This window comes from Hyaena hyaena, unplaced genomic scaffold (genome assembly GCF_003009895.1).
Source record: "Hyaena hyaena isolate Hyena2069 unplaced genomic scaffold, ASM300989v1 scaffold_252, whole genome shotgun sequence".
Classification (NCBI taxonomy): domain Eukaryota; kingdom Metazoa; phylum Chordata; class Mammalia; order Carnivora; family Hyaenidae; genus Hyaena; species Hyaena hyaena.
The window spans coordinates 2,243,272-2,314,393 of record NW_024080884.1 but is presented as its reverse complement, the minus strand read 5'-3'; the positions used below and the strand labels follow the sequence as shown (position 1 = coordinate 2,314,393).

Genomic DNA, 71,122 nt, shown 5'->3' with positions numbered 1-71,122 from the left:
ACTTTTCTTGGTATACTTGAGCCTGGTCAGTGAGATAGATAGCTAGCTAGTTGGCTAGCTAGCTAGCTAGCTAGATATAGATAGGTAGAGATAGATAGATAGATGATAGATAGATAGATAGATAGATAGATAGATAATAGATAGATAGATAGATGATAGATAGATAGCTATAAATTTAAGTGTCTTTGGAAATATAGTAATTTTTTTTGTTTATGTTTATGTTTATTTAATTTTAATGAAATTATAGTTAATAAGGTGCTAACGCAAAGACCAAGAAAAGTTGGTTGAAAATATGAATTTCCTAGAAATTGCTCCAAAGGAAAGAATTTTATTTAGTAAATTAAAAGAACAAATAAAATCTTTGTCAGACTAATGGAAAGAAATGGAAAGAGAGCACAGAAATAAAACTATCAGTTGGTATTGAGGATTACAGTGATAATGCTTCTTTTTTTTTTAAGTTTATTTATTTTTGAGAGAGAGACAGAGCATGAGCGGGGAGGGGCAGAGAGAGAGAAAGAGAGAGAGAGAGAGGAAGACATAGAATCTGAAGCAAGCTCCTGACTCTGAGCTATCAGCACAGAGCCCAATGCAGGGCTCGAACTCATGAACTGAGAGATCATGTCCTGAGCTGAAGTCAGACGCTTAACCGACTGGATCATTCAGGCGCCCCACGGTGATAACGCTTCTAATTTTTCAGCAACGAAATATGATTTATATCAACTTTGTTGATATACATCAAAACTGCTTATCTAGAGTTCTAGGTGTGGAAATACAGCAAATGAGGAAACACAGAGATCAAAGCATAGATTTCTCTCCCCTACATGTTGGCACAGTCTTTGATAGACAACACCAGAGACATAAGCTTAAGAAGACTACAGCCTCCCACATCTGTGGTGGAACAAAGCTAGGTAGGTAGAACTTTTCCCCCTCCCATTATCCAGAGCACCAGAAAGTACTTTTGTCTATGGTCTGAGAGGGAAAGATGTAGAACCGACAGACAGAGACTGAACCAAATGTGGGCTCAAGGCAGAGACAGTTTTTCCTTTCTTTCCGCTGGTAGATATTCAATGTCAAATATTTCAGGAAAATTTTTTAAGATCGTGCAGAAAGTCTCAGTGATTCAGACACACCTGATCTTGTCTACAGTCCTGCTTTCTGACTTTCTGATTATGCAAACACACTTTCCCCATCAGTGGGTAGACAGTAAGGCTTAGCTTACCGAGGAAGTTTGTCTCCAGCCGTATTTTCTAGAAGATTCAATTTAAGATACAGGGAAATAATTGGGCTAGAATTGTGACATGGAAACTTTTCTGTCTACAATCTGCAAGTGAAATTCAGAACATCAAGAATGGACATGGTGAGTCAGCTAAGTTCATAATAATATTCTTAGAATCATGAGAGTTTTATAACTAATGTGGCAGAGATATGATGAGGGGGATTAGGTGGGTTTGAAGTTATATTGACTTACAAAGGGTCATGGGGCTTTGAATTTAATACTTAAGGTGAGGACATTGTGGTAAATGAGGCTAATTTTTGTATTGTTGAGTAACCAAGAAATACGTCCATGTCATTCTAAACTAGGCAGCAGAGGTAGAAAAGAGAAGCATTTGTTAGAAAGACGATGGCTGTAAATGTGAAAGTCTTACTCAAAATACTGACCAGTTGGATGGTAGCCTCAAGGGGCAGTCAGAAGCTCAATACAGGCTTACTAATTGATAGAATATTACAGATTATAATGACATAGCCCCAGTAAAATATCATTAAAGGCAGTAGTGAATTAAAATGTGCCCAGTAAATATTATGATCAATATTTTTAATCTAAAATACATATTTGTCAAGTGAATGGATGAATAAATAATGACAGTTGCAGTGAGGAGTGATAGGGGATACTTTTGGGGGTCAATAATTTTTCCCCCAACAAAGTTACACTGAAAGCAATGGCTTCCTCAAACACTCAAACCTGTTACATGTGGGCTTCAGGAAGCTAAAAAAGGGATGTGTTAGTTTGAGGCAGGTTTTGTCTAAAGAGTGGATTTTTACTTATCAGTCCAACAGCTCTTTGGTCCCACATCTATAAATCTGTCTGTGAACTTGGGCAAGTTATTTACCATATTTGTCTATAAGGGTCACATTTTAAAAAGATAGAATAACTGATTGATGGGATCCTTTCTATTTATGAAGTATTAATGGACAAGATTCATCCACCAAAGGAATAGAAAAAAAAATATCTCTCTGGCGCTTCCAGTGTGGTCACATAAAATAAATTCCTTGTTTCAACCCTTTAATTAGAAGCAACTGCTGGGAGTAGAAAAATTGAATGCTTACGATTAATCTTAAGTGTCCCATAAGAGTTCCATGTCATGGTATCTTAATTTTTTTATCGAGACTGCAAAGAGATTTACACACTCAAGCAGTGTTGGAATCGATGTACACTAACTCTTTTTTTTTTTTCTCTAAGAAATTGGGCATGGATCTCAAGAGCCAGAAACTATATTCCTACTTTGATTCAGGAAACTTATACATAAGTAGTTATATAAAGGGTCTAATTCAATAGCATTAGCATAATGGGAGGAGAAAACATAAGAAAAAATTGTATAAAATATAATCAAAACTAAATTAAAACATAATAGGGAGAGCGATAGAATTCATAAATACCAATGTAATAAGGAATAAAGTCTGCCCCCATTTTTCAAACTTCACTTAATGGTACAAGATATTCATAAAATTGGTATAGTAAAAGATGATCTAGAAATAAAAAGGTAATATTTGGGAAAAAAAGGTTCAAAATGAGTTCGTTTCATGGGAATCCATTCTGGGGTTTGCTCTACAATGGAAATCCATCATTGTTTTTGACAAGTACCAAATCACATCCTAACTTCTTGAGAAGATAATACTAGAATTTATGTCATATTACATCTGATGATACTAGGAAAATTGGATGCATCATTTCCAGTGTCACATCTATGAACCCATAAGCATGATTATATTTTATGTTGACAAACCTAGGCTTTTGACTAAATACAATATTCATGGCCACACAGTACTTGAAGTTAAGGCGGCTTTTATATAGTGTATCCCTAGCTCTCTCTTATTTCCCCAGCATAATTATGGATACTACTCCTATTCTCTTTCATTCCCAAAACTATCTTGGGTTGGATGATAAGTTACATGATACATTTAGTTAAATTAGAGGGAAATGTCTTGGGGTACCTGAGTTGCTCAGTCGGTTGGGCCTATAACTTCAGCTCAGGGCATGATCTAATGGTTCGTGGGTTCAAGGCCCACATGAGGCTCTGTGCTGATGGCTCAGAGCCTGGAGCCTGCTTTGGATTCTCCCTCTCTCTCTGCCCCTCCCCAACTCGTGCTCTGTCTCTCTCTTTTTCTTTCTCTCTGTCTCTCAAAAATAAATGTTAAAAATTAAAAAAAGAAAGGGGGAATATCTTTAATTCAAAACTCTTTGCCTTTAAATCTCAGGTTATTTTTACTCCATCAGAGATAAGGCTAAATAGATATAGCATCATTCCCATAGTGGGTACTTTTATACGAGTCTGTGACCACATACAACTTTAAAAAGAAAAAAAAAATGACTTGAGATTTACAGCCTTCCTTACCCTTGGAGGATAGCTCACAGTTATGTAGGATTTGATATTCCTCAACTTCCATCATCTCTCTCCTTGCTTACCTCATCAGTGATAACAGAGTCAGCAGCATGGACACATAAACATCATTTGGCCAATGCCTTTCCTTCAAATATGATAAAGACTTCAGATAAAAGAAGCCCAATATCTACTTCCATTACAATAAGATTAACAGTATTGAGCTTATGACGGTACATATCTGACGCCATCTATTACAGAATGAGCAAAACTTTGGATTCTGGTGGGAATACTGTGGACATTCCTCCAAACCAAAACCAAATTACACCATTAGGAAAGACTGGAAAGCCTGGTACCCTGAAACACTCACTAGACAAGCTGCAGAAATTCCTGAAGGGGAATCTAAAAGCTCTGGGGGTAAGTAAGTAAACTACTAATAACGAATTTTGAACCAGAAGCTGGGGCATATATTGAGGGTGGAGGATTATTTTGGCTTATTATTCTGACATAGAGCCATCAGGTTATTACCTGTGTCAACCATTCTGTGGCGTAGAAGAAAGACACTTTGATTAAAAGCAAAGGACCACACTTGTATGGGGATGGGGGGATACATTAAGAGGAGACTGTAGAAGTCCTAATCTGTTGGATGGGCCTCATGGTGACTACATTTTATTGGCACAAGATTGACCTACATAGGCAGACCTCTGAAAAAAAAAAAAAAGCAGACTCTCCAGGAACTGATCCTTCTTAGCAGATCTTTTAATAAAATTCAAGGGGTTCAAACCTTGAACATGGATGACCATGATATTTGGACTAAGTGATTCTCTCTCCTGAGAAATGCTCACCATTTTCCTTAAAGCATTGTTTCTGTTTTGTTAATTTGAATGGTTGGTAATTTGGTTTGTTTTGTCTCTTACTCAGGTGGCTCAGATTATGATTGGTGTGAAATGCATCTTTTATGGGATAATTGGATTTTTTACTTTTGATTCTGAAATGTACCCAACTGTTTTCTTCTCAATTTCCACAGGCTTCCCTTTATGGGGGGCTTTGTCTGTGAGTATTTCACTTATATCTCTAATTATTATTATTCAGTCCTTCATTCATTCATTCATTCATTCATTCATCAACTCATCACACAATTTGTGTGGCATCTTGCCAATTCTAGAGTACTTTCAATGACACTTAGTTAAGATTTAACTTCAAACCTGAACTTTATTTTAAAATTTTTTAGTGTGTATTTATTTTTGGAAGAAAGAGAGACAGAGCATGAGCAGGGGAGGGGCAGATAGAGAGAGGGAGACACAGAAACTGAAGCAGGCTCCAGGCTCCAAGCTGTCAGCCCAGAGCCTGATGCAAGGCTCAAACTGCAGACTTGACCCCGTGATCATGACCTGAGTTGAAGTCCAACACTTAACTGACTGAGCCACCCAGACGCCCTGAACTTTAATATATATTCTAATATAATAATGCCCTTAAGTTCTATTCATTGTTGGATAGCCTGAAGCTATTCAGTACAATCTTGCCGTTTTGGTGAGGAAAAACTACTGGGTTTGACACTTGGGAGCAGTATCTCTGAAATGTAATAATACTTGGATTAGAGAATTTGCTGGATGGGAAGGGCAAGGAGGTGTTACTCTACTTAAGTGATCACCCTTCTTGGCCAAATACTTTGAGAAAAATGCGATGTAATTTGAGTTCACATTTTCCCTTTTCTGCACCCCAAAGTCTGTCTTTGAGTTATATTTACTCTATTTATTTTATTTCTCCACATTGAATAAGTTGTTTTGCCCTGTGGCTTTTTTGTCCACCTCTCTGATTTAGTTAAGGGAATTTTACTGTTCAGAAGAATAAAAGGGTAACTATTGTGTGGTGCACACACTTTAATGATCTGCTTTCCTCTGAGTTCTGAAGAGGTGGCCCGGGGGGGGGGGGGGGGGGGGGGGGGGGGGGGGGGGGGGGGTGGAGGGGAAGCACTAGATATGAAGAAAGATATGCACCTGGTAAAAGGGTGGAAGGGTGACTTGGAAGAAGCCACTGCTCTGTAAATACCTTTCTTATCTTCTAAACAGTTTATCATTTCTGGATCTCTGACTGTTGTGTCTGCCAAGAAGCAAACAAAATCACTGGTAAGCTAATAATTCTCCCCTTCATCATTCAGGGAGAAAATGAGAACTTACAACATTCTGAGTTCCTCACATGAAGCCCAGTCACCCAGGGGATTCATTATTTTGTAGTACATTTCATCATGTAACTATCCTTTGGGCCCAATGAATCATGTGACCATCCTCTGTCTAGAAACAGATAGGCTGGATCTCCCTGGATTTTAGAATTCTGAAGAGCGAGTAAAGATTTATGTAGCTATTCAAGCCTCGTTATGGTAATGGGGTGGGTGACGTTAATAAAGAGAAAGCTTGGCTTAGGCTTGAGCAAGGCAGATTTTTATCTTTGGTGGAGGGAGGAGCTAAGACAGAGGAGAAAGCAAGAGATGCTGAAAAATGTGCTTAATGTTTTTATCCTATCCATGGTATGTGTTTATGCAAGATCAATCCTCTCCAACTCTTCTCTCAGTTGTGATTTATCATTGAACCAAATTGGCACTATAAGGATAATGAATGCCTGTAGATCCCATGGATAAGTAAATGAAATCAGAATTCTCCCCCCACCCCTCTCCAGCATCTAGGGTCTAGAAACCCCTGGTCCTTAACTTATAAGCTGTTATGCCTTTTTTTTTTTTTTTTTTCAGCTGAGGAAGAATATAGGCGCTAACACTCTTAGCACCTTGGTCTCATTTGTTGGGATCTGTATTCTGTCATACAATTTAACAAAAAATTTCCACTATGATTGCGAGAAGGAAACTGCCTGTTTGGGCATCAAATCAATTGCAATTGTAAGTATTATCCCCCTGAATTCTGAGAAGATCGAATGCTTATCTGAGCATAATGAAGATGTGACCTGATCATTGGTATGTTTCAAGAACATGACAAAAATTCTTGCTTCCAGATTCCTTCCAAATGCTTCTCTACAGGTGTGACAATTAGAAAGAGAAAAAAACGATTTCTTTCCAATGGCAGAGAGTCCCAGTTCTGTGATCTAAATTTTATTTTTTTCTGGAAAAAATAGAATGATATTAAAATCTGAGTCAAAGAATGGGGAAATGTTTACTTTATCCTTTATTATTTTTAAATTATTTTCTATTATAATTTTCATTACTGCTGGGATTTTAAAAATAAGTCAATACCCAAAGCTATCTGGAGAATGAATGCTTATTCAGACTTGCCACTGTCTGAGAGTATTCCCTTTTTTTTTTTTTTTACAATAAATCCATGTGAAAGAAATTCAGACAAATGGTCTGAGACAGAGGAGAAAGAAATCAGGAAGAAACCAGTAAAAGAAATCAAGAACACTGGAGTGTGGGAAGACACAATTCACTTATGCGGACAATGACAAAAAAGTTAAAAATTAAAAGTTTTTAAAATTTTTATGTTAAAGTGTGTTTCAGATTTAGGAGACATTCTGGTTTTAATTAGCATTGAGTCCAGTGGAAAACTGAGAAATTTTAGTATTTCATTGGGGAGGTCTGAACCCTTGCCATTTACGCCTCGTTTATCGAGAAGAGTCAGCTTTGCAAACAATGGCAACATTTCTGATCTCCATGACAGAGTAACAATAACTTCAATAGTAATATTACTAATAACCCATCTCTATCACCAATAATAATAATAATTTAATAAAAATCAAAAGTGGAACTGTTATTGTGAATTCTATAACGTCATCTAGTTTTACTTCCCATCTTGTATGAGTATATTCAATAATATTTACTATCATCTCTAACTCTTGCTTTTCTGTAGCAGCACATAGATTTCTGGGTTCAGACCCAATTTCATTGCACCATTTTATATACTGTGATGTTTCCCCTTTTGATGGCCTGATGTGGGGCTCTGACATAAGGCTTTCCAAACTATCATCAAAGTGGAAGGTAATGCATGACATTTTATTTTCTTTTAACAGGGACTTGTGATTGTCCTAATGATCCTAACTTGTCTGCAATTTTTAATTTCACTTCCTCTCTCCATGCTCATCTACGATGTGGATGACGGGAATATCCACTGGGTATGTACAATTCTTAGAAGAATGAGGACGATTTCAACTATTTCATTAAATGATGTGGCCGATGGCTCCTTTTACCTTGGTAAAATGAACAAAAACATAAACTAGAAGTGATTCTGTGGACAACCTGGGAGCTACTAGTTGTGTGTTGAGCACACCTGGGATACACAGTGTGTAATTCTCTATTCCATACAGAAGCTCTCACCCATGGGTATCTATCCATGACTTCAACATCTGTCCACCCATCCATCCACCCATCCATCTATTAATCTACTATCTGAAGTACACTCTTTGGTGTGATGAATATAATGTATATATCATCCAAAAATAATAAAAATCAAGGTATACCTAATTTAAAAACCTGAAAGAGATGAAATAGTTTATTCCAGTTAAATACAGTTGATAATACAGCTGACTGGAAACACAGATATAGTTAGAATTTTATGTTTTATTATTATAGGTAACAGATCTAGGTAACACAGAGCTAGTAGCATTTTTTTCCTCATTACCTGGTTCTTTCTGATGTGTTCAAATTATTGACGCAGCTATGTGTCAAATTAGGGTTAATTTAGACAGAAAATAGATAGGTATATGGCATTGAAAACCCCCTCATTTCAAGAATATAACATTATCACAAGCAATTGGATCACATGAGTCTAAGGGCTGGTAAGCAAGTCTGAATTCCACAGGGCAGGCAGTCAGGAAAGGAAGACCATGGATGGGATGGACCCGTGGGCATGGCCAAAGGTGTCGTCTGCTGGTGGCATTTCTCCTCTTTTTTAATTGTAGGCAAGAAGAAGCCAGGCCTTATGTTCAATGCTGTGGAAATCTCCTCAGTTGATTATCCATGTTCACCATTTACTGGTTATGCTCTCCATAGACCTGTAATCTGTCAGACTTCTGCCACTGAGCCACTGGACCTTCTCTCCAGTTTCCATTAATGTGTTCCTCACTTCCTTCTGAGCCACACTGACCGTACTCTCAGTGCCTTTATTTCCACTAACAAACTATATGAGGCATTTGAGACTTTCTCTGTCCTGCTCCTCAAAATTTTACTCCTCAAAATTCTCCTCAAACTCCTTTCAGCCCACTGCCTAATTCCAAAGCTACTCCCATATCCTGGATATTTATTTATATATCCTAGATATAGTTATAGTAATATTACATTATTACCCCATCTCCAGGACCAAAATATGTAATAATTTTTTGTTGTTGCCTGACAAATTACCACAAGCATATTGACTTAAAACAATACCTACCACCTACTTATTACCTCACAGTTCTGTAGATCAAAAGTCTTGATGGACCTGACTGGATTCTCTACTCAGAATCTCATGAGGCTGAAGTCCATGTACTGGATGCCCTGGACTCCTGGAAAGTCTAGAGTTGTCTGGAAGTTCTCTGTTGTCGTTGGCAGAATCCAGTTGCTTGTGTTATGGAACTGGGATTGTTGGCCAGGAGTCCCTCACGCTCAGCTCCTAGAAGCTGCTCTCGATCTATTTAAGTGGTTCTCTCCACGTCAGCCACAGAGTGCTTCCTCTTTGTCAAAAGTTCTCATGCTTTGAATCTCTCTGACTTCCTCTTCCTCCATTTAGAGAACACTCTGCCTTGAAAGGAGTCCTATACTTAGATTAGGCTCATCTGGATAATGATTTGTTTTGTTTTGTTTGCCATATAACATACTCACGGAAATCACCATAATATCCTGCCCACCACAGAATACTTGTGCACCCCCCAATGAGAAAAGACACAGAAAAGGGGAAGACATATTTATTCTTGTAAGGTCATGGATCTGAAGGGACATATGTATCTTCTCTCACATTACACTGGCCAACATGTGTTGCATGACCACATTGAGCCAGAATGGAGGCTACAGAGTTCCGTCAGACTCATATCTAGCTCAAATATACAGAATTTCTATTCTTTTTTTTTAATGTTTTATTTATTTCTGAGAGAGAGAGAGACAGCGTGAACAGGGGAGGGTCAGAGAGAGAGGGAGACATAGAATCCGAAACGGGCTCTAGGCTCTGAGCTGGCTATCAGCACAGAGCCCGACATGGGGCTCGAATCCACGAACGGTGAGATCATGACCTGAGCCGAAGTCGGACGCTTAACTGACTGAGCCACCCAGGCACCCCTCTATTCTTAAAGGAGGATGAGGAACATTCTCAATCACATTCTTCTCTAGAGGCACCAAATAGACACATCTACATTCTCCCCCACACCTAAAATACACTCACCAACTCACGAAGGACAATAATCCAATAACTCCAATATGCTCTGGAGTTATTGTATATTTGTAGTAGCTCAAATTGCAGTGAAGGCTGAAAGACACATTATTTGCCCCATTTCTGCTTACATTATATAAATGTGGGCTTGACCAAAGATAATGATAAAACTTCAACCTGGAGATTGAAAGAGAAATATGAAATCACTGAGCTATGGCATTTATAATATTTTCTAAGGCAGGAATTACAGAGATAGCCTGCCCCCCAAAATGGCATAGAATGATTAAGTTATCGCATAGTTCCCTTCTCTGGGAGATATTAACTTATCCATTTTCCTCTCTGGCTTTTTGTACACTAATTTTCATGGCCCTCACTAGAGTAGACATTGGAGAGTATGCTCTTCTTAGTTATTCTTAGATATTTCTCAGTATTTACATCTACTCTCTAACGGTATACATGGTGTTTTATATATCAAATATTCCCTGGCTGTTGGAAGCCAGGTTTTTGTCTTCTATGGAAACATAATTCCACCAAAAACAGGGATGGAAAGGTAGATCCTTTATCCTCAAAATGTGGCTTTCACCTCTGGATCCATGAAGGAGCTCCTGCAATCACATCCATATCCCGACCAGCAGAAATGAAAAGGGAAACAAGAAAACATATCTGTCTTTCTAAGTCTGTAACTCCAAAGTGAGATTTATTATTATTCCCACATTTTGTTGGCTAGTACTTATTTTCCTATACTAAGCTGAAAGATACCCTAGGAAATATAGCCACAATTTTACCTCCATTTTCCAGGTTAAAAAGGGGTTATATTGTTAAGAGAAGAAGGGAAATGTTAGTAACAGCTTATGGGTCAAGCATTAGTCAAAAATTATGAAAATACAATAATCATCCTTTATTAAAAAAAACCTCACATTATTTTCTCTCATAAATAATCTTTCATTATAAGAGACAGACAACAAATCACAAATACAAAAAACAAAAATACTTAAAATTTTATGTACATAATCACACAAAACGTGTTCAGACACTCAGAAACTTATGTTCTATTAGCAACTCATTATTTTCCAGCCTATCAGTAATGCCTCATATTACTGTCCCAATATTAGCTGGGCAGGAATTCTTCTTACCAAAATGATTGAAGAAGGCTAAAAGCCCTAATATCTCTCCCTATTTCTGTTGTTCAAGAATTATTTTAATGGACATGTTTATATTTTCCTTTATCTTCCTCAAAACTTAACACTAGTAAGCCAAGTAGACTGATATGCACCTGGCTAAATATCTGGAAAAAATTAATCATTGGGTAGTTGTTTTTTTTTTAGGGTTTAAGTTAACATACAGTGTAATATCACCTTCAGGTGTACAATACACAGTGAATCATCACTAATATACAACACTCAGTGATCTTCGTGACAAGTACACTCCTTAATCCCCGTCAACTATTCCACCATTTGAGTCTAATCCTCCCCTGACCTTCCCTCTAGTAACCCTCAATTTGTTCTCTATAGTTAAGAGTCTGTTTCTTGGTTTGCTTCTCTCTCTATTTTTTCTTTCACTCATTTGCTTTGTTTCTTAAATTCTGCATATGAGTGAAATCATATAGTATTTGTCTTTCTCTGACTAACTTATTTCACTTATTTCACTTAGCAAAATACTCTCTAGCTCCATCCATGTTTTTTGCAAATGGCAAGATTCCATTCTTTTTTATGGCTGAGTAATATTCCATTGTGTATATATACCATACCTTCTTTATTTATTCATCAGTGGATGGACATTTGGGCTGCTCCCATAATTTAGCTATTGTAGATAGTGTTGTTATAAACACTGGAATGCATGCATCCCTTTGAATTAGTATTTTTGTATCCTTTGAGTAAATACCTACTAGTGCGACTGCTGGATTTTAGGGTAGTTCTATTTGTAACTTTTTGAGGAAACTCCATACTATTTTCCAGAGTTACTGCACCAGTTTGTGTTTCCACCAACAGTGCTAGAGGGTTCCTATTTCTCCTCATCCTCATCAACACCCGTTGTTTCTTGTGTTGTTAATTTTAGTCCTTCTGACTGGGGTAAGGTGATATCTCATTGTAGTTTTGATTTGCATTTCCCTGATGATCAGTGATGTTGAGCATCTTTTCATGTGTCTGTTGGCCATCTGGATGTCTTCTTTGGAGAAATGTCTATTCAAGATTTCTTTCCATTTTTTAATTGGATTATTTGTTTTTGGGGTGTTGAGTTTTATAAATTCTTTATAGATTTTGGATACTCAACCTTTATCAGATATGTCATTTGCAAATATCTTCTCCCATTCCATGTACTGCCTTTTAGTTTTGTTGATTGTTTCCTTCACTGTGCAGCAGTTTTTTATTTTAATGAAATCCCAATGATTTTTGCTTTTGTTTCTCCTGCCTCAGGAGAAATATTTAGAAAGAAATTGGTACATCCTATGTCAGAAAGGCTGCTGCCTGTGTTCTTCTCTAGAATTTTTATAGTTTCAAGTCTCACATTTATCTATTTTTAATTTACATTTGTTTATGGTGTAAGAAAGTGGTCCGGTTTCATTCTTCTCCATGTTGCTGTCCAGTTTTCCCAACACCACTTATTGAATCATTGGGTAGTTTTAGTCATGATTGAAATTGAACTCACCCTCTACCTTTGTTGGAGAGCAGCCATTGGGTTCCTCTGGGTCCAAAGTCCACACAATTAATCTTTAGAGTAAGAGAGCATATATTTGGAGACAAATCACTGAGGACTTAGATTATACTATTCTTAATGGCTTATTTTACAGACTTTACAGATTATTTTACAGATAATTCTTTGGCTTCTTTACAGATTTCTGTACTTTTTTGCTGGAAATCACCTTCTGAAAGTCCTTATCAAGACTTGTTGCCTCAAACTTCAATCTATCAAGAACTTGAATATAAAGAGGAAACACCTTCCTGTTATCCAACAGATACTAGTAAACAAATATGAAGCCGTATTTCTGTATTTTTGGATCCACAGTGGTACCAAGAATCTTATACTGTAACCACTGAGGCATAAATATACGCATGTGAGAATACCACTGTGTGGTTCAAAGTCATGAAGATAGCAGCTAGCATCTATAGCATTAAGAATTTGGTTGTTACTATTCCTTTTTGTTATGGTTGGATGTCATCACAAGTGAGGTGTACGCTCTGTTACAAAACTTAACCTTGAAATGTTGGTGGCTTAACACATCAGAAGTTCATTTACCGCATACTTTACATGTTCATTGTTAGTTGGCTGTTTAGACCCACACTGATATGAGTTCCAAAAAATAGAATAATAGAATAATATCTCCAAAAGGTTTTTTTTTTTTAATTTTGCCAAGGTAGAGAAAGACAAAGTTCGAAGTTGGACCTTTGGCAATTAGATACTTTGGTCTAGAACCATGTGTCATTCTTTGTTGCAGCTCATTAAATGGTCACCTACCTTCCCAGCATTGTGTGGGAGACAGGAAATGTAGAGGGACATAAAATGTTAGTGACTAATATTACCTCCACCACAGTGTTCTTCATCAGCCAGGATTTATTTTCTGAGATCACAATTCATTTTCCTAATTCATTCATTCCTGCATGTTAGAAAAAATCTCAATCCCTCCAACTCCCAAATGTGCAAACATAGAGCTCTATTCCTTTCTTAAAGCTCTGAGGTTTACCCTTTCTTTGATGAAAAACAGTGCAGTCAATGTAGAGTTTCCTGGACCAATTGTGGAAGCAGTTTGCATGAAGTTTTTGGTCCATCATTTTTACACTCTGTGACTTTGGATGCATATCCTTCCCGGCTAAACCTCAGTTTCCTTATCTCTCAAATGGCTTGCTTGTTCTTACTCCATTCATATTGGGATATACATCAAGCAAAACAGAAAATATATGCAAAAAATACTTTTAATTACACAAAATGCTATAGATTATGATATTTCATTAGGAGGAACTTAACGGAGGACCATAGGGGAAAGGAAGGGGGGAAATAGTGGGGGAGAGGGAGGAAGGCAAACCATGAGAGACTCTTGAGGGCTGAGAACAAACTGAGGACTGATGGGGGTGGGGGGAAGAGGAAGAGGGGTGATGGGCATGGAGGAGGGCACTTGTGGGGACAAGCACTGGGTGTTATATGGAAACCAACTTGACAATAAACTATTTTTAAAAAATCATTAATCTAGTGTTAAGGTACTTAACTGTATTGCATCATTCGAAGTACATTAAACGTTTGTGATGATATTTTACACATATAAGCTTTTCTATAAAAGCTTGTGTTGCTTTGTTGGCTCACTGACAATTAATCAAACTGTTATCAATTCCCCTAGAATAATACAACCAGAATTTTTCAAAGTCTAATAAAATTAATAGTGTGTCTATAAGATCAAGCAATTCCATTCCTATTCTATACAGTACAATAGCTATTAGACACACATATGGCAATTTAAATTATTTAAAATCTTAAAAAATTTAAAGTTCATTTTTCTTAGTCTCAGTAACCATGTTACAAGTGCTCAATGGCCACTTGTAGTTAGTCCAACATATATGAGGAAAAAGACTGATAAAACTAAAAGGAGAAGTAGACAAACACACTATTATATTTGGAGACCTCAACACCTCTTTGACAACTGATATATCACCCAGGCAGAGAAGCAGTAAGGATATGGGTGACCTTAGAAGTATCAGTCAAGTTGACCTAACTGACATTTACAGACCTCTCCATCCAACAAGAGAGTATACATTTTTCTCAAATGTGCATGGAATATTTACCAGTATTGGTCACTTCATGTGTTATGCAACACAACTCAACAAATTTAAAAGAATAGAAAGCATACAAAGCTGTCAGGTAATAGCAGAATTGTGATAGGTGGAAAATTCAAAATTTTTGGAAATCAAACAGCATGCTTCTTTTTTTTTTATATATTTTTATTTTATTTCTAGGGGAGAGAGAGAGAGAGAGACAGTGTGAGCAAGGGAGGGTCAGAGAGAGAGGGAGACACAGACTCTGAAATAGGCTCCAGGCTCTGAGCTGGCAGTCAGCACAGAGCCCGACGCGGGGCTCAAACCCAGAACCGCGAGATCATGACCTAAGCGAAAGTCGGACGCTTAACCAAGCCACCCAGGTGCCCCTCAAACAGCATGCTTCTAAACAGTCCATGGGTTACAGAAAAGTTTTTTAAAAGTGTAGAAATACAGGGCTTCTTTGGCTTTTTTTTTTTTTTTTTGGCACTTCCTGTGATTTTTTTTTTCAAAGACAGATGTGATATATCATATAATAGATGGCTAAAGATAGAAACATTTACAGATATGTGTATAAACATGGTACTATAGACTGAATGTCTGTACATAGTATCTTGTTAGAAAAGCTCAACTAAGGCACATGAATTAGTAGACATATGTATATATTTTGCTCTGTTAGCTAAGAGAACCTAAAAGAAATGACATCCCAATATTAACAAGCACTCCTAGCACCCAGATCTTGATTTCTGATATGGTGCTCCAATAAAAGGAGCACCTGTGTGATGAAATGGCTGACTCTAAGACTTGAGCAAGAATGATGTAAGATCAGCCTGAGAGCATTGTCATGTCATAAAAGAAGGAAGTGTTCAAAATGAGACACAATGATAGGGCCCACCAAAGGGACACAGGAGCCACTGAATGCTCTCCCAGTGACTGAAACAGAAACAACTTGAGCAATAAACTAAAGTGCTATTAGGTTATAACCCAAGGAATCTATAAATATTCATGAAGTCATACAAATAATTGAATGCATAAATAAGTGGGAGAATAGACAAAACCCCAGGGCAGAATATCAAATCACTTATGAGGTTGCTCCACCCTCAAAGCAGAAGATGTTAACTCCTGATTCCTTGATCCCAGGCTGCACTCAGTGGCTATATAGTGACATCTTTCCAAAGAGTACAGTATAAAAAGTCAGGGAAAAGCTAACTTTAGAGTGGAAAAAAACTGAAAAACTGTACTCAGTGAGGTGATTAAAGCCAATGTTAACAGTGTAAGTCATGTTGATAGTATGTATCTTTGATTGGATGTAATAAGAATGATATTGTGCTTCTAGGGTCTTCCTCCCCAAACCTCAAAACAGTAGTCTAATCATGAGAAAAATATCAGATAAGCTCCAGTTGAGGGACATTCTACAAAATACTTGGTCAGTATTCCACAAAACAATCAAGGTCATCAAAAACAAAGGAAGTCTCAGAAATAGTCACAGCCAAGAGGAGCCTAAGAAAACATGACAGTTAAATGTAATGTAGTGTCTTGGGTGGGATCTTGAAACAGGAAAAGGGCACTAATTAAAAACTAAAGAAATCTGAATAATAATGATGCTTTAGTTAATGATAATGTATCAATATTAGTTCATTTTATACTGACATAAGATGATTTGAGGTGTATGGGAACTCTATATTATTTTCTCAATTTTTTAAAATAAACTTAAGTTCTTATCAAAATAAATAGTATTAAAACTATTACAATGTGATACAACTATATCAAAATGGTTAAAATGAAAATCACATGATATCAAGGTAAAGCTTTGCAATAACTGGAACCGACGCATTGCTAGAAGGCATACGCACGTTACATGCTCTTTGGATGTGACCTAACAATTCCCGTCTTATGCGTAGACCCGGTGGAATTTTACACATGCATGTAACAAAGTATATAGATACAGTTTGCTTGTACAGTGCTGTTCATCTCAAATAAAAATGTCCCAGGGGTGCCTGGGTGGCTCAGTCGGTTAAGCGTCCGACTTCGGCTCAGGTCATGATCTCACAGTTTGCGGGTTCGAGCCCCCGTGTCAGGCTCTGTGCTAACAGTTAGCTCGGAGCCTGGAGCCTGTTTCAGATCCTGTACCTCCCTCTCTCTGACCGCCCCCCCACTCATGCTGTCTCTCTCTCTCTCTCTCAGAAATAAATAAAACATTTAAAAAGTGTCCCAAATATTCATCAATATTTAAATAGATAATAGATTGTTCTATAAGTCTTACAGTAGAATATCTTGCAGCAGTGTGAATGAAGTATTGTCACTGGCAATGGCATGAATGAAGTTCACAAACACGGTAGAAGAAAGGAGTCATATCCAGTGTATATACTCAGCTATATATATATACCACAAGGTTCCATTTTATAAAATTCAAAGACACAACTCATACTGGTGGTGAGAGTCAAGACTGCAGTTACCCTGGGATCTTAGTGAATGAAAGGGGCATTGACCATTTTCTGAAACCCTGGTAATGTTTACTCATTGATTCAGGTGCTGCTTACACAAGGATGTCTGCTTTCTATACATCTAAAAGTTGGGGGCGCCCGGCTGGCTCAGTCAGTAGAGCATGGGACTCTTGATCCCTGGGTTGTAAGCTTGAGCACCATGTTGGGTGTAGAGATTACTTAAAAACTAAAATCTTAAAAAAAAATTAGGCCACTGTTACAACCATGATCTTTCCAGTTTTCTGTATGTGTGGTGTAGTTCCGTTACAAGTTATCATGAGAAATGACACCGTACATCCCAGTCATTTGACTGGCTATGGGACAAAGTGGGAGATTGGGACTCAAAATCACAATCAGCAGCAATAGAGGGGAAAATGTATTTATTTGGTTTTGTAATAACTATGCTCCCGTGCACAGATGAGAACATTTCCTGGCAGGTGAAGAGATACACAATGAATAATATTTTCAAAAGCAGGAACTATTCTATCCAAACTCCAGCTCCTCGTAGACATGTTCTTGAGGGTCTATTGCTGAAGACACCTGGTCGTTGGTTGACTGGATAACCACCACCTGTGGATATTGAGAATAATACATATCATTTTCACATCCTCTTTCAGCTAGAGATTTGCATTCATCCTGGTGACCCCTACCTCTTTTCTGTATCTTAGAACCTGAGAATTAAGTGTCCCTTCCTTCAGGGCCTTACACCCCTCACTAGATAAAGATCGATATCCCGCAAGACCTACGAGGTTCCTGGAAACATCTACCATAGCTCCAACAATGTGTTCTTCTGTCTTCTTCAATCTCAGGAAAGATCATGTACATAATTATCTTTCCATCACTCTGCTTCCTTATCCTTCTCTTTGGTCCAGAGAGCAGAGAGAGATAGTGAGAGAAACAAAAACGTGACAAATCTGAACCCTCCACCAGGTCCTGAACACTTACCTGGGTGACAAAGCAGGTCACCTTGCACCCAAATACAGAGAGAGAGATAGCAATGCTGACTTCCAGCAGGGAGAGGACTAATATCACAATCTCAAATGTCCTCTAGAAAGGAGCAGATTCCATGAGGAGGGCAAAGAGGAAAAGGAAAGGAGTATTATTAATAGACAGATACTTCCCCTGGCCCTGAACTCTCTGATTCCAATTTGACTCCTTCTTCCCTACGGAAACAAGTACGTTCCCTCTCATCACAAACCAAAATAGAAAAACTGAAAAGCAAACCCTAAAAGAGCAGAGTTCTATTCTGGAACTTCATTAAGTGCAAGAAAATTCAGATGAAATCAGATGTGTCTTCATAGTTTTCTTGGCTTAGAGATTCTCTCTGTTGTCCGCTTCAAGTTCTTTTCATCCCTATTTGAATTTATACCTTTTTCCCATCTAAAGAGCAGAGAACCTCCAGGTCTGTGAAAGCGATTATCATTGTCCTTTCCTTGTACATACATGCACCCTCAGAGGCTCTGAGCATCTTGGCTTGGTGTTCTGACCCTCCTCAACCCACTCGCCAATGACACAGAGCCTGCTGAGCCAGCGCAGCAGTCCATCACCATCTTAACTTGACCCTGAAGACTAAAGAAAGGTCCTAATGATCAATTCTCTAACATAACTGAGTTTGGAGAAGAACTTGAGAAAAAGAGATCACTGTTCTGGTAGGTCCTAGCGGCAAGGGGCTGAAAATTCTCCCCATGAGATTAAAGTCCCAGATCTTACTGCTTATGGTGATAGGCCAAGATCAATTGAGAGACAGTCATTATTACGCATTTAGAGAATATAAATATAATTGCAGAAAATAAAAGCAGCTCAGAAACACTTACAAGAATAAGACACTTTTTCTCTGTTTCAAGCATAATATTCAGTTCGGCTATTAACATGAGTATCCCTATCGTTCCTGTAATGGCACTGAGCATGTTCATTCCCAGGCTGCCTTTGATCTGGAAGAGAATGATCAGTGTCCCTTACATCCCTCTGTTTCTTCTTCTTCCTCCCTTCGGAGAACACAAAAACATTCACTCATTTTGAAGGGGTTGAAGCCACATTCTCAAATACTTTTCCTAAGTCTAAGAAAGAAAGAGGAATATTGCTGAAGGATTGGATTCTATATTCACAGATTAATCCCAGGGATAGAGTTTCAGACAATAGGGGCAAAAAAAAAAAAAAGGTAAGTCAAACCTCAGTTTCCTCAAGGAAGAATTTGCCATGACCCCCATAGGGCCCAGATGATTCAGAGAATCAGAGATCATTTCTTTTGCCTTGAAATAGAACACTTCTGATTTTACTTGTTGCTCTGGGCCCAGGGAAATACTTACCAAGTTCAGTGTCATTTTTCTTCCCGCTGCAATAGACATAGCACCAGATAAGAAGAACTGAAAATGAAAGAATGCAGTCTGGTGAGCCTGCACCTGTTCTTCTACCTGCCTTAGGGGTCACCAGAACCCCAAAGTCTTTAGGTCACATAGTTTGCTCTAAGAAGTAAAATCCCAGGTCACATCATTGACTTGTGAAAGGGAAGGCTGGAAGGAATATTTGTAGAATTCTACCACAGAGGAAGTTGAAATGTTCCAACATACTCACAAATAAGGATCCCCAGACAGGATATCCTGAGATCATGTTAAGAGGAAGACACCAGTAGTGAAAGTCAGATAAATGAAAACACAGACCTATAGCAAATAAGCATACTTTCATCACACCAATCAGGATCTGAGCCACCTGGGGAATGAAAAAGAAGATATGCTCAGAGTATGAATCATGCAAGCTCCTAGAAAGATTATTTTTGTGATCTTTACACAGAGCTATTTCCCATCCCTCAGTTTTGAAAGGGTTCCCAGAATGAAACTCCTAGGAATCCATGGCTTTTTCTCAAGTTCAAGACTGTTTAGAAAGGTTTTTTGGTGTGGTGCCTGGGTAGCTTAGTCGGTGAAGCATCCGACTTCGGCTCAGGTCATGATCTCACTGTGTGTGAGTTCTGACAGCTCAGAGTCTGGAGCCTGCTTTGGATTCTGTGTGTGTGTCTCTCTCTCTGCCACTCACGGTTTCTCTCTCTCTCTCTCTTTCTCTCTCTCAGTCAAAAGTAAATAAACATAATTTAAAAAGCTAAAGATTTTATGGTAATCCTCTTTCCCCCCTCTCACTAGAGAAACACATTTTCCTTTCAGATTCCAGATCTCTGATTTTTAAAAAATCTATTTCCTTCCGCTAAGAAGGTCAGTTTATGACCTGATTAATCACACTTTGGGAGTCACAAGGGATAACTGTTCTCCTCTCTGGAAATGGCTATTTCCCTAAATACTATGCTTGGAGGTCAAGCTCACTCACCCCCAGTATCTGGGGCTCTCCCGTCAAGAAGATCTTCAGGTTTGTTTGGTCTACTGGGATGATGTTGTCTTTCTTGAGAGGATTTGGGCCAAACCATCCAGTTGTTCCACTTGGTATATCAACATAATCTTTAGTGCTGTAAAATGTAAATATTTTGAGAACAAATCTACTCTCCAATCCCTTTATTCTAGACATGAAAAAAGGCCTTTGGAAAAGTGGTATCATGAGGTAAGTTTGGTGTGATGGTAAGTTACACTGTCTAAGTTATAATTTCAGTCACACACTATATAAACTTGGGCATGTCTTTTTTTTACCATCTCCATACCCTAAGTTTTAAAACTATAAAAAGGATGTGCTTGTGGTAACTACCTCCTGTTGCTTGCCATACAGCCACATGATTTCAAAAGATTTATACGTGTATATGATTTCAACAGATTTGCACATATAAAATTAGAACTGGTATATTCTAAAAGTTATTTATTTTTGAGAGAAAGAGAGAGACAGAGTGCAAGTAGGGGAGGGGCACAGAGAGGAAGATACAGAATCTGAAGCAGGCTCCAGGCCCTGAGCTGTCAGCACAGAGCCATCACAGGGCTCAAACTCATGGACCACAAGATCTTGACATAAGTCAAAGTCAGACGCTTAACCAGCTGAGCCACCTATATGCCCCAGAACTGGTATATTCTAAATAATTAATAGTTAACGGGGTGCCTGGGTGGCTCAATCGGTTAAGCGTCCGACTTTGGCTCAGGTCATGATCTCGTGGTTTGTGGGTTTGAGCCCCTGCATCAGGCTCTATGCTGACAGCTAGCTCTCAGCCTGGAGCCTGTCTTCGGATTCTGTATCTCCTTCTCCCTCTGACCCTCCCCTGATCACTCTGTCTTTTTCTCTCTCTCAGAAATAAATAAAACATTAAACATTTAAAAAAAAATTAAATTTATAATTAGCATCATTACTATTATTAAATCTTAACATGACAGATATGCATGCAGAACGTTTACATTTACATCTTCTAGGGAAAAAAATGACTGATGGAAAGTGATTCAATCATTATAGAAAGTCCTGTAAGTGCTATGTGTTATGCTTTTTGTTCACAAGAATACTATCCATTCATTCAGTCAGCAAATATTGATTAAATGTCTACAATACGTGAGACCCTGTTACAGGTTTTGTTAGTTAGGAATATAGTAACAAATAAAACATGCAATTCCTGTTTGTTAGAAGTCTACAATACAGTAATAGAAAATAAATGTTTGATTTATGTCATGAGTTTAGAAGCGCGTGTGAATAGAAACTACGTAAAATGAGAGCCTTCACTTTCCATGTAAGAAAACTTGGTTTTAAAGAGATTATATCACTTCTTCAATGTCAGTCAGCATTTCTGTGTGTGAACCAAATGACAATTCAATTTCTCTAGCACACTGGCCTTTGCTAATGTTCTCCTATACCACAAGCATAGTAATGATTTATAAAAAGTTCTGATGAGCCAGGTGAATTCAACATGGTTTTCTGAGGCCCCTTTAATTGTCGTAGACTCCTCTTGCATATAGATTTGTTGCATCAATAGCCCTTATTCTTTACCTTTCCCTGCATTCATACAAATGCCACACAACTTTACTGCTGCTTCCATTACAAGGTAGAATATATTTCCTTCTCCCCTTAATTCTGATTTCAGCCTTGTGACTCACTTCGACCAAAGAGATATCAGCAAATGTTTTAAAAGCACAGGCTCAGGGCACCTGGGTGGCTCAGCCAGTTAAGCATCCGGCTTCAGCTCAGGTCATGATCTCACAGTTTGTTCAAGCCCCGCGGGGTTCGAGCCCTGCGTCGGGCTCTGTGCTGACAGCTCAGAGCTTGAAGCCTGTCTTCGGATTCTGTGTCTCCCTCTCTCTCTGACCCTCCCCTGTTCATGCTGTCTCTCTCTCTCTTAAAAATAAATAAAACATTAAAAAAAATTTTAAAAGCACAGGCTCTTGAGTTCATGCCATGAGAAACATAGAAAAACAAAGCTAAGAAAACATAGCTGAGCCACCTTGCTTGAGGATAAAAGACACTGAAAATGAGAGATGTCATAGCATTCATATTGGCTGAGGTCATCCTCAATCAGATGGCAATTTTTGACCCTCATTCACATGCCTGATCCCAGGGGATTTCAGAAGAGCCATGCACAGCCATGTGCAGACTTGTCAACAATATGCATATTTATTGAGCTAAACCATTAAGTTTCAGGGGATTGTTTGTTATGCACCATTACTGCTACAATAAGTCATTGATGCACCCTGTTTGTGCTGCCTGATGTGCTCTGCCCTAATTCTTTTTTAAAAAATATTTTTAATGTTTATTATTTTTGAGAGAAGGAGAGACAGAACATGATCAGGGGAAGGGCAGAGAGAAAGGAAGACACAGAATCCAAAGCAGACTGGAGGCTTTGAGCTGTCAGCACAGAGCCTGACATAGGGCTCAAATCACAAACTGTAAGATCACGACCTGAGATGAAGTTGGATGCTTAACCGACTAAGACACCCAGGAGCCCCTGCTCTGCCCTAATTCTAATGTGACCTATAATTAGTGTGGTTTGTTTATATTTCTCGGTTTCTGTCTCATTCTTTTGTCTTAAAGAAAAAAAAATTGGTCGTTTCTGAATATCCTCCCAGAGGAGCTCAGAGAATTATAAACGGAATTGAGCAGTAACTCTGTCAATAAAACGAACCACTGACAGAGTTTTGACAATCCTCTGCTCAGGGATCAGGATCCGGGTCTGAGCAAACCATCCTGAAGACAAAACTTGAACTTGTGAATTTAGATGACATCAGCTCCCAGTTCATTTTTGTGTGTGTTTAAGTCCCATAAGTACGGGGCAAAACATGCTAGTATATGATTTTATGTGTCTCAAGAAACAATAATACCTTTTTAAATTTTTTTAAGTTTATTGATTTATTTTGAGAGAGGGAGAGAGAGAGAGAGAGAGCACAAGCGGAGGAGGGACCGAGAGGAGAGACAGAATCCCAAGCAGTCTAAGCACCATCAATGCAGAGCCTGATGTGGGGCTCGAACTCAAACTGTGAGATCATGACCTCAGAAAGAGTAATAAAGAATGAACAGAAAAGTTTCCCTTGATGATCACTTTCATAGTTTCCCCCTTAAATCAGGTTGGGGTGGAGGTGGGGGTGGGGAGAAGCCAGAGTGTGTTGAACTGCCTTTTGCACCTGAATATACACAGCAGAGCCATTTACCAGGAAAGGAGGACTCTCTCTCCCACTTGACCTTCAGTCAGCCACTTCTTCCCTTTCCCTTCCTTCAATTTCTCTGACTCAGATTCCATTGATTCTGGAAGTTACTTGATGTTTTCCCTTTGAAGTAGGTGTTGAAGGGGGCAAAATTCCACAGCCTGAACATTCACTTCCACATAGATGAGAGGCCTATCCTTCTAAAGCTGGGTCAGGAGCAAGCTAACTTGTCCCCAAGTTCATTCACACCTCAGCCTATACTAGAGACTTTTGACCCACATTCCTATATCACCCGCCAACCGCTCAACCCAGAACTCTTCTTGGAAGCTGAGAATAGAAAATGGGCTCTTCCTACCTTTGCATCCCTCTAGAACTGCACCAAGCGGGAGGTGAGAGCCTCTCTGGGCCATCGTTTCTTAACACCATTTCCACTGAGGAGTCTGATCTGATCTGAAGAGTAATTGGGCAATCACCTTCGGCTCTGTATAGTCACCATTATTTCCTGTGGGTCATCCTACACAGCCCACCACAGGGCAGCTGCAGGAAACTGCAATGAATAAACTCGTGCTTGCTTGAGATAGTGAAGCCACAGACTATGAACTAACGACAGAACTTGCTTTTAGATCTTGATTGCACTCCCAGCCTGTTTTCTTTTCCTTTTTTTTTTTTTTAATGTTTTTATTTATTTCCTGAGAGAGAAAGAGGCAGCGTGAGCAGAGGAGGGTCAGAGAGAGGGAGACACAGAATCAGAAGCAGGCTCCAAGCTCTGAGCTAGCTGCCAACACAGTCTGACGCGGGGCTCGAACCCACGAACTGTGAGATCGTGACCTGAGCTGAAGTCGGGATGCTTAACGGACTGAGCCACCCAGGCGCCCCTCCCAGGCTGTTTTCTTAAGTACCGTATTTAAGGCTTTTCAGAGTAAAACATCAGTCACAAGAGGACAAGTGATTCAGGCTTTTATCCCAAGGGCCAAACAGGAGCTAAGAATAAACTCGAAATTGCACAAATTAGCATTTTGTTAACAAACATCAGGAGAAAAATCACTAACCACTACAACTGAGTATACTGATGATAGGTACCAATCAATCCTTGTGAGAGCCTTTTTCTCTTGGTTACACTGGAAAACTCTTCAACCACTACTTTTATTGGTTGGTTATGATTATGATTATAATTTTGCTTGAGATATAACACATGATATTCTACCCCGGTCTTCTGAGATGGGTTTTCAAAAATTTACCCACAGCCCTGGGTCCCATCAGTTGCTCTGCAAAATCAGGAAGGACATTCCTTTTATTTTATGGCTTGTTAATTATTTGATTTACTTTTTTTTTTTTTTGACTCAGAGAACCAATTGCTCCAGAAAATCAAGAGGTAGAAATCAGACCCAAAAAAGTTTGGCTGTTTATTGAGCCTATTTTTTCCTACATTAATTAAAAGTCATATTCTTCCCATATTGATTTTCCATGCTCTGCTCTTTACATTTTTCACAGGATCTGAAAGTCTGTGGAAGGGAGGGCATTCTGTTAGGACATGGGCAGACAAAAGCATAGTTGTGCTGACAGCTCAGAGCCTGGAGCCTGATTCTAGTTCTGTATCTCCCAGTCTCTCTAACCCTCCTGTGCTCGTACTCTGTCTCTCAAAAATATATCCATGTTAAAAAATTTTAAAAAAAAAAAGAAAGAAACATAATGATAGAAGGATGCCAAAGGGACAGAGGAGCCAATTGAGAGAGTTTGTAATGTTCAAAGCTGCAGCATTTTAGGCAGCAAGCTAAATAAAGTAGTACTGGATTCGAATCCAACATATAAAATAAATATCCATACTGGTATAAGAAAGTGCTTGAATAAATAAATAAATGGGGAGAATAGACAAATCTCTGTGCAGAAGAATTCCAAACAATTTCAATTGTCACTGTAAGGGGCTACTTAGGAAATCAGGCAGTAGATAAGCTAAATTCTCTCTAGTCTCCCGGAAGGTGAAAATACACAATTTTCCTTCCATGAACTCAAATCCTCTCAATCTTACTGCCTACTGCCCACCATTTTCATCTCCTTGCCCACCCACTCCCCACTACCAGATGAACAGCTGCCTGAACTTGGTGAGTAACATCAGGAATTGGGAAAGGGGAGGAAGAAGATTATAAGATTAGAGCCATAAGTATCAGTCATAAATATATAAATATAAATTATGATATTGGGGCACCTGGGTGGCTCAGTTGATTAAGTGTCTGACTTCAGCTCAGGTTATGATCTCATGGTTTGTGGGTTTGAGCCCCACTTCAGGCTTTCTGCTGACAGCTCAGAGCCTGGAGCCTGCTTCGGATTCTGTCTCCCTCTCTCTGCCCCTCCATTGCTAAATAATATTAATAATACATTACTAAGTATAAATATATTAACATATAAAATGTATGTCTTTTACATTATATAAATGTAATTTTTATACTGGTATTGGTGTAGGCTCACCCTATACCAATGACTAGGTCTGCAACTGAGGTAATAATAAAGCCTCTCTAACCTTTGGTTTCCTTAATGTCGTTAAATGAATGTCAGTGGTATTTTTCTTAGTTTTTGTTTTGAATGTGAGGAGATCATTGAGAAGATTATATTTAGAGAGATAGGTACAGATAGATAAATTATACATTATATAATTATATTTTATTTACATTCCATATTTTAGGTGAGCCTGGGTGGCTCAGTCGGTTAAGCATCCAACTCTTGGATTCAGCTGAGATCATGACCTCATGGTTGATGGGTTTGAGCCCTGCATCAGGCTCTGTGCTGCCAATGCAGAACTTGCTTGGGATTCTCTCTCTGTCTCTCTCCCTCTGCACCTCTCCCATGCATGTACTTTCTCTCTCTCTCTCTCTTAAAATAAATAAACAAAAAAAAGTTTTTTAAAAAACAGTATTTAGTACCTAAAAAAGAACCATGCAGATGAAAAACAAAGGCCATCAACCTGGAGGTAATTTTTGTAAGATATATAAATTGCACAAGATTAGCACACAGTAAAGGTTAAATGCTTATGCACACTCCCAAAAAGATGGCTAAATGTTTCAGCCTCCAGTGCTTTCAGCTGACAGTTCTGGGAGTTTCTTTACACACTTTTTGGGAGGTATTTGGATAATCGAATCCCAATTGCCAAAAATGATGGATTTAACCATCTTGTTTTTGGCTTTCCTTCTCCCTTCCTGTCTACTCTCCCCACTCCTTCTCACAACTTTCTGAGCTGGCCAATAAACCCTGTACACTGAAATCCTTGCTCCTTTTAGGGGAAATGAGTAGACTAGAACCAGAAGTGGCTCTAGGAATAAAGTCTATCAGATTTTGGAAGTAACTATCTACATAATCAGCTAATCATAAAGATCCCATTTATAATGATGGTCTCTTGCATGCTGTAATATTGCTCCTGAGACTCCAGCCTGCAGTAGCTGGGAATGAGGTCCAGAAAGAAGAGAAAGCTTTGAGTTAAGCAGTTTTAGTGCTTTGAGCAATATGGGATGCTAATGATAAGGATTGTGGCCTTGGCTGGTGATATAAATTGCATTAGAAACCTTGAGGAAAATGAATAAAATTCTTAGGTCCATTAAATACCAATCCAATGCACTCTAGGGAAGTCACAAAGCTTCCATAAATTACTTATAAATACATACATTCCGCAGCCGTAGAGCAGACTATAAAAAACCAAGCACAAATTTTAAATTTTAAAGATAATACAACTGCAGAGGGTACCAGATACATGTCTTTAATAAGTCTTATATTGTATTTTCAGGGACCTAAGTTTTAGGGGAGCTGTGTGGCCACTGTTGGGGCTTTCTGCAACTTCCTACCATGGACAACAGCAACTACATCTTAATTTACTGGAAACAGCTGTGGTTTTCCAACAGGCTCCTTTCATGCCCTTTGATACTCTTAATCTGTCTCTTTTCTGATCTCCTCCATACCTCTAATCATGAAGCTCAAAACTCAGGGTGCTACAGAAGAGAGACAGTAGTTTCCAAAGTGATTGTATCATTTTACATTCCAGTTTGCCCACAATGATGTCAGCACTTGGTATGGCCAGTCATTTTCATTTTACCACGCTAATAGACATGAAATAATCTCATTGTGATTTTAACTTGTGTTTTGAGCGCTTTTCATATCATTGTTTGTTTATTTGGTCAAGTGTCTATTCAAATCTTTCACCTCCTTTTAAACTGAATTGCTCGTCTTCTGGTTATTGAGTGCTGAGAGGTCTTTGCATATTTTGCATGCAAGACCTTTATCTGAAATATGATTTAAAACTCTTTACTCCCAGCCTTTTCTTATCTTTTTATTCTACATCAACATCTTTCTAAGAACAGATGTTTTTAATTTGAATTCCAATTTGTATTTTTAAAAGCGGATCATGCTTGCACTTCTCCAAGCTCAAAAGCAAGAGCAAGGGAGAGATTTTTCTCTAGCAAGTAAGAAAGCCTCTGCCAGTTTACAGGGTACAGGAACACCTGGGAATTCAGGTTTTGGGGGCATTTTCATGATCATGTCCCCATTCCAAGTCTCGTCATCCCATTGTGTTTCACTGGAGTCTCTGACAATACAACTTGTATTTATTTATTTATTTATTTATTTATTATTGAGAGACAGCGAGAGACAGAGCATGAGCATGGGAGGGGCAGAGAGAAGGGGAGACACAGAGTCTAAAGGAGGCTCCAGTCTCTGAGCTGTCAGTCCAGAGCCCAACACGGGGCTCAAACTCACAAACCACAAGATCATGACATGAACCGAAATCGGACGCTTAAAATACTGAGTCACCCAGGCACCCCCTAAGTCTTTTTTAAATTTCAATTTCACTGGGGTTCCTGTCAATACAACTCGGCAGTTTCTTTCTTTCTTTCTTTCTTTCTTTCTTTCTTTCTTTCTTTCTTTCTTTCTTTCTTTCTTTCCTTCTTTCTTTCTTTCTTTCTTTCTTTCTTTCTTTCTTTCTTTCATCTTGACAGTTTCTGAAATGTAAAATTCTTTCATAGGACTGAGCCTTTCCACTTCTAGGTATTTACCTAAGGGAAATTAAAGCTTGTGTCCATATAAAGTCTTAAACATGGGTGTTCATAATAGCTTAATTTGTCATAGACCAAACCTGGACACAGTCCAAATGCCTATCAATAGGCAGATTGATAAACAAATTGTGGTCAATGGAATGCTACAGCGTACATGAAAAAACACAAATGACCATCAATATAAGGTTGCTAAGTAAAAAACACCCAACACAAAAGAGCACATAGTTGTCAAAAGAGATTACATATCTTATCACATTATGACTGCGAAAGGAAGAGAGGCAAGAGAGATAATGTTGTTTTTCAAAGAGGTTCCTCTTTCTGGAATAATCTGTGAGGCCCCCTTTTCCCACACAGGAAATAGAATTATCTTTAGCGCCATCACTGGGCTTATTTATGTCACAATAACCACAAGGAAAGATTTTATATTTAGTGAGTGAATCTACCCTCCAAGATGCAAAGCGTGGACCACACATTATGCACAGTACTCTAGATCCATAACCATGGTTGCACATGTTCACAGAGACATGGGAAAAAGGCTATCTTGAACCTATAGCTTCCAGCTCTCACTTCCACACATACCAAAACCCTCAGAGTTAGTAATGGAGACTCATCTCTGGCAAGAGACATCCGCTTCCATCCTGACATCCTGTTCCTTCTTAAATTTCCCTCTTCCTGGTCGAAGATACAAATTAACCCGTACAGGAAAGGGAATATGTATATAGATCATCATCAAGCATTCAGTAAAATTATCTTGAATATGTACGTTGGATTTTTTAGTGGAAACCAGGGGGGACCTTCTCATTCCATATCTCACTTGGTGTAAAAGGGGCTGGAAGACTGGGGTCAGTACTTTCCAGATCCCTTAGCTAGTGTCCTAGAGGCAATTTGTACTCTGCCAATGACACATGCTAGAATAAGATCTGTTAGAGGAAAGGGAGATGTAAGTTATTTCTTTTTTTTTCTAAAATACCGGGAAGAGGTGTGGATGCATGTTTCAGCAAGCATGAAGTTTAACAGAGACATTGCTTTTCCTATTGGTCACTTGCCTCAGTGTTTCAGGGGAGCTGTGTGGCCACTGGTGGGGCTTTCTGCACCTTCCTACCATGGACAGCAGCAGCCACATCTTCATTTCCTGGAAACAGCTGTGATTTTTTTTTTTTTTTTTTTAAAGGATAGGCAATGGCAGTGTCTTCCTGAATCTGGTTCCCCAACCATTTCCAACAATTGTTTTTTAATTTTTAATTATGGTAGAAAAAATACAACATAAAATTTCCCTTTTTAAGTACAGTTTCAGCACTGTTAAATATATTTACATACATGTGCAACAGCACTTAGACTATTTCTTGTTGCAAAACTGAAACTCTATACCCACTGAACAACTCCTCACTTCCTATCCCTAATCTCTGGCAGCCATGACTCTACTTGTTATTTCTATGAATCTGACTTCTTTAGATGCTCATAACAGAATCATACAGCATTGGTTTTTTATGATTGGCTTATGTTACTTAGCATAATGCCCTCAAGGCTCATCCATGGTATACATTTGACAGGATTTCCTTCTCTTTTGAGGCTTAATAACATTCCATTTTCTTTAGTCAGTGGTCTGTTGACGAACATTTGAGTTGCTTCCACTTCTTCTGTTACTGTGAATAATGCTGCAACGAGTGTGGGTGTGCAAATATTTCTTCCAGATCTTGCTCTCAATGTATACCCAGAAGTGGAATTGCTAGATCAAATGACAGTTCTATTTTTGTAATTTTTGATGAACCCTCATGCCGTTTTCCATAAAGGCTGCACCCATTTACATTCCCACCAACAGAGTAAAAGGGGGCTCTTTTTCCCACATCCTTCCCAATCCTTATTATTTATTGCTTTTGTTTGTTCTGAAAGTGGCCACCCTAATCTACTATAGGACTTTTGCTCTTTGGTTACAGCAAGACTTACATAAAACACAGATAAAACAGGTCATTTTAAGCTGAGAATAGCTTAATGTTAATGACACAAAATCTCCCCCCATCCATTCCCCTTCATACTTTTGATGTCACAATTTACCTCCTAATTCTTTAATAAATTATTGTGGCTATTGTTATTTTTAACACTATTTTTCTTAACACTTATACTATAGTTATTAGGTGGCTAACATACCAACCTGTTATAAATTGGAGTCTTCTAAACCCAAAGGCATATTGACCTCTACCAGTGTGTCGTGTACTTTCGTGTCCTTAACTAACATCTTTTTATTTCAGCCCAAAGATCTGCTTTCAGAGATTCTTGCCGGGCAAGCCTAGTGGTGATGAACTCTTTAAGCTTTTGTTTGTCTGGGAAAATCTGTATTTCAACTTCATATCTGAAGGATAATTTTGCTATATACAGTATTCTTGGTGGACAATTTTTTCTTTCAGCACTTTGAATATGTCATTCTCTTGGCCTGTAGAGTTTGTGCTGAGAAATCTGCTATTAGCCTAATGGCTTTGTAGGGTTTCCATGTAGGGTGGGCTTCCTGCTGGGGTCCTAAAAGCAGTCAGCAGGAACTACATGCCTTTCATGCTCTTTGACACTCTTATCTGTCTCCTGATCTCCTCCAAACCCCCAGTCATAGAGCCTCAAAACTCAGGGTGCTACAGGAGAGAAACAGTTTTCTCCAGCAGTGAGCTGCACAGCTGTGGTAGCTGGGAACTCACTCGTTGCTCTCACTTTTCCCTGAGAGAGGTTGTTACCAACCACTTCAGCCTCCATGCTGTGGCTCTTCAAGGAAGGGGCACCACTGGAAGTTCCTCTTGCCCTCTCCAATGTGTCAAAACTTGGCATTTGTTTTTGATTTGCTTTGTTCAGACAGAGTGCTAGAATCTCTCCTTGGCAAGACTGGACTTCTACAAAGTCTCTCTTGCCTGTGAGTGTCTGCCCATGTGAGCCCTCTCTTGGTCTTCCCCTACCAGAGGCCAAGGGGGTCTGGGGCCAGGTAGCAAGCTCCTGCTGGTTCTGCAGCCCCTGTTGACATCTGTCTGCCTGACTCCAGATGCACAAGCCAACAAAACTCTGCCTGGGTCCCTTGGTGTTTGGCTCTGAACCCCACAGCTCCCGTAGAGGTGCTTTGGTTCACAGATGGAAAATTTGTTGATTAAAAGGGGAAACAAAGAAGAGAGATATCTTATGCATCCTGATGCTGATGTCATTTCAACACTCCAAGTTTTCTACACCAGAAACAAATGAACAATCAATCAGTTGGAAGATGACAGGACTCATCTATTCTACACCTTCCATAACAGAAAGAGGTGGTAGAGCCAAGTGGAAACAACATGGCTGTTAAATCAGCTGGCTTGGGTTTAAATCCCAGCTCTGGAATCTACTGGCTAAGTGACCGTCAGTGAATTATTTGTATTCTTGTTGTGTAAAGAACCTTACAGATTTTAAAGAGAGATATTGTTTACCTCTAAGTTTGTTTTAGGGATTAAAGTGAACTAAAAGAAGGCCTCCAGCAGAAGGCTAGAGACCTAGTGGAAATTCAATTAACGTTAGCTTTATTCCCATGGGAGTTAGAATTCCAGTTCAGCTTTTTGACATTGAATTGTTGATTTCCTGTGGTACCTTCCCTGCTAAGGATACTTTTCCTCTAATAGTTCTAATAGTGTCTTCTATTCACCCAAGTGAATTTTCCTTTCTTTTTCTCTCTCCCTATCTGAATATAAACTCCTGAAGTGCAGGATTTGCACCATATTCTTATCTTCTGTTCTGTGACAGAGTAAAATATCTGAAATTCAACATGGGATCAGCCATCATTCTGTTCCATAGCCGTAGAATCCTATTAGATAAAATATCAATGGTATTTACAAGTGGCAAAAATGTGGCTGGAGGCTGGAAGTGATAGTTGTCTATCCTGGGAGTCTTGTCTCTTGAAACAAAAAAAAATATTGAAAACTACTACACCATGTAAGACATTCCTGGGGTGTCTGGGTGGCTCAGTTGGTTGAGTGTCCAACTTCGGCTCAGGTCATGATCTCACAGTACATGAGAGACTCATGTACTTAAGCCCTGCATCAGGCTCTGTGCTAACAGGTCAGAGCCTGGAGCCTGCTTCAGATTCTGTGTCTCCCTCTCTCTCTCTCTTCTCTCCCTCTCTCGAAACTAAAGACATTAAAAAAGATTTTTTTTTAAGACATTCCTAACTTTCTCACATAGACTAATTGCCAATATTCTTTCTGCCTGGCCTAAATCTATCTGTGTGACCAAGTCCTTACAGAAGCATGGGCTAGAATCCAACCCAAAACTTTATCTGAGGCCACCAAAGAACAAGAACAGGAAATAAGTTGTTTTATTCGGGCACCTTTTTGTCACCGCTGAATGTCAGAGTCCAGAATCTCCCTCGATCATCTATCTCTCTGTTCCTTGTGTTTGTTTCAGATTGAGACTTTTGCACGGTGCTTTCCTAGGAGTTCATTCCTAATAGGTTAAGGGTATGTGTTAAGATATTTCTCATCACCCAAGATAAATGCTTTTACAAGTTTCCTTCCCAAAGCTCATCTGAAAGCATTTTTCTCTATAGCCCCTCCCCATCTACTTCTCTGATTGTTTAGAGATAAGACAGTATCATCTTCTAATGTACATTTCATGCATTTCAATTTACTAAGAAATATTCTATGTGAAAGCTGCTAATAATTACCTTCCCTGGTCCCTTCCAGGATCCCACACCCACTTTCCCCAACTGGAAATGACAAGGTACAGGTGAATTTTGTCAAAGACTTCTGAGAAGTTGGGAAGGTGTGTCTCTTTTCTGGTTCAAGATTAGGCATCAATATTTATGAATGCAACATGTCCTAGTCATCATTCCAGGCACTTGACTTCACGCTATTTGGGCAGGCATAACGAATTTGAAATAGTTGTATTTCATATACCCATTTAAGAAATAAGAAAAATAAGCAAAGATTAAATTGCCCAAGATCAGAGAGCTGTTATCTAATGTAGCTACTGTGATTTGCTTCTGAGTGTATTATATTCCCAAGTTCACATTCTAAATAGTCCCAGTTCTTCAATATCATTCACCAAAAGCAGGGCGTTCCAGAGAGAACTGTTTGAGAGACATAAATTAAATTCACTTGACTGTTCGTGAAGTGAGTAGAGGTCTTCCAGAGGAGGAAAACACTCATGAAACATAGCAGCTATCAATGGACATTCACATTCTTGCATATATGAATTCACCTCAACACTCTACATCAAGCTGAAAGTATGGATACAGTACCTTATTTTATCAGTGTTTTTTTGTAGGTAGACCCAAACCTCATAGAATGGAATCACTTGGGAAATTTTATTTCTAAGACAATTTTCAGAAAGAAACCTTTGGTTAGCTTTTGTCAGAAGAGTTTGGAACAAATATTATTGTTCCAGACACCTCACTAGGCCACACATTAAATAGCATCAAATAACTCTGATTGCTCTTGCTATCCCAACTACAAACTTATTAACTGTGATTACCAAAAGCACAGAAAGATCTGTTGGAAATCTTTTGATGCATTTTCAACAACAATGTTCTGCTCATTTTCAGATGGAGAGTGTCAAGTCCACAAAGACTGTTCCCAGTTCACATAGCATAGCATATAAACTAGAGTCAGGACCAATTTGTAAAATGAGATTCTTTTATTTTAATAATTATTTTTGAGAGAGAGAGAGATGGAGGGTGAACAGGGGAGGGGCAGAGAGAGAGAGAAGACACAACATCTGAAGGAGGCTCCAGGATCTCAGCTGTCAGCACAGACCCCGACACGGAGCTCGAACTCATGAACCACCAGATCATGACCTGAGCTGAAGTCAGATGCTTAACTGACTGAGCCCCCCAGGCACCCCAAAATGAGACTCATGATCAGTTTCTTTTACACTTTTACCCACCATTTATTGGCAAGACGTGGCTGACAACTGTTCTTACAACTGTTCTCTGCCTATAGGGTTATTTGTAGATTGTTCCATTTGATAAAACACTGGTGAAAAAAAAGAGGACTCTACACCGTGCTCTTGGTCCTAGGCATAAATGAATTGATGCCTTGATTCTGTTATCCTTGGTCAGACTCTTCCCCTCATACACAAACACAGACAACTGAAATTATTCCAATTTATTGCACAACTATTAGGAATTGAGGATACATCAAAAAGGTCACAAGTACACTAACAAAAATGATCATATGCTGCATCATGGGGTGAAGTGGTTATAAAGGAAGAAATGAAGGCTGGATAAACAGGTGTGCATCAGGCAGTCTTCATGGAGAAGATGACCTTCAAGTTGAAATTTTTAGAAAGATAATTTGAAGCAATCACTTGTTTGCTCAGGGTATGCCTGAAGTGGGCATATGATAAAAGTCAGGCAGAGGCAGGACAACTATCAGAGTGGTCTTGAGCCAAAAATTGTGTCGTGTGCACAGGAAAGATATAGTCAACAGCGTGGTTAAAATAGGAATTGAGTGAGAGAAGGAGTGACAATGCATTGTACAGTTGTAAAGGTAGACTGGACCTATTTCTCTTTTTTGTATTCTTTTTTCTAAGTTTATTTTTATTTATTTTGGGAAATAGAGAGCAAACAGGGGAGGAGCAGAGAGAGAGGGAGAGAGAGAATCCCAAGCAGGCTCTGTGCTGCCAGCACAGAGCCTGACCCAGGGCTCGAACTCACCAACCATGAGATCATGGCCTGAGTTGGAATTAAGAGTCAGATGCTCAACTGAGTGAGCCACTCAGGCACCCCAGACTGGATCCATTTCTAGCGGCCCCGGGAGACCAGCTTAGGAGTTTGGAAGGGAATATACATGCCATGGAAGTGATGTGATCAAGAATGGAGATACAGTTTAGCAAGCAACACAGTGAAAGAACGTATTTTCATGCTGCTATCAATTTTTGAGAAACACAATTTTATTTCAGAAAGATGAAAGTAGAAAACCTGAGGTACTAAGGCTAGATAAGCATACCAAGGGTGTGGTTATGTGATCACTTTTATAGTCTGGGGAAATTAATACCTACCTGTCACTTTCTAATTTTGGCATTCTAAGTATATAACACATAATTATTTTATTAATGATTTATAAATAATACCCCAGGATGACTTTTCAGACCCTCCACAGGACTCATCTACTTAAGCTAAAGATGTGAATTACATTTTCCTCCTCTTAATAACAAAAATTTCAACAGCAACGTAATCATTTTGCTTATTTTCTTTGTGACTTTCTATTCGTGATCTATTCTCTTACTTCGCACATCACATAAACCCCCATTCTCTCTGTCTAAATGCTTCTGCAAATGTTTTATTCACTTACTCACCACATGGCTCTGGTTCGAATTTCTCTGCATGTCTGGGATTCATTCACCATTGCTATTTGCTCTCCCCATCTCTGTGCCTCACCTGGAGGAGACTTCTCTCTTGCCCTGCCAGCAGATACTGTCTCCGATGGTGAGTTATTTTCTCTCTATCTGACCTCTCTCAACTTTGAACTACGTGCCATCTGCTGTTTCACAAAGCACTTTTATGACTAATTCTTGTATCTTCTACTCTAGAATTGTTTCCTTCCTGTCACCCCTGTGATTATAGGCAGGTGAAGTCTAACTTGGCTTCCCTTTTATCTCAAAATAATTCCCTTAGAGTATTAATCTGCTTCATTAACAATCTCTCCAATAATAACACCAAATTTCGTCTCCACCAAAACACTGTATTGGATGCCATCAGGCTCTTTCTATTGCATTTCTCTTTGGTCTCCTAAAAATAAAAGCTAAGACCGAGCTTAATTTAGGTCTATACGTATGTTCTCCTCCCTCATCAATTCATATTTCTTTTATTTATTTATTTATTTTGAGAAAGAGAGAGGGAGAGAGAAGGAGAGAGAGAAAGCATGAGGGACGGGGGAGGGGCAAAGGGAGGGAGAGAGAGAATCCTAAGCAGGCTCTGCCACTGAGGAGTCCAGTGCATGGCTCGATCTCACAACCATGAGATCGTGACCTGAGCCTAAACCAAAAGTCAAATGCTTAACTGACGGAGACACCCAGGCGCCCCTCATCAATTAATATTTCTGACTTCCTACACGAGATTCATCAATTCATATTTCTGACAATCCATATTTCTGGCACACTTACCTGGTATTCTCCTTTGACCTTAGACCCAACGACGGAATGTGTTCATCAACAACAATTGCTTGTCTAATCTTGTCTTTTAATTCAACTTGTTAGCAAGATCTACCAATTTCTCTTTCCTCCATGTTTTAAACATGACCATTTCACTCTATCCCCACTGACTCCATTTTATCTCAGGTCCCCATTAATTTATTCTTCTTTCATTTCAAATTCCTCATTAAATGATCTTTCCATTTATGGTTTCCTTGTTTTTTACCCATCCATCTTACAAGATACTGAATAACCTACTAAAACTCCCCACTGCCCACTCATCAATCTGCAAACATTATTAAACAAAACTGTGTCCGTGCAAGTACTGATGATTCAGAAGTATATAGATTTTTATGAGACTTTGCGTCTTTGAAAAAAATATATTATCATTGACAGGGTATAAAATATTTCTATACGGAGGGGCAACTGGGTGGCTCAGTCAGTTAAGCATCTGACTCTTGATTTTGGTTCAAGTTCATAAGTTTGAGCCCCATGTCGGGCTCTGTGCTGACAGTGCAGAGCCTGTCTGGAATTCTCTCTCTCTCCCTCTCTCTCTACCCCTTCCCACTCCCCCCCCCCACCCGCTCTCTCTCAAAAATAAATAAATAACCATTAAAAAATTTGCATATGGAAAGTTATAGTGTAAGGTGTGTGTGTGTGTGTGTGTGTGTGTGTGTGTGTGTGTTTGGTTTGAAAAATTCATCATTTAGAGAGAAGAACAATCTTGACTAGAAGAACTTAAAGAATGAGTAGAAACTTGAAGAAAGAAGAAATTCAGGGAGCACAGAATATAGGGCAGAAAATTTCAAGTTGGGGTCCTGGTGTGAGATGATCAAGTACAAAGCATATTTAAGAGAGAAAATTGAAGTGGAATTAGAGATGGGGGCCATTAGAGTTAGGTTTGTGTGTGTGTGTTTTCCCACAATATACCCTCAATCCTGGCATTTAAATTATTCCTAATATCTTAATTTTACAGATTAGAAAAACCAGATTAAGTAAAATAATTAAATAACTTGCCACAACCCACTCAACTAATAAGCAATAGGCCTGGGATTCTAATGTGTTTTCTAAGATAAGTGATGCTTCTAACATTCCATGTTGGGCTGTCCACAGAAGATCAGACATAAGCAGGAAGCATCCATTGCTAAGCTGATATGAATAACATCCACCAAAATGACTAATACAAGCCTGCAGAATTCTATTCAAATTTCTATCTGACTATATTCCTATTGCTAATTATCTGCCAACTTGTTCTCCTTCTCACTTCCAAATTCACTTTAGAGTAATTTGTTTCTTTCTCTCAACTCTACCTGTTGCCTGACCCCATGTATATCTTCTCAGAATGTTCCCCCATCCACTCCATAAATACCCTTTGAGCTTTCATTATGTAGGACACTGGGAAACATGAAGTGAAAGAGACAAGTGTGGAAAACTTCAAACACTTAATTGGTCCTCAGTATTACATTTGCTGAACGGGCTTTGTCCTTTAGGTGCTTACAGCCCAGTAGGGGGACATCCATCACGCATATCTGTAGCTCTGAAAAGGGTTAAGAGCCAAACATGATCAAACTGTCAAAGTTTAACTCAGCTCTCGACCAGCCTTCCTCCTGTTTCCTCTATTTGCATTGTTATAGGCACACAGTAAATGCTAACTGATTATTCGTTGACTTCCCACAAAAGTTGGTACAAGACAGCAATAGAAAACAAGAAAAATAGGAGTCGATCATATCTAAAAATGGGCGAGGCATTGGGGAGTTTAGGTGAACAGAAACAACAGATAGAATAGTACCGTCTGGAGAATGAATCCTAATGTAAAACTGGAAGACCATAGAGAGAATTAAAATTTTGTCGGTAGTCCCTTAAACAAACATCTTGGCTTATTTTAGACCTTTTGCTGTGACTCAGAGTGTTCTGAATACAAGATTCTCATGAATCAGCAGGAGAAGACATCTCCTCTTTGCCTTCCAACTCACTGTAAATTGGTGAATATATGTTTAATTCTTCATAAAGACGGTCTTCTGGAATCTGATGAGAGAAAAATGATTTAATATCAATTACCAGGAATTTTCCACCACTAGATGATTTGTTCGAGAGCTCTTTCTCATCTCTTTTGGCTTTCTGAGTCTCATTCTGTCTCTCATTACACTGTAATTATTCCTTCCATCTCCAATAAAGCAAGCCAGACTGGCTGGCCAAGTGAGCCCAGGAGAAATTTTATCAGTCAATAACAAGTTGGTGAGACTATTATGTGTCTGAATTTTGTTATATCTTCTGTCTTATTTCTCTTTGGAGGAAAGTGATCAAAAAAGGCCACCAGACTCAAATGCTTCAGCAAGTGGACAGATGGAGAGAGTATGTATCATCTGGAAGATTTGAGTAAGTGTATGTGCATCAAGTATTGGTGAGTCTTTTTCATACATCAAAGGTATAATGGATGGGTAAGGCAAGCAGAAATGCAGTTGGTAAACATGAATTGGGAAGGAAAGAAGAGTGAGGCTTCAGAGCAAGTAGGAAGATGAAATCCAAGAAAAAAGAAAGAGTAGGAACAAATATAAGAGAGCTATCCTGGAAGAGAAAATAAGCCCAGATACCTGAGGGTTTCCATCACATACTACCTTCACATTTGTCTCTCATGCTCAACACAGAGCCTTTTCTAAAATTATGAAAATTCTACTTTCCTAATGTTCAGTCATGGGGACATATCATGAGATTTATGCTCTTATAAGTGGGAAAACATGATTTCAAACATGAGCTTCGGAAACCAAAATACCGACACATGGAAAAATAATTTTCCAGTAGAAATGTTCCCGGATATCCAGGCTGTACTTTTAGGATGAAGCTCAAATTCTTCAGTTTGTCATTCAGGATTGAGTATCAGGCCTTTACCTACCTTCTTCCCTTGGAACACTTCTCCAACTCCATAGATTATGAGTGACACAGCGCTGCAAAACCCCAGGATGGTGAGAAACAGGATCATGGCCACGACTTCCTGTTGAACAATGACCAACAAGTGGAGTCATGGGGGTAGGTGCCCTGAAAATGTGTTCCATTATAGCAGCCCCTGATTTCATCACCCCTCAACATGATCAGTCCCAGTGAAGCGACACACACATGGGGACGCCACACGATGGTAGTTCAAGGCAAGTGGCTCCAACCTCACAGAATTCAGCCGGGAAGGGGTTGGCAGCCAGCATCTCCACACATGCACCCCCAGAACACTACATTACATGATAGAGGTTACAGCAGAGGATGGGGTTCATGGAAAAGGGAAAGAGGGCTCTTACTTGGATTGGGAGCCAGAATCTTAGCCCTCCCACAAGAAATACATACAGTGGAAAAACAAGCCACAAAGCAGAAGTCATCTCCTTGAGTTTCCCAGCAGCTGCAGAAATAAACCCAGGAAGTCTTCAGGTTGATGGTCAGGATGAAGATTCCTATTCCTGCAGTGATGCTGCTGACAGTGTTTGCTCCCAGGCTTCCCCACACCTGATGGTGAAGGACAACACTCAGATCTGGGCCTTCACCTACCAGCACATTCAACAGATCTCACTGCAATTTTACAGCTGGTTGCATGCAGCAAACTCTGCCATGGTTCAAAATGTAAATAGAAAAAGGAAATCTTGATGATATGCTCATTGCTTTCTAAGCATCTATAACCTTCTTGCTAGGGCTGCCTTCAGGAAGACCCTCACGGACAAAACATCATCTCTCCTCAAGCCATCTCCTTAATCAGAAACAAATCATCCATTTGATCATATGACAGTACTCACAGGGACAGGGCCCAGTGTGGGGATATTTCTTAAAACAAGTGGCAAGGGAATGATGTCTTACTGGTTTTTTTTAAAGAAGATGATTGATATTGTAATGATTATATTTTTGATGATTATATCTAACACAAAATAGATTCCACATTCACTCATTATAGGGGAGATGATGACACATCTCCTTCAAGACTCCTAAAATTCCATTTTTTCTCATCTCCTCAAGGATGGATAAAGACAGAATTGCAACTCACCAGGTATATAGCATGCTTCTTTTCAGACATAATTGGCAAAAATCCAGAAATAGCAAACTGTATAAAGGAAGGGAGGGAGAAGTTCAGTGAGTCTCTGCCCGTCTTTACTTCCCCTTTCCCCTTTATCCCCCAAATATAAGGTAAAGTTGTGGGTACTCTATAAAGCTATGTATTAATGTTCCCCATAAGCTCACTATAATTTTATTCTTGTTTCCTATAGGGGGCTTCTCAAAATTAAATGTGCATATGAATACTGTGACAGTCTTGTTAAAATATTGATTATTATTTTTTTAATGTTTATTTATTTTTGAGAGAGAGAGAGAGCAGGGAAAGGGCAAAGAGAGAGGGAGACAGAGGATCTGAAGTGGGCTCCACGCTGACAATGGGACTCAAACCTACGAACCATGAGATTATGACCTGAAGTGAAGTTGGAAGTTTAACCGACTGAGCCACTCAGGCATTCCCAGATTAGGTTTTTAATTGAAGTATAGTTGACACACAATGTTACATTAGTTTCAGGGACACAACATAGTGATTTGACAAGCCAACTATTATGCTGTGCTCACCACAAGTGTAGCTCCCATCTGTGTCCATAGAACGCTATTACAATACCATTGCCTACACTCTCTATGCTGTGCCTTTTATTCCCATGACTGATTCATTCCATGCTGGAGGCCGCGCCGGCTCCGACAGGTCCAGGGGTCCCTGAAGGATGGACGGTGTCGGCGAAAGAGAATGAGAGAGCCCCGAGATTCTTTCTGATCACCAGGCAGGCATCTCTGTCCTGTCGGTTTTGGTGTCTTTATTTAAAGGTTCAACAACCATATGAGATCAGAGAAAAGTAATTTCTTACAATGAGAGGTCTTTTGTGATATCAATTACAGAATTATCCCAGTCATGGTGAATTTACCACCAAGAAAATAACAGGATGCTCTTAGTGAAAGACAGGATAACATATAGGTTAGGTTGTATATAGATAAGCTAGGAGTCATTCTGTCTGGCTCTCAAGAGGATGAATGTTTCTGAATTGGTTTGTGTGTGGAAGTCCTCATGGGGGCCCTAAATGTGTCCATCTTGGCACCTGGGTTTATGTTTTAGCTACTCTTATCAATCCTCATCCCAGTTGCCAGTGTAAGGGAGGGTGTTTGTGGAATGTAGGCCTTGAGGAAAGGACTGCCATACATCACCAATTAGTAAGTTATGTTCTGTACTTATCTGTACTTTAACTATAAATTAGGCTCTTCTGATATGGGACCAGGCTCAATAGTAACTCTTGTGTTCTTAACCCCCTTTATTATCTAAGTCTTGGATCTGCAAGGCCCATAGGAAGAGCCTTTTGACAATCGCCCATAGAGCTTTCCTCTAAAGTCTCTTTTGTGAAGACAGGAATATGCTTTTCCTTATGAGGTATCTGTATTCAGAATATGGGTCTGATATGGAATATTGTGAGGCCTTGTCTATACCAGCAGGCTCATTTCCAACATGATCCAGTAGTAGCAGAAGGAGATATTAGTCTTCATTTCTCATGGCAGAAGCTGTGCAAACATTGCCATCTCCTTGCTGTGACTGCCATCCAGAGAGGCCGGTGCGGCTCCCGGCAATTCCATAACTGGAAGCCTTTACCTCCCACTCCACTTCACCCATTTTGCCCATCCTCCAACCCCCCTCCCCTCTGGCAACCACCAATTTGTTCTCTGTATTTATGGGTCTGTTTCAAAATGCAGACTTTTAACCAGTAGATCCTGGAGGGGTCTTGAGATTCTTCATTTCTACCAGGCTCCTGAGTGATGTTGACCCTGACAATCCATGGGTTGCTTTTGGAGTAGCAAGATCCAGCAGACCTGGTACATGACTGTTATAAAATGGCTCTCATTTTGTTGTAATTGTTTGTTTGTATGAGCATCTTGTGTGTTAGAGTGTCAGCCCCTTTGGGCAGAAAATGTGTGTTTGTGACATGCGTATCTTGAGTCTCACATATGTCGTGCAGACATAAAGTAATTATAAAGATGTACATGGTAAAGGATTTATAGAATATAAATCAATAGCACAGATTCAAAACAATTTTGAAGGTTCAGAGTGTATGATGGGTTGACAGACATCTAATAAGCAAAGTGTATGGCATGAAGACAGTAGAGAGGAGGGTCAAATAAAATATGACAGAGGTTCAAGGAGAGTCATGAACAGGTAGGTAATCTGATGAGTCCTAAGTAGTTAGCAGAGCGCCAAGCCAATGCAATATTTTTTAGAGTTAAAATCTATCCTAGTGAATGAAGTGTTAATACAAAAGGCCACATGGAGTAATCAAAAATAATTATGCTGAGTGAAGGAAGCTGGAGAGTAGAGAGAATATGCTTTATAATTCCCTTTATATAAAACCCTAAAAAATGCGAACTAATCTAAAGTAAGAGCAGATCAGTGATTGCCTGAGGAGGACAGGGAACAGAGGGATGGATTACCAAGGATCACAAGAAAACTCTGGAGGTGATGGAAATGCTTTTATATTGATGTGATGTTTCCACATGTGTATACATGTGCCAAAATGTGTCAAATGATAGACTTCAAATATGTGCAACTGATTGCGTGTCAACGATACATCAATTAAGGTATATATTTTCGTGATCTCATTCAGTCATCTGGTTTAGAAATAGTACAATGATTAAAAGAGATATAATGAGGGGCACCTGGGTGGCTCAGTCAGTTGAACATCTGACTCTTGATATTGGCTTGGGTCATGCATGATCCTTGGGTCATGAGCATGGAGCCTGTTTAAGATTCTCTCTCATACTCTCTCTCTGCCCCCTCTCCCCCGCTTGTGCTCTCTATCTCTAAACAAACAAATGAACAAATAAATAAATAAATATTTTTAAAAAGGAGATACAATGAGAAAGCACTTAAAAGAGTTTCCAGGACATAATATGAATTCATCAGATGCCCTTGACCTTGTTTGACCTTGTCCTCCTCACCTCCTCAGTCTCTTTCTCCTGCCTTCATGAAGATAACTTGACTGATGAATAGTGTTAGGAATATGTTTCTGGAATTGGATTCTGAAAGGGTTTTTTTTTTATGTTGATTTATTTACTTTTGAGAGAGAGAGAGAGGAGACAAGCAGGGGAGGGGCAGAGAGCTTGGGAGACACAGAATCCGAAGCAGGCTCCAGGCTCTGAGCTGTCAGCGCAGAGCCGGACACGGGGCTCAAACCCACTAACTATGAGATCACGACCTGAGTTGGATGCATAACCAACTGAGCCACCCAGGTGCCCCTGTATTCTAAAAGTTTTGATTCATTTTTTATTAGCTAAATGTCCCTTGGGAAATTCATTTAACTTTTATGTATCTCAGGTTTCTCATCTGATAAAAGTGTACCAATGTGTTTAATCCAAGTGCTTTATAAACTGCAATACATATATACACTGTAAATACTAGAATAAATCATTGCTTAGACCTGACATGGGCAAGAAAAAAAGCTACATGCAGTGTTATTTCAGAAGTGATTGTAGATGTTTACTCACAAATGCTGCCCCCCAGAACGGGTAGCCTGCTTTAAATGATGAAAAAACATGATCCTCAAATTTGGAAAAACTGATCACGGAGAAGACCATTATTCCAAACCAAAGGCATATCAGAGCGATCAGAATTTGTGTTACCTGTAGAAAAAAAACTTCTTATCATGAAGGCCAAGCATGAGAAAATGGTTTGGGTGTCTTAGACATCCTGAGACAGGATTGAAATGCAATATTTTCTAGTATCATCAGGCTACTCTAAGAATGGGTACTGGCATGACCTAATGTGGGGATGGCCAATGCATTTCTCATGTGCCTTTATTTACATGTGCATGGAAGACATCAATAATTGTTCTTTCCATCGAGGTGCAGACAACAATGATTAATTTGATGTTAATGATATTAATCTACCATCAACTGAACTGAATTGGCAGATCCTCTTGGCCATTCTTCTAGTCTTCATAACAAAATGCTTCTCTCTACTCAACTGGGCCCCACATTGCCTCCTGATCTACAGGGGTTTTCAGGCCTCACGAATACAAGTGGGGAAACTGTGCATACACTCAAATACTCTCTCCTAGTCCCATTCTACTCTGGTTGATGTGGGAAGATGCCCACTCACCCCCAGGAATTGCAGCTCCCTCCTCAAAAACATCAGCCACGTACGGCATGGTGGGGCTGGGGCAGTCTTCTCCCGTAAGGCGTTATCACGGAGAGATACTTCTGAAAGTTCAATTTCAGGTGCACTGTGAAGTTTAAACAGAAATTCAGTCATGAGTGAATTCTCTCTCTGTGAAAAGTTCTCCACTGACAGGAATGGGTGGGGGATTGCCTATGTTTTCAAAAACAATCTTTCAATTAAAATCTCATTATAATGTGTAAGAAACTGAGGCTCAAAGAGTCCAAGTTAGTGGCCAAGATCACTGTCTGTGATTGGATGAACAAAATGGAACAAAAAATGAGCCACATCTTCTTACTCTTAGTGCGGGGTTACTACCAAGTTCTTTCTCAGTGCTCTGTGCTGATGAGTAAACATAAAAGCAAACAGACATGTTGACCTATGTGCCTCTCAGTCTTTTTAACACAGAAATGTACCTGAATATATTCTGTCAATGACACACTCCCTTTTATGTGCACAAAGGAATGGCTTTGAATGGTTAGTTAAATCTCTATTCCTGTTTTCAGCCTCAGAGGAGGCTAACTGCAGCTACTGTCCCTTCTGAAACTTTGGAATATACTTAACATTTTGCAATAATATTCAATCCAATATTGATTCCCAAAGCTCTGTCATCAGCCTCTCCTAAAATCCTTAAAAGGAAAGTCTTCATAATGTGTTCATCTTCAGCATTCAAGGGAAAACTGAATTACACACCTCCCCTCTCCTCACTCAAGAACATTTCCTCTCTCGACAGTGGGGCAGGATTCCATAGAAGGAGGTTCAAAAAGATTAACCAGGGAGGAGCACAGGGTCATTTTGAAAAATTCCTCTCCCTTAACACACATCGGATGCAGAGGCAAGAGATCTCAATCGTTAGTACGAAACCTACCTACCTCAACCCCACAATATGAGTCCCTTCTGTGAGAGAGCTCACTGTTATTCCCAGTTCCCAAGATGAGTGAAAACCTTCCTCCCCATCACCCAGAGAGAATGAACTAGTGGCAAAGTATAGCAGATAGCTTCTTTATGCTCAATGTATTAACCAAACCTGACAGATCTGTGTCTAAATCCATGAATTGGCGTGCCCCCAGCACTGTGGCTATCGCTGGCCCACTGGAAACGGAAATAAAATAGTAGCCTGAACCTACCTGGAGGAGCTTTGTGGGGTTGGGAGAGCAAGACCTGCCCTGCTACTACTTTCTGTGTCCATTTTTTCACGAGCTGAGCAATCCACCGGGGAAGAAGGTTGTTACAACGAGCCTTGGGGAGCTTCCTCTCACAGTGAGCTTCAGATGGGCAGTGAAGATGGGTTGGCTCATGACCCTGATGACTATCTTCATACTCAAGGCATGTGTCTCACAGATAAGTTTCCCAGATGATTAAGCAGTAGGTTTGTTTGTGGTTTTGTTATATCGAAGAGCAAAACTGAGGGACTGAACAGGAACTAGAAAGGAATAAGGAAATTTGAGACTCTCAGAGTCTGCCTGCAGCCTGGACCATTTACAGAACCGAAAAAACAAAAACAGCTGAGTGGAGACTAAGAAGGTGAGAGAGAACCACAGAAGAGAAAGAGATGTTCATCTCGGCTAGAACTTTCTCTACTTGGCTATTTCTGTGCCAGGAGTTTTCCAAAGATATCCTTAAGAAGCCTGTCTTCCCTGTTTATTTTTTAAAAATTTTTAATGTTTATCTTATTTTTGAGAGGGGGTGGGGCAGAGAGAGAAGCACGGAGCCTGACACAGGGCTTTTGAACTTGAGTTGCAAGATGATGACCTAAGCCAAAGCCAGACGCTTAACCCACTGAGCCACCCCAGTACCCCCGTCTTCCCTGTTTAAGGCATACTTGGCTTCACACACAATCGAAGGCTGAAACATTGCTTGCAAGTGTATCTCAGCCTCTGGGTCTCTGAATTGGTCTCTGACTTCAATGTTTATTGCCTTTCTCTCTCTTCCTGACTTCTGGACACTATTTGTCTGACTCTCTGCAGCAGACAGGCTCCGAGACTGGACAGGAAGAACGCTGTGGGCCTCTCCTGATAGAGTGTGGGAGCTAAGTGTTCACACAAAAGACTCTACGAGCTGCTAAATGTTAGACTGACTCTCTGCTGCTCTGATTTTTTTGATGGCAAGGATGCAGCCATGGAGCACCAAGGGGCATGGACTTGATAACAAATCTTATAGACCAATCGAAGCAGAAGTGGACCAAGCAGTATATCTAAATTCAGGTCCCAGCTTAACGAAGATGTTCATTTTACTAACGTAACTAGCTAGAAAAATGAATACATGGCAAAATGAACACACAGGTTGAGAGTCACAGATCCGGGATTCTTTTATTTGAGTTTAACTATAGACATAACCCTGTGTGGCTCTTCCTTAAACTATAAGATACTACAAATTGCACCTCTAGGCAGTCACCTCAATGTGTCTCTGTGATGTGATAAAATTCCCACCCATTCTCCAGGAAACTAAGGTATGTGTCTGAAGAGAGGACATTACATGATATATACACATATCTTTCATGACAGAAATTTATTAATCCACATGCTATCTTCCCATTGGGCCTCTGGAAACTTGTGGACCAGACCAGTGTGTTATTGGAATTAAGAAATAACATTCCTTACGTGTACCCCAATATTTATAGCAGCACTTTCAACAATTGCCAAATTATGAAAAAGCCTGGATGACCATCAACTGATGAATGGATAAAGAAGATGTGGTTTATATATTCAATGGAATACTACTTGGCAATGAGAAAGAATGAAATCATGCCATTTGCAGCAACGTGGATGGAACTGGAAGGTATTATGCTGAGTGAAATAAATCAGAGGACAGATATATGTTTTCACTCATACGTGGATCTTAAATTGAAGAGAAGACCATGGGGGCAGGGAAGGGGAAAACAATAGATACAGAGAGGGAGGGAGGCAAATCAAAAGAGACTATTAAATACAGAGAACAAACAAAGGGTGGGTGGGGAGGTGGGGGGGAGGGGAAAATGGGTGATGGGCCTTGAGGAGGGCACTTGTTGGGATGAGCACGGGGTGTTGTATGGAGTTGTATGGAGGCCAATTTTACAATAAATTATATTCATAAAATAAAATAAAAAATAAAATTTAAAAACTGCGTTGTAAATGTGGAAAGAAAGAAAGAAAAAGAAAGAAAGAAAGAAAGAAAGAAAGAAAGAAAGAAAGAAAGAAAGTAAGTAAGCACTCCTTTACTTACATATTTATCCAAAAAGGTCATCAGGCTCTGGGTCAGTCACTGCTCTGTCACTGCACTTATCGAGCTGGCCCCGCCCACCCTCACAAACTGGCAGAGTAGGACACAGATAAATGAGACCATGTTACCAATATATCAGATGCCGCTGGAAACACAGGAGGATGTAACAATTGGACCTGAGCAGGGCTATGCAGAGTTCAAGGAAGAGATTCCCTGAGCAAGTATCATTTGAGTCAGGATTTAAATCTGTTCCCGTCTCTCTCAAGGAAATGGGACCACATCTGCTGGCAGATCGCCTGAAGAAATTGCCTGTGGATGGTGTTTCCTGGGAGACCAGAATAGTGCATGATGCATGCAGCAAATCATTAGAGATGAGGCTTGAGATTTAGATGGGAAACAGATGGAGGATGGTCTTTGGTGTTTGGACAGGATACTCTTTTGTGAGAAGGTTCAATAGCAAAATGCAAATCGAAAATGGACACATATCTTTGGGCCTCCAAACAGTATCACATGCGGGTTTCACCAGCCCCTCCTTCCCATCGCTCTTGAGATGCCTACCCTCTCCGGTACCCACATGTGGGTCCTTTCCATATGCGCTGCTGTCTTTCCCAATCATGAATGCTGAAACATAGGCCAACGTGACTTTTCTGTTTCGGTGGAGGCAAAATTGTCAAGATGAGTTTTAATCATGCCTCTGCTGCCTGAAAGGAAGAGATAATAGTTATGGTTTCCTGCAGGCCATGTAGTTCCTCCTGCAGTTAGTGTATTTGCAGGTATTCTCCATCCATGCAACATCTTTCCACTAGCGAAGCTTCCTCTCCGGGTACACACTGGATTTGTCTTTCCAAACTCGGAAGAAATTTGCTTTCAGATCCCATCTGAACAACTGTTTTCTCAAACTGAATGCTCAGTTTCCTTGAAATAAATAGGCACCAATCTGCATCTGCGTGTTACAAATGGAAAGTCGCTATCGCTTAGGGGGTATTTTCTGATACTCCCAAAGGAATCATCACAGCCTCACGCTCTCCATCTCTCCCCACCCACCCTCTGGTTTCTACAACCCACAGTATGGGTTCAATAAATACAGGAGAGGAGTCTCTGGGTGGTTCAATCGGTTAAGCTTCCAGCTTCAGCTCAGGTCATGATCTCTCATGGTTTGTGGGTTCGAGCCCCACTTCGGGCTCTGTGCTGACAGCTCAGATCCTGGAGCCTGCTTCGGATTCTGTGTCTCCCTCTCTCTCTGCCCGCTCACACTCTCTCTCTTAAAAATAAATTAACATTAAAAAAATTTTTTTAAACAAATAAATACAAGTAAGAGGCCCAGAGAGGCCAAAACTGACACCAAGTTCCAGGATTCCTTGGGAAACTGGGCTACAAAAAGAAAGGAAATAAGAAAATACTGTTCACAAAACAGGCCAGATGGTTCTTAAAAAAGAAAACCTTTGTCTCTGTACTTACATGACTTCAGAAGCTGAAAGAGAAAGATTTACACGGATTGCCCAGGTGTTTAAAATCCCCTTGAACCCTTCCTTGAAATTAGAGCTTATCCACGGATGCAGCCTCCGGGCCACTTACCTGCCCAGGTCCCGCACCCCTTCTAGCTCCCCAAATGGCACTTTCATGGGGAAAATTATAACCGTGTAATATATTGATTCTGTTGTGACCAAAAACATCTGCTTAGTGGGGAGAGTAAGAGACACCTAGAATCCTGGGCAAAGGGGCAGACACTGACTCCTAGTCCTTGTGTGAGCTTCTTAGCTTTTCTGAACCCTCTACCTTTCCCCCTGCCCTCCTAAAATAACTATACTGGAATATTTGATCAAGCTTATTTTCTACTGTTTTCAGTATTGTTCCAAAACTTTTCATAAATTGAAAAATTATGAAAAATAAGCCATTAGCGGCTTATTTTTGAAAATATCATTTTTAATATTTATTTATTTTGAGGACAGGAGGAGCAGAGAGAGAGGGAGAGAGAGAGAGAATCCCAAAGTAGGTTCCATCTGTCATCGCAGAGCCCCACATGGGGTTTAATCTCACGAACCAGGAGATCATGACCTGAACTGAAATCAAGAGTCGGATGCTTAACTGATGGAGCCAGCCAAGTGCCCGGAAAACCTAACACTATCTCCCAGTATCTTCCAAGTGTTGTATAAATTGCCCGTCAATCCTCTTTTTCTCATGCTAACCCTGGAGAATAAGGGAGTGCAGGTTATTTCCTGGATCACCTGTCTGCCCCGTTCCAGTCTGGACTGGTGGCCTCTAAGCTTGTCATACTGAGGTCATCCGAGTACTTCCCACTGCCCTGACTTATACTGGATTCCCTCGTTCCTAGATCCCGTGTTTTCCCCTTGCTTAGTGTACTATTGCAGGTTGGTAGTGTTAACCTTAAAAACAACAAACAAACAAACAAAACCAGCCTGTTATTTTACCAGCAAAATGAGTTAGTTGAGGAATAACAAAGGAATTTGTAATTTGAGACAAGCAAAGTATGGCAAACTGCAAGTTAGTCCAAAAAGACAAGAGAAGCCCAGGTTTTAATAGGTTTCAGAAGGAAACTAGGGAGGGTTATTTTGAACAAGAGTTCATTGGCGAAGAACAAAGATTTGAGGGTATGGAGGCTTTTCACTGGCTGCAGGTGGTGGTGAGTGTGTTCTCGCAGCGGCAGGGAGAGTTCTTCATTCTTTTCCTTAAGAGCAGAAGATAAATTTTTTTATGTTTATTTATTTTTGAGAGTAAGACAGACTGTGAGCAGCAGAGGGGCAGAGAGAGAGGGAGACACAGAATCCGAAGCAGGCTCCAGGCTCTGAGCTGTCAGCACAGAGCCCGACGCAGGGATCGAACTCACAAGCCACGAGATCATGACCTGAGCCGAAGTCGGATGCTTAACCGACTGAGCCACCCAGGCGCCACAGAAGATAAAATTTTTATGTGAAATATCCTCTCTTGTTAAAATAATTCTTATGTTCCTTCCTCCTGCTGGTTAAGCAGGCTGGGGAGAGTGGCATGTGTGCAAGAGCACCCCCTGCTAGACTCCCCGACTCCATTTTCAATTTACTTACGGTCAGAGTGGAACACACTCTCCAATTACATGCTGAGAAAGGGAATCTGAGAGATGGAGGATTCCAGTTAATCTCTAATCAGGATTAAATTGTGACAATTTGTCTAACCCTTTATTGGGTTGTGGCTTTATTTTAAACATTTGGCTTCACGAATTATTGTTCAATGAAAATAGGGACAAAATGATTCTACAGCTTATAATTTTATCTCTGAAGGTTTTTTAAAATTTATTTATTTTGAGAGTGAGCCAGTGGGGGAGGGGCAGAGAGAGAGGGAAAGAGAGACTAAGAATATACATTGATCTTTAAAATAGAAAGAAAACTGCCCTCACTCGTAGATACAAATATATTGAAAAATGAGCAAGATCTTGAAAGGAAAAATCATATAATTAAGGAGAATAACTGAAAACTATAAGACGTTAATGAAATTGAGGAAGACAAAATGAATAGAAATATATTCCTTGAAAGATTGAAAGAATTATACTGTCAAATGTCTGTACTACCCAACAATAATTATACTGTGCAACTAAAACAATGTTCAACAAAAAGTTCCTAAAATAGAAAGCTCCAGATAGATGCCTGCATATATGTATGTTTCAATCATCTCAGTCCATACTGAGATGTTCAATGAAAAGTTCTAGAATGATTATTAGCTTTCTAAAAGGAAGATGATGATGATGATATCATTCTCTATAGAAAAAGTAAATACAGATGTATTAAAGCTCATAAAATAAAAAGAAAATCCTTAAAATGCCAATATGAAAAGGGGCCAACTGGGTGGTTCCATCAGTTAAGCATCCGTCGCAGGTCATGATCTCATAGTTTATTGGTTCAAGCCCCATGTTGGGCTCTGTGCTGACAGCTCAGAGCCTGGAGTCTGCTTCAAATTCTGTGTCTCCCTCTCTCTCTGCCCCTCCCCTGCTTGCACTCTGTCTCTCAGTCTCTCAAATATGAATAAACATTAAAAAAAAATTGGGGGGGACACGCCTGGGTGGCTCAGTCGGTTAAGTGTCTGACTTCAGCTCAGGTCATGATCTCACTGTCCATGGATTCAATCCCCACATTGGGCTCTGTGCTGACAGTTCAGAGCCTGGAGCCTGTTTCAGATTCTGTGTCTCCCTCTCTCTCTCTGCGCCTCCCCAGCTCGTGCTCTATCTCTCTATGTCTCAAAAATAAACATTAAAAAATTTTTTAAAATGTTTTAAGTACCAATATGAAAAGGTATAATAATGTCTCCATGGACTTGAGGTAAGGAAGGGTTTCTTGCACAAAACACAAAATGCATAAGTCATTATCAAACGTGAGTAAATAAAATTACAACATCAACGTGGGGTGGAAGTGTAACAAAAGCTAAGAAAAACAGCAAAATAAAACAAAACAAAATCAGAATGGGAGAAGCTATTTGCAACAAATGTCGTTTAATAATACAAACAAAATGTATGTGTTTATGAGACTTCCAATTCCAGAAATAGCTTAAATTTCACCAGTGGTTATGTTAGAGTTCAATTTCTATTTTCTGAAATTCTCCTCCATTGTCTTCAGCTTAATACTGAGGTCAGTCTTTGCCATGGCCGTTAATACCTCTAGTTCCAGCTGTATCTTAATTCTCAGATCTGTTCCTCATATTTTACATTTGTCAAGAAAGCCTCCAACTTAATGAAGATAGTTTCACAGTCACGAATGGAAGTGCTCTGATGGATCTGGATCTATCATGGTGGAGCCCAGGGTGAGGTTAGCGCCCTCTCCCCCAGATCTCAAGGATGCCATCAATTTGCAGATAGCGAAGGGGTGCTGGATGGGCAATCACAATATCCACTACAGGATGTCAATGTGTTTTGATCAAAATTTGTTAGCTGTTATCTTTAGAAAAATACAAAGAAATGATTTATTTGTTTATAACATGTTAGATGAGAAAAATAGAATTAAATGATGAAAATGTTGATATGTTACTACAAATACCCTTCCTTCTACTGAAGTTATTTGCTTTGTGTACTGTATCAAATTCCTAACCAACCTCTACTCCACTAATTCCTTCCAAAGGAGATTTCTAAATGTCAAATTAACGCATGGTTTGTCCATATCTATCCAGTGATGTGCTGGTAGATATTCAAAAGCTGGTTTTCCCAAGTTGGAGGGTGAGGGTGGGAATGTGACTTGTGGCTTCTACCAATCTCTGAGGTGTAAATATTACCACCATAACCAATTTCCAGCTACCAAAAACAGGTTAACTTGTGGTCCCTGCAAATTTAAAATCAGCTCTCACAAGTCAATACAAGTCAGCTCAACGTCACTGCAGAAATTTTCTATTGCTTCTGAAGACTCACTGAGTTGGTCTTAGGGTCTCTGTGATACGTGTACTTTTTCTCTCTCCAAAGCTTTATTTTGCCATCTGTCCTTCACACATCAAAGTTAGATACACTAAACTCTCTGTTAGTTCCCTGAATATCCCCAATTCTCTCCAGCTTAAAGATTTTTGCATGAATCCCCCTTCATTGTGCAAATTCTAGTAACCTTTCAGACCTCAGTTTAGAAGAAAAGTCTTCTTAAAAAAATGATATCCCCTCTAACCCAGGTTAGAACTTCGTATGTCTTCCCAAGATTCCTATATTTTTCCTATCATAGCCCTTATTACTGCATAATTATACATTTCTGTGGGTATATATCTCCAACTATGAGCAACTTGAGAGCAGAGACTATGCATCATTTTCTATTTTATGTCAAACTTTTCATACAGCACAAGCACATAGTAGAGACTCCCTAAATATTGCTGAATTGATTAAAAAACAGATAAAAATATATATACTACATGGGGACTATATGCTATATATATATATATATATATATATATATATAGTATATAATATATATAGATAACAGATAAAAAAATATATATGGTCCAGGGGTCAATATTATATATATAATGAGTGTGTGTGTGTGTGTGTGTGTGTGTGTGTGTGTGTGTGTTCTGAAGAAAAGAGGCAACAATTAGTAAAGACGAGTGTGACAGAATTTTTACCCATATGGTAAATAAGGAGCTAAGAGTTGCCTATGGGTATGAACTTATGGACATTAGGAATGACTCAGTTTAGTGTCAAGAGGGGGGAATTAATTTCTAAATCTGAAACATAAGCACTTCAGCAGAAGATAAATCAGGGACCAGATATATCAGAAGGAACCTTAACATCAAATGCCACCTTGAAAAGATAGCCATTGATGGCATGGCAGGGGGTGGGGGCAGATAGGAGGAGCCATAATGGAAGTGAGGATTTCTGCCATCTTCCCTGCACATCTGACCACCACTCCACCTCAGCCTTAGCAGCAGCAGCAGCAGCAGCAGCAGCAGCAGCAGCAGCAAGGAAACCAGTGTTATTTAGTACTTGCAGTTCTGCTTCACCACTTATACGGGCTGAACCCTTATTCCAATCGATGAGATAGTTGATATTATTACACCTATTTTATGGATGAGAAAAAACAGGTCAGGGGGATGAAGTAACTTGCTCAAATTCACACAGGTAGTAAGTGACAGTATCAAAATTTAAACCCAGATCTGTAAGAATCTAAAGCCCTTCTCCCTTCTCCATTTTACAGTTTCTCACCACCCTTTGAAGAACAAATGTTGATATTGCTCTCAAAGTTCCCAGTCTACACCATCATTTATGTAGCAGGACTTGTGGGAATCTCAGAAGCTGACCAAAATTAAACCTCTGAGACCTGACCCTCCCCCCTCAAATGTAAGAAAAAATTACCGTAACGATGACAATGATGATTTTTTATTTGAGCTTTTACAATGCTGACATCAGCTAAAGGCAAGAAGCATTTTTCTGCAATGAAAAAAATATCTGACTCGTTTCCCTTCTCAATGGGTGGTTGGGAGTTGGATTTAGAGAGAATTCATTAAACAGGAATTATTCTACCTTCCTCCTTTAAACCTTGTAAGGCAATGGAGCAGGTGGGTAAGAACAAAGAACACCGATTCTGGGAACAACTTAGGAGTAGTGACCACGGAAGTTACAAAAACAAGAAGGTCTAAAGAAGGGTGTTTTTCCTTCCATGTCCAGACTTACTAATGGGGTTTATAATTAGAACAGAAAAAAAATTGAGTCAGATATTCAAGTTTCTCATGATTGGTGCCATTAAAGAGCATAAATAGGCTCCTGTCTTCCTGATTCTTGGTGAAGCTCAACTCACTGGAGAGCTGAGGTTGAATCTCCGTGCTCCCAGATTTAGTTTCATCAGGAGGCATTTCTGCTTACACAGAATTAGAAGGTGAAGAAATCGCCTGGAAAATAAAATATCAGTCTCCAAGAATAGGGTCATCATCTCCCTCTCCTTCCATCCCTTCCTTAATTATCATGATCATCGCCAATAATACGTGTTTGCTGATTACTACTATGCTGAAGTTTTATATACATAGTCCTCACAATAAATCTCAGAAGGCAATGAAAATGTTTTCATCTTATTGTTAAGTTATGTAAAATTCATGATTTTTCCTGGTTATACAGCTATAAACTGACAGGTTACAAGGAAAGAATTGAACTTAATTATATCTGTATAAAAAATATTAATATACTTATTATATTTATTATATTGTAGTAACTATTATTATTGATATTGTCATTTATTATTATACTACTTATATGACTATAAAATCTTACTATGATGTTATAAATGTATTGAACATTATGTTAAATACATTGTTTCCTCTTATATTTTTGCATCAGAAACCTTTTCCAGCCTTCATTCCATCCCTCACTTTCATATCATCTCTAACTCCAGGAACCCCACAAATCATTACTACATAAAAGTATATCTTGTTAATTCTGGAAATCAGAGTGAACCTTAAGCCCTACAAACCATGTGAATTATTCATCATGGAAACAAACCCACCTCTCTCCGATTACGTGAGTTTTCTGAGCACCACAAGGCTATGACGGAGAGGCTTATGAACAATCCCAGCAAGGTAAGGATAAGCATTAGAGACATCAGGCCCTAGGGGATATGATGCCTCATATGAAACATAGTACAAACGTTCAGAGGGAAAAAAAATGTCATCAAGAACCCAAATACAACATCTCCCTCCCTTAAAACAGAACAAAGTGAGTCATAGATTAGGTTTAAGACACAGGCACACACGAACCCTCTCTAAGAACCCTCTTTAAAGAGAACCCTCTTTAAGAGACTAGGTCAACCTAAAAACATGGAAACGGGTGCCTGGGTGGCTCATTGGATAAGCGTCTGACTCTTGATTTCGGCTCAGGGCGTAATCTCACGGTTCGTGGAATCGAGCTGCATGTTGGGCTCCCTGTTGACAGCACTGACCTGGTTGGGATTCTCTCTCTCCCTCTCTCTCTGCCTCTCCCCTGTGTGCCTTCTCTCTCTCTCTCCCAAAATAAGTAAATAAACTTTAAAAATAAGTAGATCGATCGATCGATCGATCGATCGATCGATGGAAAAGAATTTCCCTGGAGAGAGGGACACACTGCATTTTTTATCAACCTATGTGAAGTAGTCATGGGTGAAGAAGATGTAGAGGCAAAATTCTGCTTTCTTCCTAACATCTAGGGATATGAATCATAGCCAACTAGGGAGAGGAGTAGGTAGTTCAGGAAAATGGACCACCATTTCATTAATGATACTTTATTAGAAGGTTTATGCCTTTATGCCATTCCTAGAAACTAAACACCAAACTGAAATATTAAACACAAAATTATTAGACTAGCAATCCTGCTATTATCACTGAGGAACCTTGAAGAAGCAAATACAAAATTGCTCCAGAAGGAAAATACTACAAATCCCAGATAGGGAGGAAAGTCCCATAGAAATATAAACTTAGATAATTAACAATACATTTTAGAAAAAAAATGAGGCACAAACTTCTATGCCAGCAAACAGGAGGGCTGGGAGCCAGGCAGTAAAAATAGGTCATAAAATAGGTCATCACAGAGAAAAAAGACAAATTTAAAGGAAAATCTTAATTCTAAATTGACCTCAGAAGAGGGAGAATATCTAACAAACAACAAAATCATCTGAAAAGGTCCTTAAGGAACTTCCCTTTAAAAATAATATACCCCAAAATTCAGAGTGCCAGTGTGGCCCAGCTGGTTAAGCCTCTGACTTTGGCTCAGGTCGTGATCTCATGGTTTGTGAGTTCAAGCCTCACATCAGACTCTGTGCTGACAGCTCAGGGCCTGGAGCCTGCTTTGGATTCTGTATTTCCCTCTCTTTCCCTCTCAGGGGCCCCTCCTGTACTCACACTCTGTATGTGTCTCTCTCTCTCAAAAATAAATAAACATTAAAAAAATTTTTTAAACAAGATGAGTAAATTGAAACACTATCTAATTTGCCTTCATTTTAGAGCTAATGAATGGCAAACCAGGATTCAAATCAAGGTAGCATGATACCTGATGTATTATTCTTCTGCACATTTCAGATCATTTGAAATATTTTATAATTAAACATAATTTTTGAAAACATACGTTTGATAAGATGCCCATGCAAATGCATAAGTCCCGTGACTGTGAAGACTGACATTCCTTGAGAGAATACTTATTAACTGCTAACTGGATTGCAAGAAAAACAAGCCCGACTAGAGCAATTGACACACTGGCAAAACTCATTCCAAAGTTGTTTTGCACCTAAAAAAGAACAGGAATTTTCTATTAATATAGGAAGCACATGCTTCCTTCCTTCGGTAGCAATTCATTTAAATAAATCTTGGTTTAAGGTTGTTTACACACCCAGCAACATCCTAGATACTGGGCACACATCAACGAACAAAGATCCCCATCCTCATAGGGCTTACATTCTAGCAGCAAAGACCAAGAAAACAAAGATATGAATAGGTAAATTACATAGTATTTTAAAAAGTGACTAAGTATTACAGGCTAATGGGGTGGAGCGAGGATGTCATGGAAATCTAGAGAGTGGAAGTGGCGATATTAAAAAGAAATGCCACCTGGGACGAGGCAGGCAGGAGCTGAGGGAGATACACAGAAGGAGGAGTGGAGAGTCCTTGTGGTTCTGGAAATAGCTCAAAGCCATGAGGCCAGAGTGCTGCAGGCCTGTTTGGAGGAAGCTAGAGGGCAAGGTGGTTGGCTGGAAGGGTGCAGCCAAAGTAAACAATACTAGGCACTGAAGAAAGAGAGTGAACGGAGAGCTGGCTCACACAGGGCCTTGTGGGGCTTAAAAAGAACTTTGGTTCTTACCCTGAGGAAAATACAGAGCCATTGGAGGATTTTGAGCAAAGGGGCAACACAGTTAGATGAATGGGAACACTGATGTGTAAACAGGACTAGTTTAGAGAGGGCCAGCAGTTGAAGAAGGAGCCCCATTAAGAAAGATGGTGGCAGACTGGATGAGAAATAGTCAATCTCAGATTTAGCTTGAATGTAGGGCCAACAGGATGTGTTAATACACTGGATTGTCCAAGAAAGAGAAATCAAGGATAATTCTCAGGGTTTTGGCCTCGGAATCTGGAAGGAGGGTGTTCCCAACAGCTGAGATGGAGAGGAAATGGAGGGAGAAGGTTTGAGGAAGACTAGGATAGAGTTTTGGAGATTTTAGAACTCTTAAGTGGAAGCAGTGAGATCTGTCAGCCTGCTGCCCAGAGGGAGATCTAGGCTGGAAGTATTTATCTCAGGGCTTTGGGTATACAATGTCACTTGAAGACATGAGCATGGATGAGGTCACCAAAAGAGTGAGTAGGGTAGGTGACAAGGATCTAAGTTCTGGGGCACCTCAATTTTCAAAGGTCAGAGAAGCAAAGGAAAGTAGATTGAGAAGGAGGCGCTGGAAAGACAGGAGGAAAACCAGTTAATCACAGTGATCTAGAGGCCAAGTGAAGAAATTATTGGAAGGAGGAGGGAGTGATCCGCTGTGTGCTAAATGCTGCCCACGAGTCAAGTTAGGTGAGGACTGAGAATTGATCTCTGCATTGCCAACAGAGAATACAGCAGTGATCTTAAGGAGAGCAGTTACGGAGATGTGATAGGGAAGAAAATAAAGCCTTACTGGAAAATAAAGCCCTTACTGGGTAGATGGAATTGGAGACAGAGAACAGATAATTCCTTTGAGGAGGTTAGCTACAGGAGGAAAAGCAAATTGTGCCCATAGCTATCAGGAGAAAATAAGGTCAAAGTTGTTTTGTTTTGTTTTGTTTTTTAATGCTTACAGCAATAACTGGATGCTGATAGGCTGGTTGAAAAGATCTAGCAAAAAGACATTTGGAGTGATGCACTCGGGTAGGGAAAAAAGGAATGGAATCTAGTATTCAAGTAGGGATACTGGCTTTGAAGAAAATCACAGAGAGTCACCTGTGGTAAGAAATTAGAATGAAAAACGACCTGGTACGGATCTGATCCACGAAGTGGATATTAGAGTGGGAGTCTGAATGTTCTTCTCTAAGGGCTTGGGTTTCTCAGACTAGGAAGCAAGGTCATCAACAGAGAATAAAGGTAAGAGAAAAGGGATTGGTGTTTGAGGTGGCCATCTATGGAGAAAGGCAGAGTGAATGCGCTAGGAAGGGCATGTAGCTGGCAGATAGATGATTTAGTGAGAACACATAACAGGGACTTATGAAGCATATAATGAATCACTAAAGGAATAGAGCTTTTGGCTTTCAGGTGTGCGATTAGTGGTGAGAAAGTGTACACTCAAAGTAACTAGAACTAGTCAAGTTTCACAACACATAAAAATCAAGACGTCTTTGGGGCGCCTGGGTGGCTTAGCCGGTTAAGCGTCCGACTTTCGCTTAGGTCATGATCTCGCGGTTCGTGGGTTCGAGCCCCGCGTCGGGCTCTGTGCTGACTGCGAGCTCAGGGTCTGGAGCCTGTTTCAGTCTGTGACTCCCTCTCTCTCTGACCCTCCCCTGCTCACGCTGTCTCTCTCTCTCTCCTAGAAATAAATAAAAACATTAAAAAAAATCAAGACGTCTTTTTCTGAGCTTCAGATTCATCAAATACTCAAAGTAATCGCCCCAGCAATCATTCACAATCTCTATGATTTTTTGATAATTTACCATGTGAATGTCTTAAGAGAATTTTCTTGTGCATTCCATAAGACTCGGTGTCTCAGTTGAATTCACCAACCTCTACTCTCTTGTTATGATTGGGTAACTTATTTCTAGTCCTACGATCATAGGAAAATAGGAAGAACTGCCACGTACCAACATTCTTGTGGATTTTTTCCCAGCTGCAACAGATAAGGATCCTGAAACAATAAACTGTTTGAACACAGGAAACGAAGCAGATAAGAGAATATTAAGTCTCAATCATTTTTATTTTGTCCTCCATTTTTATTTTGTCAGTTAGTAGATATCTAGCAATGGTTGCATAGAACTTCTTTTTAAAAATGACATTCTATCATAGAGAATTATACTTGATGTTGTTCATGATTTTGTATGAATAAAATTTTAAATTGGTTAAAATTTTGAGCAAATATATAATATTTTCATTTTGTTTTATGCCGATTTTTTAGGTATTATATGAGCATGCATACTTTAAAAACATAAGATAAAAACATACATTTAATATAATTATCTTTATGCTTATACTTATAGTAAATGTAAATAATATTTATTTATATACACATGCATATATAACATCATTTACATATTCTTACCCAAGCTTCAGATGAGGGTTTGATGTATTGGATAAGATGTTCTAAAAGGAACTTCAGGAAGTCTGTCTATATTGATATATCCACTAATTTTTAAACCATTATTTTGGTAAACTCTTATGTTCATGACTCTAATTTGATAAATTGAATTCTCTACAAGTTCACAGTTTTCTCAAAATTTCATTCTGTTTTATACCTCACAAATCTTACAATGATTTGCCAAGCTACTCCAATGGTTTCAGGGCAAAGTTGCCAAAATCATGGAGAGCAAACACTTCCTACAAACATTTCCTACAAGAAAATAATTCTTGAATTCTGCCTGAACAAAAAGGAACAGCCTTTGGATTCCACTTCAGATAACAAAGTGGTTCTCACAAGAAATTCCAAAGTCACTCAAACTTTATGGTCAAGAGCATATGCTGTGTCCTGACCCCATGTTTAGCTTGCGTTCATTCTGTAGCCTAGGCTCAGTTTTTGCCTTGTTTCTTTTTCTGTAAAATGGAGATGTGCATGTTCCCATGTTAATATTACTGACCTTATACCTGTATGGGGATAGAATGAAATAATACATGATAAGGTCTTCGAAATTGGCCCGGTACACATAAAGCACTTGTATTATTAACAATAGCTAAGGTTTTCATATATTTTTCCCATTTAATTTCACAATGACCCAAAAAGAAGATCCTCATATTATTTCTATTATCCTACTGAAGAAACTGAAGGGAAAGAACTTAGATATTTTTCTCAAAGGTCAATAAGTACGAGTAAGAGGAAGATTGGTTAACAGAAGGAACCACACAGTCAATAAATGACAGGGCCATGTATACTGATAGAAGGGGAGGGAGACAAGGGTATAGTTGCAGGTAAGGCCAGATATGAAGGGCTTTGCACCATGTAGTGGATCTTAGATTTTGTTCCATCAGTGATACAGAACCAGAGAAAAGCTTCCAGTGATGGGAATCTAATGGTCAGATTTGAATCTTAGTGCTGAGGATGCTTTAAAAGAAGGAGCTCTGGCTTCCTGACCACTTTTTTAAAAACAAACTCACCCCAACTTTCTGAGAAAAGAAAACTCTTTCCTGATTAAATAGCTGAAACACTTCATCATTCTCTTTTCTACAATATGGAAGTTTTCCATTCAGATAGTCAGGATTCATTATGCAGAGAAAATGCATACTTCAGGTATTCTAGAAAAATTCAGATTCCAACTCCTTCATCAAAATGACAGCATGAACACTCTAAAACTTTCAGAAATGTTAAATCCAAACTACATGTTTCAGACTGTATTCAGAAACTGAATGTAATCTTTTGTCAGAATATGAGATTGTTGCCAAACTATGGGCAATTTTGTTTTAAAGGAGATCTGAAGGTCAATGATTCTGAAAAACTAAAAGTATGAATAAATTATAAATAGCCCTAGATTTGCTATAAATTTATCTCTTCTTAATTTTCCAATTACATGTTCCATTTACTATTTTCAACTAAACCTTCCCATCTTGGATGGTAGTCTGAGACCAAACACTTAGAAATTCTCAAACGCCTAACACCAGAATAGACAAAATAATAATAATAATAATATTATCTCTTCTTAATTTTCCAATTACATGTTCCATTTACTATTTTCAACTAAACCTTCCCATCTTGGATGGTAGTCTGAGACCAAACACTTAGAAATTCTCAAACGCCTAACACCAGAATAGACAAAATAATAATAATAATAATAATAATAGTGGCTGAATAACAAATAGTTCCCACTAATCACTGTTAAGAAAGAAAACATCAGGTAGGTGATAATCAAGTAACAAATTAATTTATTCAAATAAACTTGAAAACCACCTAGAACCAAAAGCCTATTTTGTGGATTACATTTTGACTCAAACAGGGAAAATCAGTATCCTGATTTCTAGACTGTAATCAGCAGGCAAATCTCTTATCTCCCAAACTAGGACTCTCTTGACTGCACAAGACACTTCCCCCAATACTCATTTTTCATTTAATTTTGTTAGCATCCATAAATGTAATTCCTGGATTTAATGCATGAATACCTCAAGTTAATGTTTGAGACTTAATTTGTGCTCTGCAAATGTGATTTTTCTTACTCAGAAAAGCACTTTGTTTTTAAAACTTGTGTAAAGAATTACAAATCAAATCCACAGGATGCAATCTCCAAATAACCTAAAATCAACACTTTAACCATCAAACGCATTTCAAGTGGTGGTATCTAAGAAAAGGTTTATGGTCGGGGGAATATGAATACGCACAAATAAAGCACCCCATAGTGGGTAGCCTGTGTAGAAGGTGAAGAAAAAATGACGGAAGGAATGAAATATGCTTTGCAAGGAACCTAGAAAAACACCCAGAGCCAGAATCGTTGCTCCATTCAGGATCTGGATGGCCTATAAGAAGGAAAAGAGAAAAAGCACAATGGTCATATACTAGTGTCCACAGAAAAGAGACTATTTTAATTTTCTTCAGAGAGGAGATGTCAGTGCTGGAAACGATTACAATATCAAATTTAACGTAACGGGGCAAGGGCTTATCCTGGGAGGTTTTTGTCCCATACCATTCCCACTAATCCCAATGGCAGCCCTTCATCTCCACCTTTCCCCACCTCCTGTCCATTCTCACAAACTCCTTCCAGAAGGGGTAGAAGAGTAGAGGCGATGTGGCTGGTAACATAGATGGAGTCAAATATCTTCCGAGCACACCTTGGGGCCATAGTATGGTGAAGGCACTCAGACATTAAGCAGCAGTTCATCCAGCCTTTCCTCCACCCAATTTTTAGATCTAAAATGTGGAATGAGTTCATATGAACTCAGCCTCCTGATGTGGTGGTCAGACTGGAGTCCATTCTCCAATGTTGAGAGAACGTACCCTACTCCCCAGGTCTAAAATGGGCCTCAGTCTTTTCTTAAAGAAGCAGCATTATTGACTTAGTGATAAATAATTCATAAATCTCTCCTGACAAGAACAGACAAGGTTTTCTACATGACATTTATTTTCTTCCATCTTAAACCAATTTTTAAACTAAAGATGGCCTACCCCAAGGACTTGTAGCTTCTCCCTCTGGTGATTTTGTGATCCATCAAGGGGCCGGTAGACAGAGTTATTCACCACCTCCGGTTCCACCTGGCTCACTGAGGTACCACCTGCTGAGGCTGTCCCCAGTTCTGCATTATCATCTCCTGGGGAGGCCATCTGGGGTTATTGACGGCTGCCACAGAAAAGAAATCCAAAGGTTTGATGTTTTCCCTTTTCCCACTAGTTAATATTTTTTGAGTGCAACAGAAGGGTTCAATTCTGTCCAAACATCAAAATGACTGTCCATAAAATGGAGCAACAATTGACATTGTTGAATTTCATTTTGTCTTGGAGTAGGAGACATCTGCAAACCACTGTAGTAAGTCTGAGTGCCTCGCCTAACTTTGAAACAGTGAAGTGTGGTTCCTTTCTTATTTTTATATATATGTATACATTCCATAGCCCCTCTCTCTCTTCACATCAATCCTGGACCACCATACAGATGGTTTCACTGATAGGTGATCTCTTAGGTTGAGGAAAATGGCTTTAGTCACCTTCCTATAATAATAAAAGGTATAATTTATTGAGTTGCTACTACATGCCAGGTGCCGTCTGGTTGCTGCGACTTTGTTAACATATATATTGCTCCCCACAATCTATGTTGTGATATTATTATTCCCATTTTAAAGGTGAGAAAATTGATGTATAGAGAGGTTAGACAACTTACTCACACTTAACACAGCTCATAAATGAGTTCAGCTTTACTAGAGATATTCTACCTTAAGGACTCACATTTTTTGATCATTATGCTGTATAGTACTGTATGGAAGATACCCTTCTAGGCACCATTCAGTGGAAAGAGTTTAAGTACCATGGATCTAAAATCCAGATGTGGCCACTTACTAGTTGTGTGATCTAGTTATGGTAACCTCAGTGGTCACATATGTAAAATGAAAATAAATTCAATTTCGTATTAACATGACAAGAGGCAACTCTGATAAGGTATGAAGTCTCTAACCTAATAAACAGTTGGTAAATGTTAACTTTACCTCAAACTCTGCCTTGTGTCAAAAAAAAAAAAAAAAAAGACTCAAAGTATTGTATACAAGGTTCACCAAACAACCACCTCAACCATTACCCTTAAAATATATGTGTCACTAAAATATACACAGTGGGGCGCCTGGGTGGCTCAGTTGGTTAAATGTCCGACTCTTGGTTTCAGCTCATGTCATGATTCCATGGTTCATGAGTTCAAGCGCCACGTCAGGCTCTGCACTTTCAGTTACCTGGGATTCTCTCTCTCTCTCTCTCTCAGAATAAATAAACTTTTTAAAAAAAAATCTAAAAATATATATACACAGTATGTTCAATATTGAGCAATATAACTTCCTAGTGGGAAAAGTGATAAAGGGAAACCTTATTTCAAATGGAGTCAGAACACCACAACAGGGGCCTCCCATGCCCTGCCCTCCTCCTCAGCTGTAAACCCAACAAGAACAAGGCCTTGGCATTTTCCAGGTCAATACCAGTTTACTATCCCAGCGAGGAACAGCCCAGCCAACAAGAGGCTGTCACAACTCACCCGATGAAAAGCTACTCTACTTCCAACTCCCAGTTTGCGGCAAGGGACTTTTTATGTCTAACAGTAACTCCTAATTCTCCTCTTTCCCTCCATAAAAGAGCGGTTCCTTCTCTTTCTTGTCTGCACTCGCTTATGATTTTGTTGTAGCTTGCTTGTCCCAAATTGCAATTCTCTGCTCTTCCCGATCAAACCCATTTTTGCTAATAAAATAACGGACAGTTTTATCTTCAAGGTTAATAACAGCCTCCTCCAACACAAAGTGATTGCAAAATGCTTCTCTGCTTTTAAAACTGATGAGGTGGACAGTAAGAGATTAACTGCAGGGGCGCCTGGGTGGCTCAGTCGGTTCAACGTCCGATTCTTGATTTTGGCTCAGGTCATGATCTCACAGTTTATGAGTTCACGCCCTGCATCGGGCTCTGCACTGACAGTGCAGAGCCTGTGTGGAATTCTCTCTGCCCCCACCCCACTTGCTCTCTCTCTCTCTCTCTCTCAAACTAAATAAATAAACTTAAAAAAACTTTTTTGAAAGATAAAAGAGATTAACTACAAACCCATTATATACTGCTGAATTCTTTTTTTTTTTTTTTTTACATTGATTTTTTTTTTTATTTTTTTTACAAACTATCATCTTTGAGTTTAGAGTAGTTTAATTTCTACTTTTTGTTGGAAATTGTATACCAGATCTATTTTTCTAATAGCTTCACTCAATCTTTTAATTAACTTTTTAAATTTACATCCAAGTTAGTTAGCATATAGTGCAACAATGATTTCCAGAGTAGATTCCTTAATGCCCCTTACCCATTTAGCCCATCCCCCCTCCCACAACCCCTCCAGTAACCTTCTGTTTGTTCTTCCATATTTAACAGTCTCTTATGTTTTTGTCTCTCCCTGTTTTTATATTCTTTTTGCTTCCCTTCCCTTATGTTCATCTGTTTTGTATCTTAAAGTCCTCATATGAGTGATAACTTCACTCATTTTTATCAGAATAGATCCATCCTGCTTCCTTTCAGGATAATGTTTACCTTTCTAGTTCTCTATTGTAGGGGGTATCTGTCATGCTTATTTAATCACTAAGGAACTAAGAAGGTGAAGGTGAGAACATATTCTCTGTTTAACTTCATCACATTGGAAATTGCTATTTTTTACCTCGCGTCAAAGTATCCTGCCAATACTGATTTTCATGCTAGCATCTGGTACGTGCTCTGTTTAAACACTGATAAATGCAGAAGGACGAGGAGCCCTTACCTTCCATGTTCACTATTAAGCACAGAATCCAAGAAGGAAGAAATATCAAAAAGTGGACAGCAAACTATTTTAATGAATGCCTTATCCTGGTCAGGACGTATAATAATACTAATGGCCAAACGGGAGCCCCTGGGTGGCTCAGTCAATTAGGCATCCTATGAATGGCCAAACGGGAGCCCCTGGGTGGCTCAGTCAATTAGGCATCCAACTTTGGCTCAGGTCATGATCTCAAGGTCCAGGAGTTTGAGCCTCCTGTCAGGCTCTGTGCTGACAGCTCAGAGCCTGGAGCCTGTTTCAGATCCTGTGTCTCGGTCTCTCTCTGCCCCTCCCTACTCGTACTGTCTCTCTCTCTCTCTCAAAAATAAATAAACATTAAAAAAATAAATAAATAAAAATAAAATAACTATACATATCAGGGAGAATGTTCAGGCTTCAGGCAAAATAAACTATGTTCAATAATTTGGTCAATTTAGCTTTTTTTTTTTTTTTTTTTAATAAGAGAAGTGTAGATTTCCTGAGAACCACAGTTAAGTTCACCTATCTGGCTTTTACTGTGTGTCAGACATTGTGCTAAACGCTTTACCCGTTTAACCAACGTATCTCTTACACATCCATATGAATAGGTACTACTGTTATGATCTTTTCCAATTTGTGGACAAGTAAGCAGAACATCAAAAGACCTCAGTAATTTGCCAAAAACCACACAGCCAGCAACTTCAGGAGGTAGAGATCCAAACCTGGCAAACTAGGTTTAGAATATCATTACTATGCCTCTGAACTCATGCAGAAACTCACTAACTAAATCCTATACTTCAAGTGTGTTCAGACCATCCCTCATCCCCACAGCAGGCAGCCAAATTTGGAGGCAGCCACTTGGATTGTACATATCTAAGAGGTGTGTGTGTGTGTGTGTGTGTGTGTGTGTGTGTGTAGGTAGTGTCCATGCCCGCATCTTTCCAAAGAAATAACTACATAATTATGTCTAACACTTTTAACTTTTTTTAAATGTTTTATTTATTTGTGTGAGAGAGAAAGAGACAGTGTGAGCAGGGGAGGGTCAGAGAGAGAGGGAGACACAGAATCTGAAAGAGGTTCCAGGCTCTGAGCTGTCGGCACAGAGCCCAACCCAGGGCCTGAACCCACAAACCGTGAGATCATGACCTGAGCCAAAGTCAGACGCCTAACTGACTGAGCCACCCAGGCGCCCCAGAGTAACAGTGAGACTCGAAGGGGAAGCCATGCTCGTAGCTAAAAGTTCCAAGTCACTACACACCAACCAAACAGAACACTCTGCAGACATTCTTCATGGCCCACTGACTCTACTGCGAAGCATCTCCAACAGACGATAGAAAAGAGGGCTTTCTCTGAAGAGCGAATCTATAGGGTTTACCTTGGAGACTTCAAGCCTTGGAAGACGTCTTGCTTCTGGAGCCCAGTAGGAGACGCTCAGTAATGATGCCTACGTTGTCCTTTCTGGAAAAATGCAGCCTCTTCTGACTCCGACTTCAACGTACCGTTGCCAGAAGCAACACTATAGAGCAGTCGGTGACAATGTGGTGCTGGCCAACCGAAGAGTATGTCAACTGCATGTGCATCTGGGACCACCCTGCTTTCACCACACTTCCCCAAGGCCTGCCGTTGATTAGGAAACTGGCAGCAGGAGTAACCATCTCCTGGCTCGGCGACATTGCTTCACGCATTGTTGGAACAAGAAATGCAAGCAGGAAATACAGGGAGATGGGTGGGACGGGTGGGTGGGGGCGACGAACAGTTGCTTACCTAGTAAGAAAAGAACAAAATCATATAGTAAGAGCAGTGTCTGGAGCAGGGAGGGTGGTCACACGCATCGTCGCATTCAATTCTCACAGGCTTAGACAGGCTGGTTCATCTGCCAATGTCATGGATACAAATATTAGGCAAATTGTAGTTTAATTGCATTGAATGATTGCTATGAACCAGTCATCATTCTAAATGCTTTGCACGCATTAACTCACCTCATCCCTCACAACAACTCCAGACCTAGATACAACCGGTAACCCAATCTCATAGAAGAGAAAACTATACCATAGAAATGTTAACCAGCTTTCCTAACCTCAGCCAGTACCTGGTCAAGCCGTGTGCAAACTTCAGGCTCTGGGTACAGTGAGGTCAGGGTCATGGCTGTTACCCACAGTGTGATTTTTAAATAATAATGTCACCTGGGGCACCTGGGTGGCTCAGTCGGATAAGCATCCGGGGTCAGCTCAGGTCATGATCTCATGGTTTATGAGTCTGAGCCCATGTCCAGCTCTGTGCTGACAATGGGGAGCCTGCTTAGGATTCTCTCTCTCTCTCTCTCTCTCTCTCTCAATCTTTGTCTCTCTCTCTCTCTCTGTCTCTCTCTCTTTCTCTCTCTGTCCCTCCCCCACTTGCTCTCACTCTCCCTCTCCAAATAAATAAACTTTAAAATAAATAAATAGGGGCACCTGGGTAGCTCAGTCAGTTAAGCATCAGACTTCAGCTTAGGTCATGATCTCCTGGTTTGTGAGTTCAAGGGCCCAATCTGCACTGACAGCTCAGAGCCTGGAGCCTGCTTCAGATTCTATGTCTCCCTCTTTTTCTTCTCCTCCCCCAGTCATGCTCTCTCTCTCTCAAAAATAAACACTTACAAGAATTTTAATAAATAAATAAATAAATAATGCCTCCCTTCACTTTCAAAAGCATCCCAGCTTAAAAGATAAAGTCTTGTGAGGGGCGCCTGGGTGGCTTATTCGGTTAAGTGTCCGACTTTCACTTAGGTCATGATCTCGCGGTTAGTGGGTTCGAGCCCCGCGTCGGGCTCTGTGCTGACTGTCAGCTCAGAGCCTGGAGCCTATTTCAGAGTCTGTGTCTCCCTCTCTCTCTGACCCTCCCCTGCTCACGCTGTCTCTCTCTCTCTCTCTCTCTCCTAGAAATAAATAAAAAAATATTTAAAAAAAGATAAAGTCTTGTGAAAATTAATAAAAAGAAACCTTGTTTCAAATGGTGTTGGGAGGCCGAAAGGGGGGAGCTCTCACACTCTACCACTTCCCCTGGATGGCAAATCCCACAGGAAGAGACCTACTTTCTCAAGCGATACTATTTTGCCTACTTCACTACCCAGCAGAAAGAAGAACAACAGCCCAGCCAATGAGAGGCAGTCACAGTCAGCCAGTGAGAAGCCCCAACACTTAGATCCTGTGTTTCCTCCAAAGGACTTTTTATTTCTAAAAGCCCTCTCCAGCTCCACTCCTTCAGTATGTAAGAGTGGCCCTCCCTTTACTTTTGAGGATTTTCCTATGGTTTGCTGTAGCTAGCTTTTCTCGCATTGCAATTCCCTACCATTCCTGCATAAACCCATTCCTGCTGGTAAAATAACTGGCAGTTTTATTTTTAGGCTCAACATTACATAATCACCCTAAACAAATAAGTGTCCTTAAGTAGATGATGGAAAGATCAGAGCCAAGAGGCAGTAAAGAAATAAATCACATGTGTAGGTTCAAAATGCAGTCCTTAGGAAGGTCACAGGACAGAGCCTGGAAGGGGTTGTCCATGACTGGGTGAGGTCCTAGTTCTAGAAACTGGAGCAGAAGGGGGAACTCAGTCACAGAAATGAGAAAAAGAGGCCAGATGCCATGATCGAAGGAGAGCTCTGGGAGGGGACACTGTGAACTTGGCCGGGCACTGAATATGAAGTAAGTGGAGGCCTGGCACTGGGGAAAACGTAATAATGGGCAGGAGCTCTGCCACCAGGGCTGGTACTTGAGCCTGGAGAAGAGGCTCCGGAGCTTCGGAGGACAGAGAGACTCTAAACATAAATCATGAGCAAAGAGCTAACAGGATGGCGGACAGAGGTATATTCCTCATGCTTCACTCTAGCCAGAACCATTGCAAACGGAATACTGATGAAGAAGAAGGAGAAAGGGGAAGGAGGGGGAGGAGGGACACAGGATGTAGGGAAGGGGAGGAAGAGAAGAGGAGGGGGAGGAGGAAGAGAGGGAGGAAGAGAAGAAGAGGAGAAAGAAGAGGAAAAAGAAGAGAAAAGACAAGAAAGTGCTCTCAGGGAAGGAGAGGAGGAAGAAATATGAGTAAGTGGGGAAACAAGTACTTCCTTTTAACATACTCTTTTTAAATTTAGAGCTGTAAAAAAAAAAAAAAAGACAGAGCTCTAAAAGGAAGTTACTTCAACTCTAAGACTTCGGTTGTCTCCTTTGTAAATATAAGATCATAGTCCCCACCTTAGAGAACAGTACATATGAAGATTAAATGACAGAATGCACGTAGAAGTCTTAGCAACTAAGATCTTTACATGCATTTGAAATAAATGAATAAAAATGGGAAGACTTTTCAGTTCCTTAGAGAGAG

General features: G+C 39.7%; 4 protein-coding genes across 6 annotated transcripts; 1 reads left to right on the top strand and 3 right to left on the bottom strand.

Moving 5' to 3' along the window:
* The first annotated feature begins 1,306 nt into the window (after positions 1–1,306).
* LOC120240370 (high affinity immunoglobulin epsilon receptor subunit beta-like) lies at positions 1,307–13,271 on the top strand. The gene is made up of 7 exons (XM_039245088.1): positions 1,307–1,357; positions 3,857–4,013; positions 4,624–4,649; positions 5,666–5,722; positions 6,340–6,483; positions 7,605–7,706; positions 12,764–13,271. The coding sequence occupies exons 1-7, from the start codon at positions 1,349–1,351 to the stop codon at positions 12,902–12,904; spliced, it is 636 nt and encodes a 211-aa protein (XP_039101019.1). The 5' UTR covers positions 1,307–1,348; the 3' UTR covers positions 12,905–13,271.
* Positions 13,272–17,528: 4,257 nt separating this feature from the next.
* LOC120240369 (membrane-spanning 4-domains subfamily A member 4A-like) lies at positions 17,529–24,120 on the bottom strand. 3 transcript variants are annotated; one of them, XM_039245086.1, is made up of 7 exons: positions 24,048–24,120; positions 20,466–20,601; positions 19,725–19,859; positions 19,460–19,516; positions 18,968–19,084; positions 18,099–18,200; positions 17,529–17,723 (listed from the first exon to the last, which is right to left on the bottom strand). In XM_039245086.1, the coding sequence occupies exons 1-7, from the start codon at positions 24,116–24,118 to the stop codon at positions 17,637–17,639; spliced, it is 705 nt and encodes a 234-aa protein (XP_039101017.1). In that variant the 5' UTR covers positions 24,119–24,120; the 3' UTR covers positions 17,529–17,636. The 3 variants fall into 3 exon arrangements, with proteins under 3 accessions (XP_039101017.1, XP_039101018.1, XP_039101015.1); XM_039245087.1 differs by lacking the exon at positions 18,099–18,200; XM_039245084.1 differs by lacking the exon at positions 17,529–17,723 and having other exon boundaries at positions 17,748–18,200.
* Positions 24,121–37,471: 13,351 nt separating this feature from the next.
* Positions 37,472–46,330, bottom strand: MS4A2 (membrane spanning 4-domains A2). The gene is made up of 7 exons (XM_039245067.1): positions 46,168–46,330; positions 44,984–45,107; positions 44,371–44,505; positions 40,862–40,918; positions 40,177–40,332; positions 39,737–39,835; positions 37,472–38,871 (listed from the first exon to the last, which is right to left on the bottom strand). Exons 1-7 carry the CDS (start codon positions 46,227–46,229, stop codon positions 38,773–38,775), a joined length of 732 nt encoding a protein of 243 aa, XP_039100998.1. The 5' UTR covers positions 46,230–46,330; the 3' UTR covers positions 37,472–38,772.
* Positions 46,331–55,216: 8,886 nt separating this feature from the next.
* MS4A3 (membrane spanning 4-domains A3) lies at positions 55,217–64,107 on the bottom strand. Its single transcript, XM_039245115.1, has 6 exons — positions 63,952–64,107; positions 63,171–63,305; positions 60,458–60,514; positions 57,771–57,929; positions 56,182–56,283; positions 55,217–55,573 (listed from the first exon to the last, which is right to left on the bottom strand). The coding sequence occupies exons 1-6, from the start codon at positions 64,105–64,107 to the stop codon at positions 55,544–55,546; spliced, it is 639 nt and encodes a 212-aa protein (XP_039101046.1). The 3' UTR covers positions 55,217–55,543.
* Positions 64,108–71,122: the final 7,015 nt, after the last annotated feature.

Excerpts from the sequence above, each read along its gene's own strand:
- LOC120240370 (XM_039245088.1), top strand. Across the intron at positions 4,014-4,623 it reads GGAATCTAAAAGCTCTGGGG|GCTTCCCTTTATGGGGGGCT; the intron begins GTAAGTAAGTAA and ends CAATTTCCACAG. Across the intron at positions 7,707-12,763 it reads ATGACGGGAATATCCACTGG|ATTTCTGTACTTTTTTGCTG; the intron begins GTATGTACAATT and ends GCTTCTTTACAG.
- LOC120240369 (XM_039245084.1), bottom strand. The coding sequence starts at position 24,118 with ATGGTGTTAAGAAACGATGGCCCAGAGAGGCTCTCACCTCCCGCTTGG. Across the intron at positions 19,517-19,724 it reads CTGTCTGGGGATCCTTATTT|TTCTTCTTATCTGGTGCTAT; the intron begins GTGAGTATGTTG and ends TTTCATTTTCAG. Across the intron at positions 18,201-18,967 it reads AGAAAAAGTGTCTTATTCTT|AGGACATTTGAGATTGTGAT; the intron begins GTAAGTGTTTCT and ends GCTCCTTTCTAG.
- MS4A2 (XM_039245067.1), bottom strand. The coding sequence starts at position 46,229 with ATGGACACAGAAAGTAGTAGCAGGGCAGGTCTTGCTCTCCCAACCCCA. Across the intron at positions 45,108-46,167 it reads ACCCCACAAAGCTCCTCCAG|TGCACCTGAAATTGAACTTT; the intron begins GTAGGTTCAGGC and ends TAAACTTCACAG. Across the intron at positions 44,506-44,983 it reads GGGAGCTGCAATTCCTGGGG|GTAACACAAATTCTGATCGC; the intron begins GTGAGTGGGCAT and ends TTTTTTCTACAG.
- MS4A3 (XM_039245115.1), bottom strand. The coding sequence starts at position 64,107 with ATGGCCTCCCCAGGAGATGATAATGCAGAACTGGGGACAGCCTCAGCA. Across the intron at positions 56,284-57,770 it reads GCATGGGCATCTTATCAAAC|GGCCTGATGTCTCTAATGCT; the intron begins GTATGTTTTCAA and ends CATATCCCCTAG. Across the intron at positions 55,574-56,181 it reads ACTCACGTAATCGGAGAGAG|GCGATTTCTTCACCTTCTAA; the intron begins GTGGGTTTGTTT and ends TTTATTTTCCAG.